Source organism: Microtus pennsylvanicus, chromosome 22 (assembly GCF_037038515.1).
Source record: "Microtus pennsylvanicus isolate mMicPen1 chromosome 22, mMicPen1.hap1, whole genome shotgun sequence".
Classification (NCBI taxonomy): Eukaryota; Metazoa; Chordata; class Mammalia; order Rodentia; family Cricetidae; genus Microtus; species Microtus pennsylvanicus.
Window position 1 is genome coordinate 8,055,063 of NC_134600.1, and position 72,089 is coordinate 8,127,151.

The following is a 72,089-nucleotide window of genomic DNA, read 5'->3' on the forward strand; positions in this document are numbered from 1 at the left end:
ACAGTATATTTCTAGGTGTGGACACAAGTCTAATTCCCCCTTTCTTGTGAAGTCATTTATAACAAAAATAAGGATTTAAAAATTTACTTTTATCGCGTACTTACACATCTTCAATGACTTTACTTCATTAACTGCATTTAATGTTAAGGTATTATTTAATTCTGAATATCGAACTAGGTTATGTAAATACAGCATGCATGATGGACACATGGTAACCAAGCCAAAGTGGTAGTAATTTATGTTTTCCTGTTTGTAACAAGTGCTAGTATATTACACATTTAAGCTCTTGAATGACTTTCAGTTATTATTAGAAAATAGCTTCTTGATTAATATTATTAAGACTGGAGAAATGACTTTGTGGTTAAGAGCACTGGCTGCTCGTCTAGAGGAAGGACCTGGATTTGATTCCCAATATCCATTTGCTAACTCAGAACCATCTGTAACTTGGGTCATAGGTCACCACATTACCGGTTCTGACCTCCTTGAACACCAAGCTCCCATTGTTGTACATAGACCTGTAAACAGACAAAATATCCATACACATAAAATACAAATAAAATTAAATGTAAATTATTCAGTGGCATAGCCATTATTATGCTTTTTGTCTAGTTATTTCATAATCGTATCATGAACCTTGACGTTCCTGATTCTGTTGACAAGACTCTAAGATTTTTCCTCCCACCGACTCCTCCTTAGAAACCACCCACAAACATCAACTCTGGCACGGTAACAGGAGTCTAGAGGGGCACAACATGAAAGAAAGGCACAGATCACACCGGTCTGGATTGCAATGACAACTTTAAAATGGTAACCTAAAAACTTCAAGTACTACACCATGCAGAGAGCTTAGCGGTGCTACAGAAGAATGCCAGGAGATTGAAGTATCAGAAAAACAAAGGCTGTGCCATTATTGCTCAGATCTAGAACTGGTTTTCCTGCCTTGAGATGATTTGATTATATATCCGTGAGTTTCTCTCATACTGGCATAATCTGTTAACTAACACCGAACTCCTCCCATCTATCCAAGGTCTAGTTTGACTTGGTTTTCATATTTACTTCCTTATTTTTGTACCTATTGATATCCTATTTTTATGCATAACAACTAGGCTGACAAATTGATTTTTCCCAACTTTAATCTAGGCTTACATAAAATAGAAGTACGTTTTAGGTATTGTCTTTATGATTAATGTATTTGTGCTGGGAATACAAGTTATGAATTCATAAATGTTTTGAATGAAATATTAGCTTTAGAGAATTAAATTAAGAAAACAATGCACAACTTTTCAAAATTTTTATGCTCATAAAATTGATTGATTTTCTCCTTTAAAGCCTTCTAGAAAGCTTTTGTACGTACATAAATTCACTTAAATTAGAAATATTCTTTTTAGTCATACACTTCAGTTGTATTTGAACCAAATATGTAACTGTTGATTACTTAAAGTTCATTGTCAAGCCTAATCTATGTGAAAAAAAACTGATATTTGAGCTGAATTTAATTGGTAATAGTTGTGCTTAGGGTATGATTCAACAAAAATAACATGAATATAAAAGAAGGCCAATTGGAAGCATGTATTTTCAGATACACAAGGCAGCCATATACTTGGAATCTAGATTTGAATTCACAAATTATATATATATATATATATATATATATATATATATATATGTGTGTGTGTGTGTATGATATTTGAAGAATGAAGCTTGACTATATATATTCAAGCTCCATTCTTCAAATATATTCTTTCTCCAGCTACCAGGAAATTATGTTTATCGATCAAGAAGCAATGAGAATTTCACACTTCTCATTTTAATTAGAATGTACAGTCTAAGGAGGTATTAATTAGGGAAGACATGCATTTACAAGAGTGATACCTTTGGAGACGGTCTTCTATTATAGCTTAGACTGTCTTTAAAGCCCTTAAAATACTCTTGGGTCAGCCTCAGCACCAGTTGAGTGTGAGTTAGTGCACCCAGCTTTTATTTCCGCAAACTTTACACATTTTGGAAAAGTTGTTTTTGGAATTATGGGATATGGAGAATGAGAAGCATTCCAGAGCAGCTTAGCAGCCAAACTGAAACATCACCATGTGATATCTCTGTTGTGCATCTCAGATATCCTTCCTTCTTCCTTCTTCCTTCTCTGCTGTGCATCTCAGATATCCTTCCTTCTTCCTTCTCCCTTTTCTGCTGTGCATCTCAGATATCCTTCCTTCTTCCTTCTCTGCTGTGCATCTCAGATATCCTTCCTTCTTCCTTCTTCCTTCTTCCTTCTCTGCTGTGCATCTCAGATATCCTTCCTTCTTCCTTCTCTGCTGTGCATCTCAGGCATCCTTCCTTCTTCCTCAGCTTCTCATCAGCAATATTCACTGCTGCTTTTGTCATCAGAAATATCTCATTCTTTCCAGTTCCAATGAAAAACTCATTCAGTTCACCAAGTTAGGACATACATCTGTAAGTTGAGTTCATTAGAGAACAGAGAAAGTAGCAGTTTTATTTAAATGAGTCAACAGAGAGCTGTAGTTTAAGGCTGATATTTATGGGAACATAATTAGCCAGACCTAGGAAGACATTATATGTCTCTACTTCCTCAGGAGATATCACATTCTACTCTCCAGAAAACAAACAATCTATATGGACTATGAGAACTGTCATACAGTGGTTAATAACCTGCAGCACACGATGCCTGTCTGTGCTCTGTGCGCTACCATACAGTTTGCAAGCTTCAAGCAAGGGGCTGGAGGTTGAAGCACACAAAGACACACAGACAGAAAGACAGAGACATGGACCTCTAGTCACTGGTAAGAAGCCCTTTATTGAATTGCACCACAGAGGCTTATATACCCAACAGTCAGATGGGCCAAGACCAAGGCAACACGTGCTCGTGAAGCAGAGCTGGTAAACAACTTTGGCACAGCTTTCAGTAGCTCAAATCAGAAGGAAAGTAAAGATCTCTAGCAGGGAAGAGCAGCTGGAGGCCAGGACTCCAAATGGTCCCAACAATAACCCACCGTACATTGCACTAAGAATAGTGGAGCAGAGAAAACAAACACCAGGACTCCATATTCAAATCACCACTCTCTTGATAAGGAGCAATAACATAAAGAGCTTGAAGACCTCATAATAGGCCAATAGGAGCGAAATGGGTACTGTTAGTAAAAATCAAAATTACGATCGACAGGCAGATATGATAAAAAGAGACAAACACAGATAATTGATAGAAACATGGTTATGTCAGATACAATTTATGAAAGGGGGTGCAATTTTTCTTCAAATTTAAAGACTGCTGAATTTAGGAGAGGGAGAAGTCTATGTTAACGGAACAGAAGAAAACGACAAATGAAGAAAAGAAAGGAAACAGAACTTAAGTGATTATCGTCTCATTCCTTGTTTACCAACAAGAACTCTAGATATTTTTCTTCAATTCCCTCACCTACAAAGATTTTCAAGTGTCAGCCTGCTTAGTTCATTTTCTTGCTATAAAACAAGTATAATTCAGGGAAAAGTTGATAGGAAACATTAGGCAATGTACTTGAAATCACATTACTTACTAGGGTGAAGAGTAAACATTCAAGCAAAGAAAAGAAGGCAAAGATAGGGAAAATCCACATGAAGTCTGTGTTTATCGCTTGCAGGAAGTTGGAGTGTTGAGACCAGAATCTTCAAGGAAATTTCATCTGTAAGAAAATATTAAGAAATAAAAATGTGAAAGTAATTTAAACATATTTTCTATAACTTTCAGATTAATGAATTTTGTTGACGTGCTTGAAATATTTGATGATTATATGCAGGAACTATTCTTCCCAAGCTCCTGGAAAGACACTATATATTACCCAAATTTTCAGATCTATGTTCATTATATTATTTCATTAATCAACATGAGCCTCTATTTACTTTCACGTCATAATAACATGATTTTACCAATTAAATGTGTTCTTCTACAATCTCAAACCTATACATAATATATGTTGATCACTCTTCCCTTACACCCTTTCATATCTCCCTTCTGCCCCTATGTCTGTCTTTCTGCTTCTTTCTTATAAATCTCTTTCGAACACAAGTTTAAACCAAGGGTACCTATGTAACTACAGATTTGTATCTATCCACTGGGGCCTGCTGGGTTCAGCGGTGGCTACACAATTGAAAACAATGGTTTCTCCTCACTCAGCAGCTATCAATAGCCATTTTGCAGCAATGGGGCATAATCCAGGATCCCCACCGTTTCTGTGATTGAATGTCTACAGGGCCAGTCTTGGGGTCTTAGTGCAGATAACTGCAATTGTTGAGCTTCCATGAATGCGTTGGTTGTATGGAGTCCATGTGAGAGCATTTTCTCGTTTTGCGCTCTATCTTCTAGCTCTTACGTACTCTCTAACTGCCCCATCTAACAAGGTAGGTCCTGAGACTTGGAGGGGTGATGTAAATGCCTTGTTTAAGGCTGAGTCCACAGTAGTCATTTGTTCTCAGTATCCTGAACAGCCTGAACAAAAGAGTCTTCTCCGATTAAGGTTAAGAGTAGGTTCTATCTATGTGTATAAACACAGAAATTTAGAAGGTAGCCTGATACCATCAACATTGTTAAACAGCAGTAATTAGTTCTGCATGTGAACATACGATCTCTCCATGCATGGATTCTTACTTGGGCTAGTACCATCCTCGAACCCTTTCCCAAGCAGTGAACCTCAAATCCGGTGAATAGTTGATTACCTCCACAGTAGATAAGATGAACATTTATGAGTTTTGTTTTATGGCTCACAGGTGGGTAAGAACATTGATATCTTTCTCTCCCCACTAATCTGCATAGCATCTCCCAGCATTTTGAAGTTTGTCAGCATGTAGGAATAATAGCTTTAGACACACGTAAGTGGACCAGGTTGGGAGTAGGGCAGGAAACAAAAGAATACTCTCCCCCAAGGAAAATCATACTAATTGGTTATCCAATACCAAATGGCCAACCCTGAAAACATCTGTACCAGTAACATACAGACAGAGTAGGGTATATTTATGTATTTTAGAATATATATGTGTATATCTATACACATATGCATGCAACAACAATTAATGAAAAAAAAGAGTCCATGAATTTAAAAGAACAAGAAAGAGAAGGTGAGAGGGTTGTGAGGTGGAAAAGCAATGGAAAAAATGATGTAATAATATTATAGTCCCCCAAATAAAAGAATTTTTGAGAGGAAGTTCCCATCTGTTTTCCAACTTGTATTTTCTGCATCTCGTGTTTGAGACATGTGGTGTTTTCAGTGATAGGGTCTCATCTTCTGATTCTGGTAGGCAATCAAGCCTTCTTGACCAATTCCTGCAGCACTATTCCTCAGCTGGGATATGAAATTTTGTTTAGTAAATCAGTGTTTTTAGGAACAGCCTTGTCTATCATTATAGGATAGCTCCTTCCTTTTGTACTTTTTGAAACTTAGATTATAAAATGTAGTTTTCTTTATGGATTTTCTATAATGTCTTGATTTTGGTTAGCCATTTTGCCCTCTCCCATTTTCTTCCAAATCCCTTTACCTTCCTCCATGTTAAAATTTTTCACCCCAACAGTCTCACTTTTTACTCCCTATATTCTGCTATCCCGTGCCCCTTAAAACACCTCCTCTCCCCAGTTTCTTTTCTAGTATCCATAGGTAATTCATGTGAAACAGTATTATGGGGAGCCTCCAGAGGTGATCACCCAGTCACAGATGATAGCCCATTGAAGCAGCTAGTTATATCCCATCCACAGTCAAAAGAGAGAAATAAACGTGCAGGCTTAGTGCTCAGCTATCTTTCTCTACTTGTACGTAGTCAAGAGAACTGAGCCAAGAACTGGCATGCTACATTTTCAGGCTGGATCTTCCCGTAACAACTAAAGCAAGGGAGAGAATCCTCCACAGACAAGACCACAGACCAACCTGATACTGAAATACTTCTTAGAGACTCTTTCCGTGCAATCTTAGATTATATCAAGCTCACAGTTAAATATCATACTCTCATTGAATAAAAAGATATTTTCCCCAGATTACATAGCAATTAGCACCAAAGATAAGTGAAATAAAATGTTTCCCCACGTGTTCTCTCTTACTTAAATATTCAGTGTATAAAGAATGCAAGAAGCTAGCACATACACACAAAAGCAAAAATGAGATTTTTATATTATGTAGGCTTGAGAAAAACAGGAAGCAGGAAGTTGGAGAGATTCCTCAGCAGTTAAGAGCACATAATGATCTTGGAGAGGACCTGTTTGCTTGTCACTACCCAAACAATTTTCAGTACCCAAATAGATTCAATATACTCTCCTTGATTCCATGGACAACAGCACACAGTCTCTCCCCCCTCTTCACACACACACACACACACACACACACACACACACACACACACACAATTTTTACAAGATTATAAAACTAAGATAAAAAAAGAAAAGAAAAGACAATAACAATATTTCTAAAATTATTTCAAAGTAGTGCTTTCATCTAGAATTTCCACGTACCATTCCACCTTTCCCATATCTGTGTCTCATGGGAAGAAATATTGGTGAATGTTTTTTTTTTTCACTTAAATTCATTATTCCTACCGACACCCAGATTTGGAAGGTGTCACAGTTTTAAATTAAAGTCCTAGACAAGAGAATAAGCCATAGTCACAAGATGGAATGAGAAAGACAGCTGCTTCAAGTCAGAAGAGCGAGCACTTTGTGGTATTCGCTCAAAATACATTGCCCTGAGGGAAATTTGTCTTTTCTCACAATGCACAAAATAGGGTACTCTCTTTGGCCACTTATTATGGTTTCAACAAGGAAAATTTAAGAAGACTGAAGAGGGGAAAAAAGAAAGGAAGGAAGGAAGGAAGAGAGAGAGGGGGGGGGAGGGAGGGAGGGAGGGAGGGGGGGAGGGAGGGAGGGAGGGAGGGAGGGAAGGAAGGAAGAAGGAAGGAAGGAAGGAAGGAAGGAAGGAAGGAAGGAAGGAAGGAAGGAAGGAAGGAAGGAAGGAGAGAAAATACAGTCCCTAAAATATTATCTGAATAAATGTAGGATTTTTCTGAGGATAATAAGCCACACACTAGTGCCATTTCCCTACTGGCATAAATAAGCAGATCTGGGAAAGGCAGTCATGGAAGGAGTTAAGCTATATTGACGTCTGTCACTAAGTGCGGTCGCTGCCAGGATGTGCAGGTCCTCTTAAGCAGCTTGACTGAGTTTCCCATTGTCTTCTTTCACAGGCTTCCATTGTTGCTTGTGTATTGTTGGGGTTTGCCTCCCTTTGCCAACCCTGGCACACTGAGTGATATGAGCCGTACGAATGGCAATACAGGGGCCCTAATCTAATAGATTCGATCCCTCTGAAGGCTTGACCAATGACTGCCAAGCACCGTCATAAGGACGTTACACGTTATGTTGGGCTTCATCTCACAATTCCATATTTCTTATGTTAATACTCAGTCATTCAGAAAGTCAATCACCGAAATTGATAGAGAACAAAGGCAGTCTCTGTCTTTCAAGTTTCCTCATTATTCAAGGAAAAGTTTGAAAAAGGATGTCGGTGGGTAGGGTGCCTACAGCAAGTACTAAGAATACTAATTACTCCTACTTCTATCTAGTGCTTCTCGAGGCAGGATTCACACCAGAAACAATCACAACGAATGTTGACCTGCTCTCACCTAGGCATCTCTCCATCAGGATTGGACAAAGGAGAATAATATAATGAGAGGTTCATTGTTTCACTCCCTGTTCTTTGAAGTTTCTCACCCACTTTTTCAGAGTATTTTTGCATCAGTCTAGAGTACTAATGTCACGAGTTTAAGAAAAACAAAACTGCTGCCTTTTAGGTGTTCTCAGTATTGCTTCTTGGCCCTTTGCCTGAGACCCGCGTGACATGCTCACTAGCACCTGGCTCTGTGGTGCCTCCTCTTTGTGTCACTCACATGCGAATGGGCTGTGACTTTGAAAGGGGCTGTTCTAACCATCTTCAGCTGTTGCATTCTGAATTACAAGGTTTTCAGGGAAAGATGGGAAACACGGACAGTCTTTAATTTTTTAATTGAATTCATAGAGCAGTTTTCCCACAAAGAACAACAAATGTGCTTCAGTGGTTAACACCTTCTTATGATCTCAGATAGCGTGTATCTCTGTCCACGGGAGATGTTTGTGTAAAGAACAGCCTGACCAGGCAGACCATGGCAACTCTCTGAGAGCAAGAATCATCTTCTGCTAATAATTTCATGAAATAAAGGCATTTATGGGCAGCGACAGCCTTTTTTTTAAAAAAAAGAAAAAAGTGTCTGATTGCCATTGTAAATGAATTTTCAGGATTACAAATGAAGACATCACCTCAATATTCTTTTTATTTGTTTCCTGAATTAATTTCCTAATTGCTGATACAACATGCAGAAAACAATTACTTAAAACATGCAGATTAATTATCTTTAGCTTCTGAGGTCAGATGTCCTAGAATCCAATTCTAACCGGAGCTTGGTGATCTTTGGGGATTTTTTCTGTACCCTTGCTTTTGGAAAGCCCCTTGGCTCCTTAGACTTCCTCTGTTTGACAGGCTTCCAGCATCCTGGGTTCATGTCTTTGCTGCTCCAACTTCTGCCTCTTTTTCCACCCTTCATGCTACATCCTGCTAATTCTTCCTAGTGTGACCACAGTGATTGCATTATGACTGCAGAGAATGCAGGGTAACTCAGCAGGATTTCCACGTTGGAAGGAGTTTAGTACCGTCTGTGGGCTCCACTTTGCCGTATAAGGTAACGTTAACTGTTGCCGAGAACTAAGGGGGAATTTTGCCGGTACATTTGGAATCACACAACCACCGGCTTTAATGACACCGTCGTTCTTTCGTTTCTGACATCCCCCACCCAGACAGAGTCAGGTGATCTCAAGATACAAAAGTGCTTATTCATACAGCTCAGCTACTGTGAACGTGACAGAAGAGAGGTGGAAAGAAAGATTACACATGGTACATTTTTCTTTCGCTGGACTCAAAGGCATTCTTTTCACTGATTAATGAGGGATTTCTGACAATGGCTGAAACTTGTTCACAAGACAAAGATGTTCAATAAAAATCAAAATTTCATTCTCATTGTCCCTACCACAACAAGTGGAGAATTTACTCATTAATGCAGAATCACAGGCGCCATGCAAAACCCTGCATGGTTGTGTTGGATCTACTCTTCTCTATGAGATTCTGTATTTTATTGATAGCAATATCTTTAAAATACTTTCTTTGTGTGTGTGTAAGTGTATGTGTACTTCTTCATGGACCTGTGTGTTTGTGTGCCAGTGTGTACCAGTGCAAATGCATGCCAGGGATCAATGTCTGATGGCTTCCTCTGCTGTCATCAATTGGATTTTTTTTTTTTTTGATTTTCAAGACAGGGTTTCTCAGTAACTTTTTGGTTCCTGTCCTGGAACTAGCTCTTGTAGACCAGGCTGGCCTCAAACTCACAGGGATCTGCCTGCCTCTGCCTCCCGAGTGCTGGGATTAAAAGCGTGCGCCACCACCGCTCGGCATCAATTGGATTTTTTAAGACAGGATTTCTCACGAGAACTGGAAATCAATGACCAGCTAAAGGTGGCAGGCCACTGAACTCTCATGCTCCACCAGATGCTCCCCAGCTCTTGCCCCTCCCTCAGATATAGAGACAAAAACTTCCCTGACCAGGGAAGTGTCAGGGATCAGAACTGGGATCTTCACCCTTGTGTAACAAGCCCTTTACTGACTGAGACATCCTCACAGGTCTTAAAAGAGTTTGAAGCAAAATTGCAAGCTCAGCCTCTCTCAGACAAGCTTCATACATGGATTTCCTATGGACTCTGATTAAGAAGAGTCAAGACACATAGTTAAGATTAAAATGCTAAGCCCACAGAGTGGACCATCAGTCTGAAGCAACTACACCGATGGGAGGCACACAAGTATGCATTTCTGTCTGATACTTTCTCACTAAGATTTTTTGTGGAGAGACTGTATATGTAGGTGTATCTATCAGGGTTCTCCAGAGGAACAGAACCAACTAGCTGAATTCATATATTAAAAGAACTGAAGAATTTAACTCTTGTTAAAATAGCAAAGGGTTGTTTCACCCCAGAGACTGAGAAACTTCTGATTGATCTGTGATAGGGGGTGGACGTCTCAAGAAGTCAGAGGGGTCCCAAAGTGTGTGTCCCATACTGGAGAGGTAGACTCCCTAGCCGTTGTTCAGTTCACAAGGCCGGGTGCATCCACAGTCCCAATCTGGTGTCACAAAGGTTTCTGGAGTCTGGTCCTAGAGCAACAATGAAAACTCACAGTCTGGTCCTGACCTCAGCAAAGGGGGCAGGACCAGCAGTGGTGTGAATCCGGTGAGGCCAGAGACAGGTCTAGGGGTAGAGTAGAAAACTGTTCCCGCTGCCACCTGTCTTTCCCCTGAGCTGTACCGGAAGGTACAGCACGCATTCAGGGCGGGTCTTCCCACACCAATTAAGACAAATGGAACAACTCTTTATTTGAAGGCATGGTGTGGTAGGTCTTTCTATCTATGTGTTGCTTTTTTTTGGTTAATGAATAAAGAAAACTGGCTTGGCCCTTCTAGCATGGGAGGAGGAAGGCGGAATCAGGGAGAGAAGCCATGGAGCCACTGGAGATAGACGCTGTGAACTGTAACTGCTTAGCCATGGCCATGGGGCGATATACAGATTAATAGAAATGGGTTAAATTAATATAAGATGAAATATGAGGCTCATCACATCTTTTTCCAGTTATCTGTTGGCAAAATATTGATAGAAATCATTGAAATTCCAATGATGTCCCTATCATGAGTGTACTTTGTCAGAAACACAGATGAACTTTTGTCTTTCTACATGCCAGAATTCATTAAACTATACAAATTTACAAGGTATGACCATTTCACTTCCAGGTTATGAGATGATTATAAAGGGTTAAGAAGGGTAGAGATCAATGGTGTTTAGAAGTGCTGAAAAGCAGAGAAGCGGACAGAAAAGTAACTAGTGTCTGTACTGATAAAAGAATCAAACCAAGATACGGAGAGGCTGTAGAACCTTTAAGTCAAGGCACTGCTGGTCCAAGATTTAGGAGGGAAGCTGAGTATTGAGACCAGCTACCTAGTGGAAAAGGAAGTCTTGTTCAAGATGAATGGGTGGAATGACAGACGGCAGGTGCAGACTGGAAAACAGGGTGCCAGGCAGACAATTGTTGAGTACTTGTACTTGTAGCAACAGTGGAATCAGGCTGAGGCCCTGGGATAATCAGGAGTTCTTTGCCTATTGGTCATTGATTCACAAGCAGGATGTGTTGCAGTGCAGCCTCGATGAAATTCGCATGCTCTACGGTAGGAGCATGAGGATTAGAATTATTAAGCAAAAGGTACATAAATATGAGAGAAATAAGAGGCAGAAACACAGAACAGCACTGGGAAGAAAATTCAGTGAATACTGAATCCTGAATCCACCCTTATTTATTTCCACATGCTTATGTACTCCACTCTAAAAGGGGAAGGGGGAAGGAACAGACTACATTAATATGATATAAGGAATAGACTTGAATTCTCCAACCTTTGATCCAGGTGGAGTGGATCCACCTCTACACCCAAAATACTAATTAACCACACCACACTCTAGATCAGAATCTCTTGTTCGTAGCCCCCTGTTGTCAACATCTTTGAGAGAGCAAAAATAAATTCAAACTCTCTGACCACCAATCAAGGTGGAATAGGCTCACATCTGTGTGCCCTTGTAAGGGTTGTCAAAGGACAGTTTGGTAAGACTATCACGATATCAATCGTAAGGGTCCAACTTCTTAAGGGTCCGTGAAAGGGAGTTATACTCTTTCCCTGGCCTGGTGTGTCTGATAAACTATTTGGGCAGGTTTTAAGGATACGACTTTAATTCCTTGAGCCCTAGTAATCTCAATTCATCACAATAAATTTGTATAGAGTACCATCCTTACTATTCTCAGACATAAATTATTTATCAGTTCCTCCTGTATGGCTGACGGCTTGACAGACAATGCCATTGATTTGTACAACCAGGGACGGTCATCCTTTCTACAAAATTGAGTCAAAGGTTGTTTGTGAAATCAAGTGTCTGGAGGCAAGACACTGCCTGAGAAACATACCATAGGGTAACATAAAACAGGGCAAAGCTTGATCTCAAGAATTCTGGCAATCACCTTTTAGCATACTCTCTCCCTTGACTGTATTTATTCCTCAGAGTTCTGAATTAAGTCAGGGAACACTGGATTAAACATCTTGTCTACATTACTGCACTTTAACTGTGCCCATTAGCTTTCCTACATCTTCTACGATTTTCTTAGAAGATAGCACATCAGCAGCAAGTCCAATGATTTTATACTTACAAATTCATCAGCTATTTTTTAGGATTGTCTGCTATATACACCACCTAACTTACCAATGATACTCTTATTTGGAATTAAAATCCATGAACTGACAACATCTACATAATCTAAAAAATATTGCCCTATCTCTTAACCTCTCTTTAATGCTGAAATTCAAGTAGATTGCCTAGTACTTAATTTGTTCTCTCTATATACACTCAACCCTTTGAATCCCCTCCATGCAAATTGGTTTTAGGTGAAGGATAAACTTACTCCCAAATTCACAGTTGGAATATTTTTTTTAGCTTTAATCAAGGAGGTGTTACTCCATACATCCTTGAGTTTGTTTGACCTTCCCATTGGTTCCGTCTTCCTTCTCGGTCCCCAGTCGCATCTCTGCTTCCTCACAGTCCACAGTATTTCTATCCCTGGATTTTCAGGTCACATCTTGCCTCTTCACGATCCTCAGTACCAATTTGTGCTCCCAGTAACACTCCATTTTCAGGTGTCCAGGCTTTCACAGGCACCCCCCCCCCCCGTTAAATGAGCAAGTATAAAACCCAGAAGCTGTGAGTCACACATGAGAGAGAAGTGGCGTTTGGTTTTCTGGGTTTGGGCTGCCTCACCCAGGTTAATTTTCCAGGTTCATTCAATGCCCTGAAAATTACTGCTTTTGTTCCAGCTGGATGGGTTTTTCAGGTATGTGTGTAAGTAAGTGCCACGTCTTCATCTTCCACCCCTCCGTTGATGGGAGATCCGAGCTTATCCCTCTCCTCAGCTACTGGGACCATAAAAGCCCCGACTATGGATTGCAAGAATCTATATTGCAAGTTGTATCTGAGGAGATGCCCAAGGAGCTTGATTATGGCAATTCTCTTTTTAGCCTCTCAGAAACCTCCTGACTCATTCCACAGCAGTGTTGCCAATTTACGCTTCCACCAACATGTCGCAGGGATTCTTCTTTTTCTCAAACACTCTAGCCAAAATTTCTCTTCTTGTTTTTTTTTCTTTGATGATAGCTATACTGACTAGAGTGAAATGGGTCTTCAAGTATTCTTAATTAACATTTCCTTGCTGGCTAATTCAATTAACTATTTGGATCTCTTCTTTTGAGAACTCCTTGTCGTAATTAGGGTGGTTAGTCGAATAAGGATGGGGATAAGAGAAGATGGGCTGGATGAGTGTGAGCAGGCTATGTAATATACATGTAACAAACTGTCAAAGAAATAATTGATAATTAGAAGAAAGCACTTAATCTTAGACTCCTACCAACTCAGGAATACTGAAGCACTATCTTCATCAGCAATTCCGTCTTTCCGAAGTGGTTCCTAGGTTGTTTTTTTAAGGATTTATTTTTATTTTACATATTGACATTTTGCTTGCCTGCATGTTTGTTTGGGTGGAACTGGAGTTACAGACAGTCATTAGCTATCACCTGAGTATTGGGAATTGAACCCAGGTCCTCTGGAAGAGCAGCCAGTGCTCTTAACTGCTGAGTCATCTCTGCAGACTGCGGTTATCAGGTTTTTGAGTACCATATTTTGAGGCTCTAAAACAGCAGAGCTTAAGAAAACATGCGTACTTTTCAAAGGGGGCAAGGAAAGTACTTACAAGGGTTCTAAAGCAAATGATTTTAGGGGTAACGAAAGAGGTCAGAGGCCTAGAGTCAGAAAGCAACCTACATTTACTTATGATGAGAAGAGCTTAAGGTTAGCTGTGTCAGGGCTTAGGAGGTCGTCTGATATGTAGTAGAAACGGAGTAAGGAACGGCTGAGAGAGGAGTATGATTTTAAATACTGTCAAAAGAGGAGCTAATAATCTAAACGTCTTGCTAGCCGTTTCCTATTTAATTAATTCTTAATTATCTCCATCCAGTCCTCAGACAGCATGAATTAAGTGCACTGATCTTTGCCAAGTGGGGCTGAGCCCTGACATAGAGTAGTTGGTGATATTGAACCCCAAAGAGGATGACTTTCGTGTCAGAGTCTGTGAGCAATACCCTTTCCCATGACAGCCTCGGAACCTCCCATCATATGATCCAGAGCTGAAGAGGAACCGTTTCTCAGGGATCATCAGAGGATGTTGTGTTCCTTCTGCAAGCTAAGGTTCCCAAGCACACTTGGATACGTATTTTTATTTTTCTGACAGGGTCTACACAACAAAGTGTTCCAATCATGACCCACTTCACCCTCAATTATGCCACCTTGAATAGTCATGAGATTGCGTTCTCGACTTTGTCATCCTTATGCAATATTCATTCAGTCTGCTTTACATTACTGCCTTTTTAAAACTATTACATAACACACAGATACACAGACTTACTGGGATAAACAACTTTATTATGGGATCTTAGGAAACAATTCATCCCTTTTAGCCTTTATTCCTAGAATATATTCCTTCTGCCTTTAAAAAGGAAAATATGGACACATCTCCCAGAATGGCACCAAGAGATCTTCCACGAAAAAGTTTCCAATTTTCTGATGAGATCTGACTCAGTTGTGTCTCATCAGTCCTTATCAGCAGGCATTTCTTTTCTCTTAGTTATTAATTAGTAGGCTACAATATATTAAGCTCTTATACATCTGTTGGCTGACATGGATCAACAACTTTATTATGGGATTTTAGAGAACAATTAATTCATTGTTTTTACTCTTTATTCCTAGACTGTATTTACAAATGGGGGAAAAAAACTGGGCCTTGGAGATGAAGCCGAACAAATGTGAATTGCAAAGACCGGAATCTTAGAAATTCCTCAAATTGAAGAATATAAAATATGTCACACCAGATTGTTGCTGTGACAAGATGAGGCGATACATACCAATCACATTGCACAGTCCCTGGTACAGAACAAATTTTATATGAGATTCCAGTTGGTACAATAGGGAAAACGGATTTTGTCGAACTTCCCGAGTGCTTATTCCATTTCTGTGCATCTCTCACTAACTGTGTTACATTATGAATGGGTATGGGTATAGCTTCTCAGAGTTACGCTTCAATTGCTATAGTAAGACACCAAACAAAGCCAAGGCTACTTGTAGAAGACAACTCATTAAGGGCTTCACAGATGCTGAGTTCATGACCATCATGGTGGGGAGCGAGTCACCAGGCAGACACCCATGGGTGCTGGAGTACCTACCTTACATTCTAACTCACATGCAAAAGGCAGAGAGAGAGAGAGAGGGAGAGAGACGGAGACAGAGACAGAGAGAGACAGAGAGAGAGAGAGACCTACTTTGAAATGACATAGAATTTTGAAACTTCAAATACCACCCTCACAGACACATCTCCTCCAACAAGGCCATACCTCGTAACCCTTCACAAACAGTCCATGAAATGGGAACCAAGTATTCAATCATTATGTAGAAAGTCTATGTTGAAAGTATAATTTTTATAAATCATCAACCACATCAATAGTTATAGAAAAAAGTAAATTATGTACTGCTGTAATATAACAATGTATGTTTTAGTATTTGCATATTTTGTGGCAAATGTTCAATCTTGCCTAATCTACCAACCCAAAATCATGATAATATACATACAGTCAAAATATGACTTTATTATCTGTATTTCTAAGCAAAATATTAATGATCTCAAGACTCCATTTACCGCTCACTGTTCAAAGTCATTAATTTTCCAGCCATTTATATCAGTTTCTCACATGTTTTTAAATTTGCACAAATTCTCCACAGAAATTAACTAAAAACATTTCTCCATAGGGTATATACTTCAAAAATATGGAAATATTTCTTAATAGTTTAATTTAAGATCGGACTCTGGGAAAGAAGAAAGCTCTGAATGATTAAATGATCCGAAACAACTTTAAATTGAGAGCTTGCAGAAAAAGTGCTACAATAAAAGGTCAGTATATTAAGTTTTTTACTCTTCAATAATGGCAAACTCTTACTCATGGGGCTGGTCAGATTGCTCGGTGGTTAGAGCATCTGACGCTCCTGCCGAGGACCAGCATTCAGTCCCAGCATCCACACTGTGGCTCACGACTGTCCTTAACCACAGTTCCAGGGAATCCAGTGGCTCTTCCTGACCCCCACAGGCACCAGGCAGACATATCTCACACATACTTACATCCGGGCAAAACACTCATACACATAAAATAAATAACATATTTTTATTTTTCATCCTTATTAATTTAGAATTGAATCAATGATATAAATCAAGAATATTTATATTATATTCTTAGTTTTTTTATTTTGTCATTATATGGAAACTAAAAATAATCATTTTAGCTTCTTTGTCACTTGCCATGTTATTGAATTATTACTATGACAGTTTCCCACTTCATCTTGCATAGGTATCTAAGATTCATTTCGTGTTTCTTGATGAAAAACACAGCATTAATTTTTATCGTTATCAGAAAAATTGTATATACCCATGGAAAGTATAGTGTAACTGGAAGTGAAAATGTTCTAAATATAACTTTATCTTATATTTTGCATTAACTTTAACACTGTGGTAATTGTCTTGAATTCATAAAAGGACATTTTCCGCACACAGTGATAAAAGCAAAATGTTGGAATGAAATTGTTATCAGTTTAATAATAGTCATGTGTAATAAAAAAAATAAAATGCCTGATAGGTATTAGCTATAAAAATAACTCAGAGAATCATCCTATGAAGTTATAATGTACATTATTTCTGCACGTATCTTTTCCTGATTATTTAGTTTATTATTTCCCATTAGTGGGCTCACAAATTAGCCTACACGCATTCTATTTCTAAATTTAAAAAAGTAATATCTGGATTTATGTCATTAGTCTTGGAAAAACTGGCAGCATTGCCAATGCTTTTGAAATAACTAGCAGTGGAAAGTGCCAGAGGTTCCTTACAAATATATTCCACCTCAATAGTTCAATTCAAAATGGAAATGATCAAAAGAGTTCTCATAGACAACTACAGAGTACTTATCCTTAAATTTTGATGAAACTCACATATAATCATATATAGCATTAGAATTATTTTGCTCTATATGTACTTTTCTTAAGTAATTCATTGATAATCATTTAACCTAACTTCTTTGTATAGACAATTAAAAAAACTAAAAATAGGATATCGATGACAGCACTAATTTAGCATCTCACTAGCATAAGGAAATGGTTTAAACAACTGATTAATTCAATTGTATACTAAAAATACAAATCATTGATACTCAAACAACATGGTATATACACAGTTATAAGTAGATGTTAGCTGTAAAGTAAAGGATAACCATGCTATGATCCACAGAATCAGAGAGTCTAAGTAATAAAAAGGGCTTGAGGGGGATGCATGGATTTCCAATCCACAAAACCAGAGAGTCTAAGTCATGAGGAAGGGTCAAGGATCATGCATGGATCCCCCCAGGAAGGAGACATTGAATCTATCTCGTGGGTGAACTGGGGGTCGGTGAGGATAGGAAGAACAGGGAAGGGGGGTGGAGGGAAAGAGTACTGGAAGAGAAAACTAGAATTGGGGGCGTTTGGGAGTCAAGGTAGAAACTCAGTGCAATGGAAACTGCATAGGAATCTGAGGGTGACCCTAGCCTAGTCTTCTAGTAGTGGGGAATACAGAACCTGAAAGGACCACTTTTTATAACGAGACAAGGTTTCCAGGTGAGGGACTGGAACCCCAAACCAGCTACATAACCTTCGACATACAATTTGGCCTGCCTGCAAGCTGGACAGGTGGAGTGAGTGACCTTTGCAGATACAGGGGCAGGTAAAGGTGGCATGGTTTTTAAGCGTCAAGATATTGACAGCAAGGCTTTTTTTTCCCTATCATTTTTATAGTATCTGATGCATACATTTACTTCTTTTTCCATCGTTTTAAACCTTTCACTTTTTATTTTGAATTTTGTCTATGTGTGAGAGGTAAGGTATATGAGATTGTGAATACAGGTACCTAAGGAGTCCAGAAGAATGTGTCAGAACCCGGAAGTGCAGTCAGAAGGGATTCTGAGCCACCTGACTTAGTGCTGGGAACCAAATGGGGTCTTCAGGGAGAGCCATCCTTGCCTGTAACACTGAGTCATCTCCCTAGCCATCATTTCTTCCTGTCAGGTAGCCCAAATAGCTCAACATTGAAGAACAGCAGGCAAAGAATGCCCTGAGGAAATAAGGGCTTAAAGAGATAAACCTGGATTCTCTGGCAAGGCTGCCCAGAAGACTCCTTGCTGGAACTAGCTGAACCTGGGGAGTACTGAAACACCTTACACTCCATAAGCAAATACTTATGAACATGCAAATTGAGCTCTGGAAGTCTTTTTTTCAGAGCTCTAGAAACACAGGAAGAGAGGAAATGGCCAGTGGAGGGCAGAGGTTAAAAAGGAGTGGGCGTGGCTAGGGCAGGGACCAAAAGAATAACAGAACCCATTCTCTTTTGAGAAATACCTTGCTCAGCTTAGATATAGTGGGGAGGAGGGGCTTGGTCCTGCCTCAAAGCAATGTACTAGACTTGTTGACTCCCCATGGGAAGCCTTACCCTCTCTGGAGAGTGGATGGGAGGGAAGGGGGGAGTGGGAGGAAGAGAGGGTGTGGGAACTGGTATTGGTATGTAAAATGAAATATTTTTTAAATATTAATTAATTTTAAAAATATCGTGTCTTTTTAGATTTGAAAGGAATGAAAAGAAATGATTTTCTCTGTAGCTAAGTAAATCACAGACCGGTAAAGCAGTTTCCCCATGCATCCCCTCAATGTAAGGAAGAAAAGCAGCTTTGCACATACAAAGGAAGTCAGCTTGGTTAGGGCTTCAGAAGCCCTGAACAAGAGCAAAAGGGAAGAGGAAAATAGGTCTCAGTGAGCAGCCTGAGAGGTTCCCTGAGCTTCACAAAGGGAGAAGTTCAGGCATTTCTCCACTTGACAGTTCAGACAGCAGGCAGCCCTTAGGACGGTTACAAAATGTCCTTGTGCTGTCTGTCTGACCACAACACAAGCACTTTTAATTCACATTTTGAAACCATGAGGGCTTTGAAATAACGAGAAGATAGAGTCGACAAGAAAATCCATTTAGGACACAGACGCGAAGGAATTAGTAAGAGGTTTGCAAGGACTTAAAACGTTAAAAAAAATCATCTGCACGCGAATAAAAAACTTAGCAAAGAATATTTTAGGTTGTTATGGTAAATTTTACAGATAAGAAGACATATGTGTTTTTAGGAACAAAATAGGTCATAGTAGGCAGTTTGTGGAGTTTCTGTGGGTTTATTCTGCAAAACCTCAGAGGCTGAGAATGTCTATCCGAGACTGACCTGCAGTTAATGTTACAACTCTTCTGTTTGACAAATAGTCCAAAAGAGTGATTAGAAAACAATATGCAATATCTTGCCAGATTTTTCCAATAAAATGTCTTTAAAGAGCGGGGGTGGGGGGGAACGCTATGTTAAGTTTATTCGGCCATTGCCTCTCTGCCAACACAATAGCAATAATGCAAATCACACGGAATTAGAAGAAGCCCAGATTTAAAGGATGCCAGCGCTCAAACAGAGAGGAGAAAAGGAGACCAGAAAGACCAAGTGTTCGTTCTCTGGGAGGCAGTGTAAAGAGCCTATGGGAGTGGTCTAGCCCTTCCCTGGGGAGGGGTCACCATTTGCTGGGCTTTTTTGGAGGAGGCCTCTGGACTGCGGGAACTCCCAGGGAGGGGCCTTGAATTGGAACTTTCCACCAAACATTCCAGACTCTTTGTATATATGGATGCCAGGGGGCTGGGTTGACGCTTCCAACCAGTCTATCCATGGCAGTAATAGAAAAAAAAATCAGAATTATTTCAGCTATTATAGCATAGTTCCATTTAAAAATCAGTAAATATAAGCTATAAAAGCTATTTTATAGTTTTCATAGACATTTTGAAAACGCAAAACAGTGTATGAAATTAATTTAAAGAATATATTTCATTAAATGTATTATATTGAAATAGTTTCATAGATATTTTATATTTTATTTCACTACAGAGCCAAGAAATGTTAGTTGGAAAACTACTGTTGTGCAGAAACCTCCATTTGCCTGGTATGATATTTATTCACAATCAATTGAAAAATATTAAGCTGTTCTAAATATGTGGGTATTAATAGCTGTTCTTAATTTTTCCTTATCATTTTCCAGTCACATTCTACAGTGCTGAATGATTACATTTTAATTCTCTATGGAACTCATCTTAGGAACTTTGTGTAAAATCTGTTTAAGTTCTTCATATTGGGAAATCTGTGAATGTCACAAGAATGATCGCTCTGTGCAGGGATGCAACAGATGGGCCCTCCTTCCCCTCGGAGCTTCTCACTGGCTCATGCAGGATGTGCTATCAGTGAATGACATACGTCACTCTCCCATTTTCTCTGTAGCTAACTATCTGAAATTTTAGCAATCAATTACTTTACTGCAAGAAAGTTTGAGAAGAATATAACGTACCTGTAAATTATTACAGAATTTTTACATAGTTCAATCAGTTTACAAGTAACACAAATTATTAAAGAATTAGCTATTTAGTTTAGGAATGTCACAAACAAGAGGAAATGTGTAAAACAGAACATTTTATTTATTTTTGTTTTTTGAGACAGGGTTTCTCTATAGCTTTGGAGCTTGTCCTGGAACTAGCTTTGTAGACCAGGCTGGCCTCAAACTCACAGAGATCTGCCTGCCTCTGCCTCCCAAGTGCTGGGATTAAAGGTGTGTGCCATCACTGCCCAGCCCCAGAACATTTTTAATAATAACAATAATTCTGTCTGGTATCTGCCTGAGAGAAAGAGCACTTGGATGTGCTGTGAGCTGCAAGCATTATACAGGAAAAGTACAGCCGACAGATCACTATACAAACTCTCTACATTGGAGGATATATACTCCAATAGTCTGCATACTCTAATAGTAGTGAGAATTCTGATTTGCAGAACTTTGGGAATACCTGTCATTTGAGTTGTCGCTGTCAATTCTGCAAAAATCTTATCAAGCCATAGCCTTCCTCCTTTCCATAGTGGGATTCACCCCAAAACATCCCAATAGTGTATAAACCATTCTTTAAACACGACTTTTCCTGCCTGGCAACTGAATGACCTTTCCCACACTGTGGGGCCCTGGTGTGAAAGCATTTACTCTGCTTTGCCTTATTGACCAGACTTCTGACACGGAAGGAGCAGAGTGCCTCAAAGGGACGGGCATTGAGAAAGGGAGACAGCATGTCTACCCTTATGGATAAGCAGGGCCAGGCAGCCCTAACATTTCCAACAGCCAGCTCTGGGGAGTATAACCTACTGACTTTTTGCTCTACTCTAACAAGCCATTAATATTCTCTACTTACCTTCACCTTGGCTTCATTAACACAAGATCTTAGTCAGAAAATTAACTGTTTGTGCTTTTACTCATAGAAGTACAGGAAGAAAAGCTTAGATTGCTAAACCAGCCCCAGAGAGAGGAATTCCTTCTCACTAGGATGCCAGCGGATACAACACCCCCACAGCATCCTGGTTGCTTAACCCACGTGGGAATGGGGAGAATGCAAGCATCACCTGTTTTCCTTAGGCTGCTTATTATGGCTGCCATGGTAACCAGGAAGCTGTGCTCCCAGTCAGGAGGAGAGAAGCAGAAGCTTTCAGAGAATACAACAGTATTGCTGCATTTTCTTTCCTTTTTCTATACAATTATTAATCACAAACTTCTAGCTTAACTAGTCACACTTAAGAAATGGAGTTAGCACACAAAACCTCCCTTATCCCTTACTAGAATTCTGTACTGATTTAATGCTTCCCGGATCTGCAGGGGAGCTTCACAGCCACGCCCTCTCTGAAACAGTCGTAAGACAACTGGTACCTACTTTATCCATCTTGTTATCCCTCAGAAATGCATGCTTGGCATCATTGTTATTCACCAGAGAATTGTTGACTATGTCTGTGTGGGTATACAAACTGAAAACCTTGTGGAAGTGGGAGGAACATTGAAAGGGAACAGCAAAAGGAAACAGCAAAAAGAAAACAAAAAACAAAACATTGAGGGGACCATCAGAACGTGATGAAAAGACTCATGTGAGCTAATTTACTTCATTTGCCTTCAGACCTTTTGAGTCAGTTTTCGCCTGCTACAGCAGTCGTTCTGATTCCTGAGAGGTTTAGGAAGGCCGGCATTCTCAACACAAACCTTGATATGGGTTATATAGCATGATGGAATAGAGCAAAGGAACAGCCCTTTCTCCCACGTACACCCTTTGCAATTGGATTTTTATCTTCTAGGTTAACATAGCTTTGTCTATGCTATCTATCACAATAGAAATAGTTTTCATACATCCAGATGAAATAAATGCTTGGTAGATATAGGACATCGAATGGAAACATTTATTCCACAAATTTTACATTTTGAGAAAACAAATTTTGTACAAGATTATAGAATTTTGAGTCTTGGGTGCCTTCTATGGCAAGGCACAGCTTATCTGATAAGGGTTGAGAGATGTACTAGTCTGTCGCAATCAGTCAGGGGCATCTCATCATTGTGTCCACTTTAGTCAGCTCTTAGAGTCTACAGAGTCAATGGCTCATCAAGCCACAGGTTCTGGGCCACAGTAATGGCCTCTGTTTCACATAACCTTATTTTGAAAATGTGCATGTGTGTGTGTATGTGCGTGTGTGTGTGTATAGGTGTGATTAAATCAGCATCAAAATTAAGTCGATTTGAAATTCACTATTGAGGATATTTTCCTAGCATTTTTGAACATAATTTGAACTATATATTCTTTCCTCAATTTGGGGTTTCAGAAATGTTCATAAGGATTAAAAGTTCTGATGATCAATATTAAGTCTTCACTGTAGATTACAACCATGAGACACTATCTCCGAATTAGTTAAAAATAAATATATGGTGTAAAGTAGGGTATTAACTCTCTACATTGCTTTAACTTCCTTCACTAGCATAGGCGCATAAGAAACCTTAATTCATTTCTAAGAGCGCTGATATATTTTAATGTTTGAAAATTATAAAATGGGATAACGTCTCTATTAACGACATGCAAGACATTTGTATTCTTCCAATGAAATGTTTGGACTCTTCTGTCTTCTTGATGGACTGTTTACGGTAAAATCATCTCTGGGGTTTGTTATACCTATTGTTCCATGTTCTGTCTTTTGCTGTCTCCTTTCACTAAATTGATAGAGGGATTGGTATTTTTAGTTTTCTTGAAACTGAAGTTTCTTTTAAAATTTTGACTATTTTTCACCTTGGCAATATGCCTGTGTTGCTTAAGTTTAAGTAAAAGAAATAAGTTCTTATAATTGGTTTATTTATTGTCATTACTGTGTGTTATGGCAAGGTACTATAATAAATACAAACATTCATCCATAACAAAGAAAGGAAATAAAAGGCTAATTACATTTTGAGATGTTAAGTATTCAAGAGAAATCGTTTTGATTCTAAATATAATTTTTAAAAAAACTCACTTACTTATGAAAAATAAAACTAACAAGAAGATAAGTGGATGAAGCAGATAGAGTTGTTTAGTTTCTATAATTTAATAATTTCATTAATATGCCTTTTCTTTTTTTCTTCTCTTGACCTAATCTCAAATTCTGTGATCCACCCATAAGATTATATTCTCTTTGCGGATGGACATCATTGCTAGTTATTTCTAATTGGGTCGCCTAACTAACGCCAGTGTGAATACAGGAAAGTAGCAAACTAGATGAGTTTAATCCTACTTCTTTATCCCCAATATTAAGTAAGAGAAGGATGGTAAAGACTTTCCAAGAATAAAATCATTGAGATTTTCTTTTTTTTTTGAAAACCAAGAATTGCTGCAGATAATAAAAATAACAAAAACTAATTTTGTATAATCCTGTACCTGCATGAGAAAAATCATGAGTTTGTTATTGAGCCTATCTACAAAGTGATTTCCAGGCTATCCTGCTCTACAGTGTGAGATACTATAACATAAATGCGTGTGCATGCTCACACACACATGTACACATACATGCACATACTTACACATGCAGCAAAATAAAAAATAATTCCCAAGGAGATATATGCCCATAAAGATATTGTAGTTGTATTTTTCATTTACTTTCTACATCACAGAACTTATTTAAATGTATACAAATTAAAATTATAAAATTGAGAAAACATTTTATATTCTTTTATATGCTAAAACTGAAGAAAAGACCCTATAAAATATTAAATTCAAATTTGTAAATAAAGGATCACTCTTTCCTAAGTTTCCTTTCTTTGATATAAATCCATAACACAATTTAATATAAAATATAGAATTATATCATTATTTTATAATATACTGTTAATGGTATTTGACCAAGTAGAAAAGAGATCATAAATTGAAGTCTCTAAACCTATTTGTGAAAGAAGAAAACGTCATTGAGGTTATTATATTTTCTCTTTTAGACAATTGTGGCTAAATCTCCTGTCATGCAATACCCAAATTTAGAAATAATGACATTGATTTCTGAATTAAATCAACTTTTCCAAACATAAAACAAAGACACATCTAACAAAAATGACTTGGGTGATAATGAAGAGGAGTGTTTCAAAGGAAGATGCCAATATTTAAAAATTAAAGTTAGGGAGATGGCTGAGCAGTTAAGAGCACTCACTGGTCTGGCAAAGGTCTCAGATTCAGTTCCCAACACCCATATGGTGGGCCTACCAACCACACTCCAGGGTAAGCCCCATGCCCAGAAGTGGTGGCTCAACACAAAACACACTTAATGTTTTTGTGTGCCTTTTGTTTGGTTTGGTAGGTATTTTTTTCATTCTTGTTTCTTCTTCTTTTATGTTTGTTTTGATTTTCAGTTTTAGTTTTTTATGTACTTTGTTTTTCATGGTTTTTCTGAGAAAAGAGGCAGAGAAAGAAAGAAAGAAAGAAAGAAAGAAAGAAAGAAAGAAAGAAAGAAAGAAAGAAAGAAAGAAAGAAAGACAGAAAGAAAGACAGAAAGGAAGACAGAAAGGATGATTTGGGCTGAGTACAGAGGTTGGGTGAATAAACAAATATTAGGGAGAAGAAATAACATAACAAAATGTGCAGGATAGGAAAGAAATTTAAGTTCTTAAAATCACACAGTTAATCTAAAAGATTGCAAAAAACCATAATTTTAAGCTAGTTTTTGGTATTTTGTTTGTTTGTTTGTTTGTTTGTATTCAGAGCTACTCTTGGCTTCAAGCAGCCCACAAACAACAGGTTGGACATATCTGAATTTTAAGACTTTCAAGTTTTAAAATTTGAATGTTACAATAATATGATGAAGAAACATGGTCCCACTAATGTATGACTCATATACTGAAAACTTTCCTAGAAATCTTATTTTAGCTATTAGTTAAGATACATAATGACATTAAATTCAGAGGTCTGGTATCCAATATAATGCCCAATATCATTTTAGCCATATGTACAAAAATAAGCACCTATTTCTATAATTTACTGAGGGTGGTACTGATAGAGTTTATAGCATCATATATTCTAAGTAAGTGCTGTAACACTAAGCTATATGGCCTGATTTTTTTTTTTTGAGATAGGATTTCCTTAAGTCACTGAGGCAAGCCTTGTGAGTACAGGCACACACTAAACTTGTGGTCTTTGCCTCTCAAGAACCTGTAATTACAGGTTTGTGCCACCCTAGTTAACTATGTCTTGTTATGTCTCTTTATGGCATAACACAACAGTCTTGTTTTCATGCAGAAACTACTGGACACAAATATATGACCTTAAAATTATGCTGATGGATTTTTTTCACTGTGATTATATGACTAATACATGAAAGGAAAATGTACGGAAGGAGAGACATTTTTCAGATTTATGGGTCCAGAAATGTCAGTACATCATGGGAGATCATACCAGAACAGAGCAGTTCACAAAGAAACAGAGTGTGGTGAAGGGAAAGATGTTCTTCCCCAAAGTGATGACTATCTAGGTTGTCAATTTACCTGCATCTGGAATCAACAGAAACACAAACCATGCACTGTACTGAGGGGTTTCTTAATCATAATCTTCAAAGCATATACACTCTATATTTGGGCCACATCTCCTGGTGACATCCCAGATGAAAGTACACAGGAAAAAGAGATTTTGCCTTTTGCCTGCTTGTCCTGACTCTTACAGTCAAGTTCATCTCCTCTGTTGCTGGGGCATTGTTCATTCCCTGGTTTTAGAACATACTTCTTCAGCATTGCCAAATACATTGAAGGTCAGAAGCTTTCTTGAAATCTTCCAACACTCCAGCACTAGATTGGCCTGCTGAGACATCCAGTCTCCTGGGTTCAAGGACTGTTAGGAACTCAGCTTTTCTGTCAAGAGACAGCCCCTGCTGGACTACTCAGAGCACAGTTTATAAGTCTGTTGCATATATAGTCTGTATTTTGAACTGGCACTATATTTGCACACAGCCTAACAACTTCTCATATCACATCCATTGTTCTATAGCATGGTTTTTGTCTATAGATCACAATGCAGATGAAGAAGCACACTGGATCTTGGCTCTCGGCCCGACTCAAACTCAGTAATGTTGCTCTCCATTTACTTGTTCCTTCCTAACAGTCAATGTGACCTTTTCTATGTCACTGAATCAAAACTTTTATGGCCTGTTCAGTGTATCTTAAATAAGTCATTTCATTCAATTCGGACCTGCCATAAACGGAGCTTTAAAAGATACTTTCTTATAAGTCCACCTTAATAGCTTGAATTTGGTTCCATTTCCCCAACCATGAATATGTCCATTTGTATCATTATACATAGCTAAGAACCAAGATACATCAAAAATAGAAAAGTGCGTATTTTAAGCAGATTTCATCTTTCTATTCGCTGGTAATAACCTTTTGCCACAAGGTCGTCTAATATAAATTGGTATGACTTATGGAAGCAGCTTGAATGTTCAGAGACCAAAAAGTAGCACCGAGCAGAGTAATTCTCGGCAAGAAGCGAGGATTCCAAGCTAAGGAAGTCTAAATAAAACCAACATGCCTGCTGAACAAAGAAGTATATAAGAACCAAATAATCATCTCTTGGAAACGTTCCTGTACTGTGTTGATTCAATAAATAGGAAACAAAATCACCAGTTAGAACTGGTTCCACTGAGAGACGAGTGCCTTGGGAAGTAAGTCATTATGTGGATGGCAAAAGCCATCATGAACGTTCAAGCACATGGAGAAGGAAGCACCAGAGGGTTCGGTGTGCTCAGCATCATCTAATAGGAAGCGAGTTTGCTGCAAAATGTTTCCTAAAACCCATTTCTCACAGTAGCCTGCAGGAGGCATAGTTTATAATTTTAGTGGCTCTACTCAACCTAGCAGTAATAAAAGTGTGCAAGTATGAATTAATTAATTCATTCAATAACAAACACCGTGGATGTATAACCTCGGGACCCTTGTGTTTTATTGACCCCTTCAATATAATTAAGAGAGTACCAACATTTTCTCCAAAATAATGGAACCTGAGGTATTTCCCAAGAAACTCTATTCTTGGGTTTTTGCTCTGGTAAAGCTGTTATGGTAATGCTTTTGATAAATATCTTTGTATTTACAGTTAATGAACTACAGCGCAGGTAATATAGAAGAGGAACATACCTGAAAATAAAGGATGCAGTTTAAAAGCTGCAAACCCATTGCTTTCTGATTCATACCGTTAGTGACAAATTATCCCCTACAGAGCTCATTATTTTTGGGGACTTTTAAAGATACTTCACAAACATACTACCTCATAGAATAGGTTCAAGTTCTGTTTATCTAACCCATAAATAATTAAAATTTCTATTCATAAACTGGATTTCTTTGACAAAAAATACTGTTTCTGTGATGGCTCATAATACCTAAATATGCCCAATCAAAAATGAGTTGGGTATCTGAAATGGCTACTAACATGTGTTAGCATAGAATTAAAAAAAAAAAACTAGGCTTGGTGTTCTCCGATGAAACTGCCTTATTTAGAATCACAGTTATTAAAGTTTTTCCTGAGCAATGACAGTAAGTTCTCAATGCTTCCTAAACCATGACTGTAAAAATGACCTCCTTATTCTCCTGTGATGCTGGGACAAACTTCTTGTGCGTGAGTATATGAAGGTTTGAAGGGATAGCAAAATGGATGAATGGATATAGCTGAGAAGTGGTCCTAACCTGCTCGAACCAGCCAATAAAATGCTGTACACTAAGTCATTTATAAATAACATAGCCCATTTTTCACATTTCATATGTCTAGGGAGTACAAGGTAAAGGGACTGGTAAGTCTTGTAAGCCGAGGTCCTCCACTGTGTGACCAAGACCTTCCTGTGAACTAAGGGTCCTCCACTGTGTGACCAGTTCTTCCCTGTGAGGTGAGGGTCCTTCACTGCGTACACAGAGTTCCTTTTGCAGGGAGTAAGTATACCCCCAACTCTGCCTTTTGGCATTCTTTCCTTTTCTCATTTTACAGAGTGTTATTATTGACCCAATGATAGCTTTTTAACTCATTTCCCAACTCTTCTTCAACCTTTCGACAAGTAGGAGACACCACACATGGCATCACCCTAAAGTTACTAACGCAACGGTTGAGAGATGCATGCTATGACTTAAAGCTCCCCAAAAACTCAACTTGCTAACACTAGTGCATCAGGGATTGGCTTCAGAAGATATATTTAAGAGGCACACAAATACTCAGCTTAGAAAAAAATGTTTTAGGCAACTTCAGTGATTTTTAAATATGAGTAAAATATTTTCATATTGCATTGAAAATTACCATTGTACAATACAAGGATTAAGGGTAAAATCACCCTCACACTGCAAATTTCTAATTAATCTTCACCCCATTTTCTAGCAAATATGAGAACACATATGAAATGTTTAGAAAAGGCTGTGAAGGAAATGCAGAAAGCTTTGAGATGAAGTTCCCTTAATGATGTTTGCCCATTTCCGTTTTCTAGATGAGGGCTGGTGTTTCAGTCTGTAATAGGTCACCAAAGCTCTCCAGCTGCCTATGCTGTTGGGATTCTCGGCCACACATAAAGGAAAAAATAGAGAACTGGGCAGAGAGAACACACTTATAGGAACGGCCAGGTCACATTCACAGAGCACACTCAGAGATGCTCCAAGAGGAAGGGGGATGCGTATCTGCTATTTACCAAGATGGCTCTTAGGGAAGTGGAACCTGGGAGGAATATGAACACCACCCAAAGGGAGATGGGACCTGGGAGACATATACCCAACCAAAGGGATGTGGGACCTGGGATACACAGGAACACCCAAAAGGAAGGTAAGACCTGGGATACATAGGAACAACCAAAGGTTAAGTAGGACTTAGGGACGCTTATGAACACCATAGTCAAACCTCTTCCTAGCTAATTCTCAAAGCTGGAATCAGAGCTGTGCAGGCCTTGGCTAGGAAAGGGTCTCCTACTTGGCTTCATGTTCTATAGTCATTCTTCAGGTGTTCTTAGCTGTTAGCCTTCAGGTCATGTCTGTAGCTCTTCAGAATCAACCTACCACTGTATAGAACCAGTGTTCTGGGACTATTAATGTATATAGAAAAATAACTATGAAGCAAGCAATTATTCTGTTAGCCTAGCAACCATAATTTGACCATATTTCATTAAACAAGCTACCTGTCAATTTTATTCCACTTTCTAAAATATATTTTTGCTATTTCCCCTCTAAAACAGATTCTCAAGCAAATTACTGGCAAGGTTTCAATGATGTTTGATCCCAACTACTTAGAGGATGCTACCTGCCTGTTTGTGCAATGTTCTAACTTTCTTCTTTAATTATACCACGCAATCCTCATAATGCTGAACTCAGAGAAGGTCCTAAGGTTATACAATAGATTTGATGGCTAAACAAAATTAAAAGATGCTATGTTAGTCAATAACTAGGTCTAACACCCCTCAAATTTAACATCAATATACTCATAAAATGTAGTTCCACACCTACAGAAACAGTGGGTTTGACTAAGGAGAGACTGTACTCTGTAGACATGGGCCTCTTTGAGACGGGGAGGAAGACAAGAGCCTCAGGAACGAAGAAGGCTTAATGCCAAGTCAGAATGTGGAGAAGCAGCCCACATGTGTGGGCTTTTCTAAGCTGTTGTTATTCAGCTTGGAGAAGAGGGGGGAAATCACTAAGTAAATATCTTTAGGAATTTGGTCTGAACCCAGTGTTTGTTGGTTTGCATGTGCTAAAGAGAACAGAAAAAGAGATTCAAAAGAAATAAAAGGATATTGAAACGTCAATGGTGAAGAAAAGATGAGGCAATTTCACAACTGGACTCTTTCTCTAACAGAGAAGAGTAAATTTGTGTGAAAACTGACTTTTTGAGTTATATAAATATTTTGCTTTTGAAAATAATCTATAACCCAAAATAACTCTTCCTTCTGAAATCATTATGCTTCTGGGAATTGGACAAGTCACATCACTTAGAATTCATTTCCCTGAGTTTTTTTTTTTCCACTGAAAAATCATCAATTCAACTCAGGAAAACAAATCATTTCATGGTTGGCACCATCTGCATGATCGGATGAGTCACAGAAGAGTGGAGAGCCCTGCCTCTTTAAAAACAGAAAATGTGGTGGGATTAAATTGGAAAATTATATAAACACGCATGTTGCAAATGGGGGAAGATGCATAATAAACCATCACTTACATTACTAATGCAAAGAAAATATCAATAAATATGTTTTGACTAACAATTGTCAGCATTTCCATTTGCATTATACTTGACTTCAAACATAGTCATCAGAGGATAGGCAAGGTGCTTGCAATGATGTCTTCATGTGAAATTCTTGAAAAATAAATTTTAGCTTGATCTTTTCTGACAGCAATTTATATTGAGAAATAGAAATCCTCAAGACACTTGTTTTCTTCTATTTAGTAATTCCATTTCTGGAAATCTATCCTTAGAAAATGATTTTTAAAATAGGGCAAATGAAAACTGGTGGAACATATTCATGGTGTTATGCTTACTGGGGGAAAGCAGAAGGGAAATCAAATTCTAATATTCAAGAGTTTCTTAAGCATGATACACAAATAAAAATGACTTATGGAAACTTTAATAACACAGTGATTTTAATTGACTTAAAGACCTATCTGAAAATAAAATTGGTTGCAAACATATCAAATATAGATGTAATTGTTCTTAACTACATATAAATAGATGGATATCTAGGGTCATTGAGATGGCACAGCTGGAAAAGGTTCTTGCTACACAAGACTCATGAGTAGAGCTTAACTCCTAGATGCCACATAAAGCTGAAAGGGGGAACCCGCTACACAAACCTGTCTTCTGACTTGTACCTCATGCATATGTATGTATATATTATGTGCCTCCCTTACCCACATAAATGTATAGCATATATATGTGCTGCTATATATGTATGTATAATTGTATCCTCAATATACAAATACTCACACATGTAACCTAGAGAACACACACATGTTATATGTTTGTGTGTGTGTCTCCTATATATATATATATATATATATATATATATATATATATATACACATGGGACATTTATATATACACACATATATATATGGAACAACAAACATCTATACAGATATGTATAGCATGCACATGATAATAAATTTCAAATGTATGGAAGTCTAATTGTGTAATTGATCTACAAGAAAATGAAATTCAAACATATATGAAAGTAAAACATCATATAGCAGTGACAGTTAATGATATAGCAACACAGACATAAACCCTTTATATGCATACGACTTTATGTGCATACAACTTTATGTGCATACGACCTTATGCGCATAAGACTAAGATAAAAATGCCAAAATATACAGCATTATAATTTGAAATATAACAACATTTTGCTATGTCTAACATGGACTATATTTGTGCACATATAGCCATGAATATAGATTTTTGTGTGTTTATGTGTGTGATGAAATTCATGTGTAAATACCAAGATAAGCAAGGTTCTAATCAGCCAGGGAATGAATGAGCGGTCTATGCCAGACGCCATAACTTTTCATTTCCTCCTTAAGGAACGCTGGCACATTAGTGACGTATTCAAACAGCTCTGCATTTGTGTCAAGCGTTTAAACACCAAAATGGACAATAACCAAGCATAAATAAATTATGTGGAATTATATAGAGCCATCCAATCTATAAGGAATACATGCTAATTAGGCTCAGTTATTTTTACATAAATTAGTTGAGTCATTGTAGGCTACACACAGAAGTGGACTGTATTTCATTCACTTACAAGTGGCAATTGCTAAAATGTTCTAAAACTTCCCTACACTAAGATAAAACAAACAACTCACCTACCTTTTATAATGTTACCTGGGTTCACACGTAATATTCTACTGGACTACAGCACAGATAACAATACTGTTAGTTTTGTGCTTTCCCTAACTCCTGCCTAGGTATGGAGAACAGATACAAACAACAGTTTGCACATCCACTGGTACAAAAAACACAAATGCAGAGTGTGGTAATCACCATTTCAAACCATTTCCTTATTAGCCCTTTCTCTGTAGCCTAGTAAGTTCTCATTCTGAAAAGCTGTATGTACTTTAAGAGAAGTTATTTTTTTCTCCGTGTGCTCTCTTCAGTGAACGTCACCCCTTCCAATATTATGGTCACACAAGATATGATTGGGTAGATCTATGATGGAAGTTAAATATTTCATTTGCAGAATATAAATTTGTGCCAATGAGGCTATAGCTAATGTCACATTTTTTAATATTGGAAAGAACTTTTTCTGACATTTTAATTTTCACCCACATAATAGTCTTCATCAAATATAAAGGCAAATTAAATTACTTTGAATACAACTACTCTGTGCTTGGAGGACTAAGTGTCCAGTCTTTAAAGAAAAAAATTAACACAATATAATATTCTTGTTAATGCCCAAAGGTTGATATTATAATCTGGTTCTATGTGAGATGTTTTATAATTTATCTTACCTTTCAAAACTTGATCTATATCTTGTTCTCTCTTGCAGGAAAACTGATGAAAATCACAGGAAATTATAGTCATTGTGCTATAAAGCATGTATTGTGATAATTTATTTTAATGTACAAAACAAAATTGACTAGTAATGTTAAAATTTTTCCCTTTTGACTTTTTAAAAAAAATTTTTAAAACGATTCCCTTTAAATAAATTAGAAATCTATCATCAAACTTTGTATCAGAATTAGCATTTGGTAATAGTCCATGTCTTAGTTACCACTCTGTCACTGTGAAGAGACACTGTGACCATAGCAACTCTTATAAAGAAAAGTATTTAATTTGGGCTTGCTTACAGTATCAGAGGTTCAGTCCATTTACCTCAGTGCAGGAAACATGACAGCATACGGGCACACATGGTACTGGAGAAGTAACTGAGCTTCTACTTCTGGCTATGCAGTCAGCAGGAAGAGAGAGTCACTGGGCCTGGCTTGGGCTTTTGAAACCTAAAAGTCCAATCCCTAGTAACACACTTCCTCCAAAAAGCCACACCTACTCCAACAAGTTTATACTTTCTAAATAGTGCTGCTAGATTCCCAACTCCTTTAAGGGACACGAGTTTCCATACTGTGACAGGCCTACCATGCTGTTTGTTGATAGAGTGTGGATTTTTGATGCTTTGGGTTAGAATATGAGTTGAATATTTTAATCTTAGACTTAACGGGTTGGAGTGTAGAAGACAGTGGTACTAAGAATGCTTTGAACTGTGCAAACCTGGCTCAAGCTGTTTCAGAGAAGAACATCAGTGTGTAGCCAAAAGACTATTGTGATATTCTGGTGAAGAATGTGGCTGCTTTCTGTTCTTGTTCAAAAAATTGTCTTGGTGCTCAATAGAAGAGTTTGAGGTTAATGACACTGAGAGAAGACAGGTTAAGATTTGATTCTGCTATATGGTCACTCTGAGAGAGATCTATGATGAAAAGCTCCAAACTGAGCAAGAAAATACAAAACGCACAATGTGAGGAGAAAAAGATCAGCAGGAAGTTCAGCAGAGCTAGGCACAGTGTTCAAGGAGATAAAAAGTTAAAGTCCAATACTAAATGTAGCAATGGGAGTGGAGACCTCAGAGCAAAACCCAACCCAACTAAGCTTCCAACATAAGAAAAGGAATTAAAGAAAAAATCAGTGAAGGAAATCATCAAAAACAGAAAGTTGATCAAAATATATTTGAACAAGGGGAACAAATTCCAATCCCACCAAGTGGCAGAACTTAGCAGCTCCAGCCATGTGATTCTGGCTTTAGAGTCAAAGATATGAGAAATGGCATATAAAGATTCCCTCCAAGGCTAAGAAAAGTCACTGAGGCTGGGCGGTAGTGGTGCACGCCTTTAATCCCAGCACTCGGGAGGCAGAGGCAGGCGGATCTCTGTGAGTTCGAGGCCAGCCTGGTCTACAGAGCTAGTTCCAGGACAGGAAACAAAAAGCTATGGAGAAACCCTGTCTCGAAAATTAAAAAAAAAAGTCACTGAGGCCAGGCTTCTGTCAGGGATAGCCTGGATGTTGTTAGAGACCTTAAGATGTCAGACACATCAGAGCCATAGGCCTCCTGCTGAAAAGAGCTGCTAACAGGCAGTAGAAACAACTTAAGTGAAAGAAACAACTTATGTTACAGCCAATAAAGCTGAAAGGAGGTGGAGATCCGGAGAGCACTTAGACATCAGACATGGAGTTGCAGAGTTTGGAGTTTGCCCTCCTGGTTTTCAGTTTTGCTTTGGTCCAGCATTTCCTCACCATGCTCCTTTTTCCTCCCCTTTGGAAAGATAATGTATGTTCTGTGTCATCAACGTATGATGTATCTAGCCTGCTCTTTCATTTTGACGTTACAGGGGGTTAAAATGAAGACATTGCTGTTAAGTTTCAGGAGAGATTTTGAAGTTTGGACTTTTAAACAGTATTGAAACTGTGGTAGACTAGTCAGACTTTTGATGTTGGATTGAATACATTTTGTATTATCATATGGCTACAAGGCTAGGGAGGCTGGGGATTGGACTGGGAAGGGTTTAATGAAAATGGCCCCCATACACTCATAGGGAGTAGCACTATTTGAGAGTATTAGGAGTTGTGATTTTATTGGAGTAGGTGTGACCTTATTGAAGGAAATTTAACACTGAGGGGTGGCCTTTAAAGTTTCAAAACCCTGAACCAGGCCCAGTGGCTCACTCTGCCTCTTCTTGCTGCCTATGGATCTGGACGCAGAACTCTCAACTGCCACTCCACCATCCTGTCTGTCTGCATGCTACCATGTTCTCCACCATGATGACAATGAACTAGACCTATGAAACTGAAAGCAAGCCCCAACTAAATGTTTCCCTTTATAGGGGTTGTCATAGTTACGAGGTCTCTTCACAGCAAGAGAATGCTACCTAAAACAGTCCACATCAGAAAATGCTAAATCCTTCCTTCAGATATACCTATGGTGGTTTGAATGAAAATGGTACCCATAGGCTCGTAGGAAGAGGCACTATCAGAAGGTGTGGACTTGTTGGAGGAAGTGTGTCACTGAGGTAGGCGTTTAAGTTCAAATGCTCAAGCCAGACCTAGAGTGTGTCTCTCTTCCCTCTGCTTGCCAACCTGGATATAGAGCTCTCTGCTCCTTCTCCAAGACCACTTCTCCTTCGGGCATGATGACAACAGACAAAATTTCTGAACTGTGAGACAGCCCCAAACTGAAGGCTTTCCCTTATAAGAGATGCCATGGTCATGGTATCTCTTTACAGCAATAAAACCCAAAGACAATATCCTATATTCTATCATCATCATTTTGTGCATCCACCCCTAAAATTGTACGTCAAAATCCTAACTTTGCAAGGGGATCACATTAAGTGGATCTTTGGAGATCTGATTAACTCGTGAAAGGAATCAGCATCCTTTGTTAATGGGACTTGTCATCTTATAAAAGAAAAGCCAGTGGGTTCATTCACTATCTCCATCAAGAGACACATAGACAATAAGAGTAATCAGAATGTGGCCTCCCATCAGACCCTGGCAGTACCAGCACCATTTGTGGTGATATTTAATCTGGATTTTAATAAATAAAGCTTGCCTAAAGATCAGAGAGTAAAACAGCAACCATGGTCAGCCTTAAGGACGGGGCAGTGGTGGTACACACCTTTAATCCCAGTAGCCACACTAGTTTGCCATAGAAACCGGGTGGTGGTGGTGGTGAAGGCCTTTAATCCCAGCACTAGAGAAGAATATAAGATGGGAGGAGATATATTTTAGTCAATATCATTCTGAGGATTCCTGGTAGGCAGGATCGTCATTTCAGACTGAGGTAGAGGTAAGAGCCAGTGGCTGGATATTTTGCTTTTCTGAGTTCCAGGTCTCTGAGTTTTTATTAGTTGGGCTACAACCATTGGCTTTTAAATGTAAAAAACTAAGTCCTGTTTTTTACAAACCATTCTAACCATGCTGTCTTTTTTATGTAGAATGAAAAAAGAAAGAAAAAATATATCTTGAAATGTTACCTTTGGCTTTTTTTTGGTTATTCAAAGCCGAGTGACCAGCCCAGAAACCAAATGTCAGTGAGCTGACATATTTATCTCTGGTATGAATCTGACATATTGTTCCTTCGGTGAATAAAATTGAGTTTGAAAGTTAGAAGCAAATGGATAGAATTTGTGATAGTCAGAAATAAATTTGAGAGTTGTTTCAGGGTCACTCTATGGACACGGGTTTTCCTGTGTCACTGTTTACATTTGTGGCCGTTTTCACTGGAAAGATTAAATGAAGTTTTTGTATCCAGGGAAACAATTAAGGGACAAAAACTATTAAGGTATCAACACGTACTTAAAACAATTCTTAATTGGTAAAATATTTTTAGGTAACATAACTAGAAAAATGGTTGTGTCTACTTTACATAACTTGCCTATTCATACAACATATAATTTATTAATTTAATGTGCACATTTTTATAAGCTTTAGTAGTTGGAGAATTGTTGGGAGCAGTGAGACCCCGGATCCTGAATTTCTTGTAATCCCCTGATCTGAGTGCCTACAGCTGCTCTGAGCACGAGACCTTCAGGAGTTCCTGATGGCAGGGGAGTGGTTTCTGGTGGGTTTGGCTGGGGCGTGGCTATCTCTATATAATCTGCCCCTGAACACAATAAAGGGGGCATTCTTGGGGAATTCAAGGATGACCCGTGTCGCTGTCTCTCTGTCTGTGTGTGTCTGTGTATTTTAACCTCCAGCCCCCTTGCCCGAAGCTCGCGAACTGGGTGCCAGTGCACAGAGCGCATACACGGGGGCGCGGGGGACGCGGCAGAGAATTGCATCACTACAGCGAATGTTAAACAATTTTATCACTCCAAGTGTGACAACTTAACAGCCATAATCTCAGCACTATGAAAATTAAGGCAGAAGGAAAACTACAAAGCGGAGGTCATCCTGGGCTACAAAGTGAGATGCAAATATCTATGGCTACAAAATGAAGTAATGAATAGTAAAGAAAAAGAGAAACCCAGTGAGCCTCGGGTCTGATTCCTCAAGCTCTCCATCACTGCAAGCCATGCTCTGCGATGTTCTTCCTTTTGCCTCTCTCCTAGCTTAGGTTCCATTACTGTCCCTGGTGGTCCCAGCATCTCCAATATGCTGGCGTCTTCACTATAGCTCACGCTATTTTTATGAATGACTATAGCTCAGACTGTATTTTTATGAATGGCTTCTTGGCTTTCCATTATACCTTAGGGATTCCCGTCTTGCTACACGATAGCAAACCTCAGTGTCTCTCCACATCCCCTTCAGTTCTGGAGTTTCCATTGCCCCCAGGCTGAACCTTAGCCAATGACCTCTCGTGATACCAAGTCCAGCTTCCTCCACGACCCTTTGAACCCTGCACTATTCACGTCACCAACATCATTGCCACCCGGGGACTCTTACACATTACCAAGTTTGCCTGCCAGCTTGAGATGCGGTCTTGCCCATCTCTGGACCAGAGTTTCTGTGTGCGGACCTGAAGACTTTCCAGAAGACTTTTTTAAAAAAAATATTTATTTATTTATTTATTTATTTATTTATTTATTTATTTATTTATTTATTATGTATACAATATTCTGTCTGTGTGTATACCTGCTGGCCAGAAGAGGGCACTAGACCTCATTACACATGGTTGTGAGCCATTATGTGGTTGCTGAGAATTGAACTCAGGACCTTTGGAAGAGCAGGCAATGCTCTTAACCTCTGAGCCATCTCTCTAGCTTTTGTTATTAAGCAGGACTGACTCTTCTGTCCCAGCTAACCAGCATCAATGGTCCCAGTAAAGCAAAGATTTCCCTTCAGTGGTGCTGGTCTCTTGTTAATCTCAGAGGATCCTTCAGCCCCAACTGACAAGAAACCACAGATTTTTAGATCAAATATATCACAATTCTTAGCAACCCTTCACAATCCAGGCTTCCACTGTCTGCACTTCTTTCTCTTGGCACACTTTTCTCCCAAGCTCTCCCAGAACAACCCATTAAGCTTTGAGCATTCAGGGACTTTTGAAACCCAAATTTCCAAGCACTTCCACAATCGTCCGCAATACAACATAGTCGTGTCTGTCATACCAGGATCCCCACTCTGGGAACAATTTCTATCTCGGTTTGCTCTCTGTTATTATGATTGTTTTCTATTGCTATGATAAATCACTGACCAAAATAGACTTCAGGAGGAAGGGGTTTATTGAGTTCACCTTCCAGCTTTCTTTCCATCGGGAAGAAAAGTCAGAACAGGCACTAAAGACACCTGGATCCTGAGCCACCGCAGTCATCTGTCGTGGCCTCTGTTTTATCGCCGCAGTAGAAAGCAAACGAAGGCAATCTTAATGATCTTGACATGTCACCACGAGTAGATAAGAGATCCACAAAGAAAACTGTTTTCAACTCAGTATAACATTTACTCTATTGATAATTCTAGAAGAATGAACTTCACTAGGTTTCTTGGAATTCACACATTAGAGTATATAGTGACCTCTGGCCTCCTTTTGCTCAGAAGTTTTCCTTTTAACAGAGAAGAGCATTGGGGACTTGGAAAGTTGCCCGTGTTCTGCCTGGCATTTGATTGACTTTTCGACCTATGTTTTTACATACAGCTGATCATGTGGCAGTAAGATCTTTAATTTGTTTAAACTTAAGCTTATTCCCCTATACATATGCAATAAAAAAAAATGAAGAAAAACTCTTTTTTTTCTAAGAAAAACGTTCAGGAAATCCAGTGACTGAGATGAACCACAAAAATGGATGTTATGAATGGTTTGCTGGAAAGCTCATAAAATGGTGGCATCAGTTAAGAAGTGACATTTGGGTCATTTGTATTCCGAGCCTGTGCAGATGTGCAATCCGCTCTGCAAGTAATTTTCATGACTGAGATAACAAACCATCATGCTTGCCTTAGACAAACTACTTTCAGCTATAGCGGTATTGGCCAGTTATATTTCATAAAGGCCCAAGTAAAACAATATTTCAGACAGTACAGGAATAAGGGATCTGGAAGTACTGTTGGTTCTTTTTTAAACGATCCTATTTTACATACCAATCCCAGTTCCCTCTCCCTCCCATTACTGACTTCCCCCAATTTCTTCCCACTCCCCCATCCACTCCTCAGAGAGGGTGAGGCCTCCCATGTGGGAGTCAAAAAAAATCTGTCATGTGACATTGAGCCAAGACCAAGGCCCTCCCCCCTATATCTAGGCAGTTTTTGGGGCCGCTAGCAGTATTTATCCCTATGCATGAAATGGCCCAGACACACAGCTGTTGCCAGTATTCAGATGGCCTAGTTTGGTTCTACGCAGGTTCCCTAGCTGTCAGCCCAGAGTCAGTGAGCGCCCACTAGGTGAGAGCAGCTGTTTCTGTGGGTTTCTCCATTATGATCTTTACCCCTTTACTTATAATATTGCTCTTCCCTCTCTAAGACTGGAATCCAGGAATTCTGCCCAGTGCTTAGCTGTGGGTCTCTGCACCTGCTTCCATCAGCTGCTGGGTAGAGGTTCTATAATGACAATTAAGGTACTCAACAATCTGATTACAGGGGAAGGGTAGTTTAGGCACCATTTCCACTTGGCTGGGGTCATCCTTGTGGATTCTTGGGAATTTGTCTAGTGCCTGGTTTCGGGCTAACCCTACAATGGCTCCCTCTTTCAAGGTATCTCTTTTGTCCTTCATCTAACTTAACCTTCTAAATCCTTCATGTTCTTTTCCCCACTTCCCTTCTCCCCTTCTTCCCTTCAACTCTTCTACCATCCTCCCCCCTCCCCCCAAGCTGCTAATTTACTAGGGAGATCTTGTCTACTTCCTCTTCTTGGGGTGGGGGTGATCCATGTATGTCTTTCTTAGGGTTCTCTTTGTTACCTGTCTTCTCTGGGGTGGTGGACTTTATGCTGGTTCTTCTTAAGAAGACTTCTGGGTCTCAATCGGATAGGTTATGTCATTATAAAGCATACTTCATGACCTCATTTCAAGACTAGCCCAATGTTCTGTATGAAATCAGAATTCCTTGCAACTGTATCTTTAGAAGCTTGCCTATCTGAAATTAATAGTAAACATAGAACACAAAGTTAAAGTGTAGATAAAAGCATCTTATACATCATTAAAATGAAGGGAACAGGACTGCAGTGATCCACATTTACTCCGAGCAGTGGGGTGAGTTGGAGACAGAAGAGCTGCATTTGGACAGCCAAGGACTCTGGTTGTCCCTGGAAGGTACATTGTCTAGCTTGAAGCAGGATCTTTCTTCAGTTCCTAGCCTAAGCAGAAGACGAGGACAAGCATGCCTGAGGGCTGTTCACTAACAGACAGGATCTGAGTGTCTATGAGAAGTATTTTTGTTAATAATGACATAAAGATTTTCATAATTCAATAGCATATCAACCTTCTGATTTATTGAAACAGAAACCTGAAACAATAAATTTTAGCCTTTTTCCCCAGAATCCAACAAAGTTGATCACTGTTAGTTTCACCCAGATACAAAGATGAAGCGCTTGAAGACAGAAACCGGAGTATTTTTCCATAGTCTGCACAAGGTATATATTAACATGAATTTTGTCATGACAGAGATAAAACACTTATATATCATTTGAGGATCTCTCTACCTCAGATACACACTATCTGAAAATTCATAACCAAGTGCTTTTACAGAGAATCTGTTCAAGCAATGAAATAAACACTTTTTAAACCAATTCCTTATATTCATTCTTGATAAAATATGCCATGAAATTGTACTATGACATGTAACACTTAAACCTTGCTGCTGGAGAGATGCCTCAGCTGTTAAAAGCATTTCTTTTTGATCTCGCATAAAAGCATTTTCTGCTTTGCGTAGGACTCAAGATTGGTTCCCAGCATCCATATCAGATGTCTCACAGGCACCTATAACTCCAGTACCAGAGGATCTGACAACCTTCTGACTTCTACCCGCATATGCAGGGATGTAGAACACATAAATTCACACCGGTCCACATAAATGCACGTAAGTAACAAATAAAATATTCAAGTAAAACATCATCCTTTATCCTGAGATATAAATGATGTTTATCTCTCATAAAGAAAATAGGTACTCATAATTTTCTGCTACTGTTTGTCACCACTGTGTGTGTGTGTGTTTTATGCGTGTGTTACCTGTTCATAGATAAATGATGCCGATATATACATTCATCTGAGAAAACCAATAATATGACGCATGATTTGATCATTCTATTCATGTTGCCTCTGTTGCATACCAATTAGCTCAGGCTTGAATCAATGGTGAGTTGGGCAATCAGTTAGGTAGACAAAGCGATTAGGCTGACATTTTGCTATGTATATGTCTGTGGACCATAGAGTTATCGAATATAAAAACCACTACGATTAAAAGAAATTACTGTCACTTCTACTAAGTACAGTTCTCTCAAAATTTTAAAGATATTCTATCATTTTAAGCCAGGAATATAAATCAAAGAAAAATCTTTATGATAACATGAACTATTTGCCAGCATGAAAATAAAACCTCAGCTACTTCTTTCCAGTGACTGAATCTTCTAACCACTCCCATGAATGAGCGTGATTAGGCTAGTTCTTTGTAGAACTGACATCCAGGTAAAGTAAACCCAGCAATACCACTCTTGGGTGTATACCCAAAGGAGGCTCAATCACAGTGCAAGGACATTTGCTCAGCTGTGTTTCTAGACGCATTATTTGTCATAACCGGAACCTGGAAACAACCTTGATGCCCCTCAAGCAAAGGATGCTTAGAGAAAATGTGGTCCATTTACACAATGAGTACTACTTGGAGGTAAAACAAACAAAATCAATGACGACTTGAAATTTGCATGCAAGTGGACGGAACTAGAAAAACCATCCCGAGTGAGGCAATCCAGACACTGGAAGATGAGCATGGGATGTACTCCCTCATGCTTTCTGCAAACTCATGGAAACTGAACAACTTAGTGCTAAATGAACAAATGGATCAAACCAATTAAGACGGAAATTGAATCCTTTCTATAATGGGATGAGTGAATACACCACATACCGGAACTCACTGGAAACATCAAGAATGGTTCTAAGAGAGAAGTTAGGAGCACTAAGTGCCGACATTTAAAAAAAAAAATTGAGCAATTTCATACTGACAACTTTAGAGCATACCTAAAAACTCGAGAACAACAAAAAAGAAAATACACCCTAAAGGAGCTGAAGGTAAGAAGTAGTCAAACTCAGGGCCAATATCAATAAAATAAAAACAACAGCAAAAATAATACAAAGAATCAATTAAATAAAATGTTGACTCTTTCAGCAAAACCAATAAAATTGACAAATTCTTAGCCAAACTAACTAGTGAACAGAGAAAGACTCTCCAAGTTTACAAAAGTAGAAATGGAAAGAGGGATATAACAACAGAGACAGATGAAATCCGGAAAATCAGAAGGACATAATTTAAAAACCTGCTCTCCACCAAAGTGGAAAATCTGAAAGAAATCTTTTTCAATACACAGCACTTACCAAATTTAAATTAAGATCAAATAAGCAATTCAAACAGAGCTGTATATGCCTTAGGGGAATAGAAGCAGTCATTAAATTTCCCTACAAAGAAAAGACCAAGGCCAGATGGCTTTAGCATAAAATTCTTCCAGATTTTCGAAGAATTACTGCCAATACTCCTCAAATTATTCCACAAAATAGAAATAGAAAGAACAGTGCTCAATTTGATTTATGAGACCAGTCACTCTGACACCCAAACCACATACAGACCCCACAATGAAAGAGAATCACAGAGCAATCTCCCGTATGAACATAGATGCAAAAATTCTCAATAAAATACTTGCAAATCATCCACCATGAGCAAGTAGAGTTCATTCCACAGACTTAGGGATGTTCCAACTATATAAACCCATAAAATCCACCATATAAGCAAATTGAAATATGAAAAACACATGGTCATCTCATAAGGTGCAGAAAAAAATCTTTGACATCATGGAACACCCCTTCACGATAAAATTCCTCAACATAATAAGGGCAGTTTATCACTAACATCAACGTTGGAGCCACAAAACTCATAGTATTTCCACTAAAATCAAGAAGAAGATGAGGGTGCCCACTTCCTCCATACCTATTCAATATATTACTTGAAATTGTACTAGAACAATAAGAAAATTGAAGGGAATCAATGGGATACAAATTGAAGGGAAAGAAATCAAAGGATCTATCTCTATTTGCAGGTATTCTGACAGTATACATAAGTGACCCTAAGATATCTACCATACCAAAGGAGAAAATAAAGAGCCACCCAGCCACAGGGCTGGCAAAGGGTGATGCCCCCTCAACATGGCTCTCTGATTTCAACACCCATGATTCCTATGGCTATAAAAGCAGAATCCAGTTGCACCAGAACCACAGACGCAGACAGGGACCTATGCAAGTAGCCTGGGCCCAGATATCACCATGGCCCACGTACCAACACAGACCCTGGAACACTCACATGGTCTCTGGCGACTGACTCGAACCACCCAGGTATCCTCAGGCCCTCAGGGATAACAGGAACCATGGACATCAAATCTGACCCTGGCTGCTGTAAAGCCATGAACCAGACAAGGCCCCGAGCAACAGCTCAGGCCTGAATGTCACCATGGCTCCGGGTAACAGAATAGGACACTCAGATCATCATGGCCCCACTAACAGCACAACCCTAGGACACTGACATGGCCACAGGTGATAGCCCAGACCCCAGGCGTCCATGTGACCTTTGGTGGCAACATAACTCCCATCCGCTGTAGAACCGAGGGCCCAGACATGACCCTCAGCAGCGGTCCAGACCACCATGGTCCCAGAAGGCTTGTTCCTCACTGCACTTTACGTCTTCAGTTCGGCTTCTTTCCACAGCAAATGAACGGCTCTGCTTCTCTCTCTCTCTCTCTCTCTCTCTCTCTCTCTCTCTCTCTCTCTCTCTCTCTCTCTCTCTCTCTCTCTCTCTCTCTCTCTCTCTCTCTCTCTCTCTCTCCGTTTCTCTACCGTACATTTGCTCATCATGATGGCGCTCACATGCTGGGTGGCCTCTGGCCATCTTCCATCCGCCTGGGCTATGAGGACCCCTGTTTTGTCTCTTGAGAGGCAGAAAGGGATGGAGCCAGATAGGAGGGGAATGGGGAGGAACTAGGAGGAGCAAAAGAGAGAAAAACTACAATTATGATCTATTATTTGGGGGGAGAAATCTATTCGCAACCAAAGAATTTTTGAAAGTTAAAAATGCCAATGAATAAATCATCATATAACATAATTTTCTAATTTTGAGTATATTTATAATCGAGTCTATTTAGTTCGTTTATTTTATCTGTGATTACTAATATTTGGTTTCAGACTTTCTTCCCATTTGTGTGTGTGTGTATGTGTGTGTGTATGTTTGTATTCATTTGTGTATATGCACCCAGAAGCCAGAACCAGTGTCTTCCTCAGTCACTCTTTACCTTACTTTTTGAGGCCAGTTTCTTGTTAACATTAGAGCTTACCAAGCCGGGCGGTGGCCACACAAGCCTTCAGGAGGCAGAGGCAGGCAGATCTCTGTGAGTTCAAGGACAGCCTGGTCTAGTAGTTCCAGGACAGGCACCAATGCTACAGAAAAACCCTGTCTCGGGAAAAGGAAAAATCAAACAAACAAACAAGCAAACATAAACGTTCACCAATCGGTTAGCATAATTGGCCAGGGATCCCTGTGGGTCCTTCTACCTCTGCTCCCCCAGCTCCACGGTTATAGGTACCCATCATCATGCCTGGCCTTCTCACGGGGCTGGAATCTAACATACGTGCTATGCTTGTCCAACAAAGACTTTACTCACTGGCTTTACTCCAACACAGTGCCTTTCTTCAAAAGTCCTTAGAAAATTTAAATTATTTTAGAACTTCCAACTTCTCATTTTTTTGTTTTTGTCTAGGTGTGATTTTACTGATTTCAAACATAAATCATATAACTGTTTTATGATAAGGTCTATGAAATCACCATATTACTCATACTGTGCAAGTTTCTTTCTTCATTTTTTTTTTAACGCTGTGCCTCCTCTCCTGGTTTGTTATGACTTCGTGAAAAGACTTCTGCTAATACTTGTCTTGGGATAGTCAGTGGGTGGAACGATATTTGAAGATTTGAAACTGGTAAGGTATTTTTAGATATTTCGTTCTATTACATTCTAATTGCACTTGGGTACAAAATTTCTGTGTTTTCAGCACTATTTTGTCTTTTTAACTCTCCAGAACATGTTCCTTCTGTGCCAAATTCGCAGATTTTTTTTATTAATTTTTATTGAGCTCTACATTTTTCTCTGTTCCCCTCCCTCCCTCTCCTCTCCCCTTCAATCCTCCCCCAAGGTCCCCATGCTCCCAATTTATTCAGGAGATCTTGTCCTTTTCTACTTCCTATGTAGATTAGATCTATGTAAGTCTCTCTTAGTGTCCTCATTGTTGTCTAAGTTCTCTGGGATTGTGATTTGAGGACTGGTTTTCTTTGCTTTATGTTTAAAACCCACCTATGAGTGAGTACATGTGATAATTATCTTTCTGTGTCTGGGTTATCTCACTCAAAATAATGTTTTCTAGCTCCATCCATTTTCCTGCAAAATTCAAGATGTCATTATTATTATTTTTTTTTGCTGTGTAGTACTCCATTGTGTAAATGTACCACATTTTTCTTACCGATTCTTCGGTCGAGGGGCATTTAGGTTGTTTCCAGGTTCTGGTTATGACAAACAAAGCAGCTATAAACATAGTTGAGCACATGACCTTGTGGCACGATTGAACATCCTTTGAATATATACCCAAAAGTGGTATTACTGGGTCTTGAGGAAGGCTGGTTCCTAATTTGCTGAGAAATCGCCACACTGACATGTAAAGGGGCTGTACCAGCTTGCATTCCCACCAGCCATGCAGGAGCGTTTTCTTTTCCCCAGAACATCTCCAGCATAAGTTGTCACCAGTGTTTTTGATCTTGGCCATTCTTCAGGTGTAAGATGGAATCTCAGAGTTGTTTTGATTTGCATTTCGCTGATGACTAAGGATGTTGGTCATTTCCTTAAGCGTCTTTCAGCCATTCTAGATTCCTCTGTTGAGAGTTCTCTGTCTAGGTCTGGACTCCATTATTTTATTAGATTATCACAGTAGAACTGGTTTTCCTTGCTCTCCTTTCTTAGACTCTGGCTGCCAGTCAGGTTTGGCGTGCGTGGGTTTCCTCCAATCTAACAGGAGTGGATTCATTTAATTTCATAGCTGAGCTATGACCATACTCCTATATCTGAAGTCTTTCATCATTTCTGAATTCTTTTCTCCTACTATTTCTTCAACTATAACGTTGTGGCCATGCCTTCCATTTTGTATTTCTAGAGCTCTCATCGGTTGTGTACGATGGCCTTAATTAAGGATCAGTGTCTCTAGATGTCCATGTGTTTGTTTACAACATACGCCAAGTCTTACGTATGCATTTTCATGCCTTGGAGACTACCTGCAGAGTTACTCTTATATTAGTTATTATCGAGTCTGGAGGCTATGGCGCTTTGGTATGCAAAACGTAACTACTTCAATTTTTAACTTTTTCTTTCTCATGTTGACTTGTGTTGGTGTCATATCTTACTATCTCATTCAAGAAATCATGCTTTTCAGAACTGTGTTATCTTTGACAAATTTGGGGAAGCCACGGGTATAAGTGCATTCATTATTCTTCCAATCATAATTCAATATGAGTCTAATCATTTTCATTGTTAACTTTTGTTCACCATCATTCTTCAGAGTAGATATGCATAAAATAATCAGGATTTTCTTATTTTTAACCAGAGTCATTCCCATCTGACTAAAATTCTTTGACCCTCCCATTGAGAGTGGATAATAACCGCAACACTCAGTCGATCAGAAAGTGGCTGTGATATTTTCCTAATGGAGGTCCCGACTCTGACCTTCTTCTTTGCTGCAGGTGGCAAATTGCAGTCACTGTAGTTCCTGTTCATCATTTTAATTTTTCAAATATTTTTATTTCCATTTCCATTTATTTACGGTTTAAAAGGTGACTTATTTTCATGACATACCAGGCATATTTCCTGGATCATTCAGCACAACGAAACCACCAATAATTAAATACATATTTTGACTCTACATATAGGTTCCTGATACTTTTATTTATTCTGTTCTATAAAGGAGCTCACTTCCGTGTTTTATGCATATAAGATTTTCAACTCCACCCCTTCTGCTCCTCTCTTTTTTCCCTCACCCCTGCTCTGATATATATTCCAGAGAATATGTCAGTTGCTTTTACAGATGTCCTTTCTTCACAATTCTGTCCCACACTAAGCAGGGACAGTCCCGACACTCCTCTACAATGAGCCCAGGGAGTCAATTAGAAGCAAGTGGAACAAAGCAACTGCTAACTCTCCACCCACGTTGCTATCTATTGTGCTTCTTTTAATACTGATACTCTGTGGTGTGAGGATGTTCTCAAGTAACACTCCATTTTGACAGGAAGCCCTCTGAAGGTCCCCATAACAACTCTCAAAGTGCTTTAGCATGCTGCTGTAAGTGGTAGATCGTGGAGATGTAAATCTGATAAAATAGCCCACAGAATACCTGTGGCTCATTCAGTGTCTGGGAGTATCAATACAGATTTAAACGTTTATTTCTATAATTACAAGGTCTGTGATTTAGAGAAGCAAGAACAAATTGGGTTAAATTTGGTCTTCCTTGATAGGCATTCTAAGTTAAATTTCAAATAAAAATTCAAATTCATTTGAACATGTGACAGTGTGTTCTTTTAATAATTCCAGCCCTTTGGGGTGTAGAAGATTTAAAAATCTGGCCTGCTCTGACTTTCACAAGGAGTAAAGGACCAGGAAAGGGAACGTTCAGCAGGCTTCATTCACCTTCTGAAGTGTTCCGGGAGCTCCCTCACACAATCACAAAGCATGTCAACATTTATATCATGAAACAAATGCTCTATTTCTACCACCCTGCATCGTACTGTTTGACACATTCTTCAGATTCCATAAGGACATTGACAGCAAACAAAATTATAACCGCGTCTCGTGATTGCAAAGCCATCACATATCAGAAACTGGCAGGGGGAATAACAGGAACTCTCCCGGTGTGTGTGGGCGCAGATCAACATAGCTGAAGATATTACAGTGCCAGAGAGGTAACTCCCGCTTCTGTACACATTCACACGCACACATATGATATGCATAGGATGCACACCTGGTGCTTGGAATATCTATGTGTTCATCTCTGAGTCATTCTGTGTGGAAAGAAATACCTTTAGGTTTAGCATGACACATTAGAAACAGCACAGAATAGCATCGAATCAAGTGGAAAGATATGAAGCTATTCTTTTTTCAGTTACAGCATAGTAACAAAAGCACATGGAATGGGGAATGTGAGGTATATTCTAGGGCAGACCTTTGTTCAATTAATTTCAATCAATCTACTAAGGCTGGGTGATGCAGACTGAGCCCAGAGCCTCTGTCTCATCCCATTTTATATTCCCCTTGAGTGCTGGGATTAAAGGCTTGTGATTGATTCCCTAGTACTGGGATTAAAGGTGTGTGACACCATGACCTGGCCTCTGGTGACTTAATTTTACCCTCTGATCTTCACACAAGCGTTATTTATGAAAACATAAATAAAATATAACTGTATTTTCCTTTTATGTCTAAAATAAAAAAGAAGGCTACAACTATAATATAATATAATAAATATAATATAAGAAAATATCACTCACACAATACAGGTGGGTAATCCAACAACAGCTGTTTATGCCTTAGGGAACTGATGGTTTGATACCCTTTAGTTCACAAGGCTGGCTGCAAACTCATGAGCAGTCCTAGTCCAGCTCTAGAAATCCGAGAGTTCTGGAGAGCCACTGATCTGAAGTCCATTTAAAGCTAAAGATGGGTCCTTATGCCACCAAAGAATGATAGAAGCAGTGGTATCAATAGAAGCAGCAGCAACATAGGTTCAATAGTCAGAGAGAGATGAGGGCAAGCAAGCAAAAGGCAAAATCAATTCCTTCTGCCTTTTTGTATCTGGCCTACTTCAAAATGTGATGTCCCCATTTAGTCTGCTCAAGAAAATCCCTCATAGTGAAGCCAGGAAGCTAACCTTATAAATGTGCCCAGAAACTTGTCTTACAGATGGTGCTGTATTATCTCATGTTAACAGTTAATATTAAATATCATAGAAAATCACGGGTGCAAGATCACTTTAGGAACTGATTATTTCATACTAAATGGACATTATTTTAATTTGTTTAATTGAATTTGTGTATCTTGCTGATTCGTTTACTTTTTGTTGACAAATTCCATCAAAGGCTTAATATAAGCCTCCCTCTGCCTAAATCGGGCGATTTATATAAACTTCACAAATCCATGAAGTTAAATTATATTAAGATTTTCTTAATATAATTTTAAATAAGCCAAAGATATTACCTACAGATAAATAGATGTAATATACAAAGAAATAAAATCTCAGAAAAATGTACCTTTTCTTATTTCTATTTTTATAGTTCCTTTAGGCAAGATGATGTCTTGATTTTCCAAGTCTCATATAGAATGTGTGTTTGTAGGTGTACTTGAAAAATGTGATTTTAGATAAAGTTATGTCTAATGTAAACATTTTATATTAACTTGATCTTCCAATTAATCATTTGTTGCCTTTACTGGGAAATTGGGAAATGAGAGTTTCTCTCTCAGAGGAGAATATGTCTTGTGTTTTTTGCACATTTATATTCCATGACCCAGTTAGGCTAAGATGTATTCCTGTATATGTGTCTTGTTCAGGAAATGAGTAATTTTTATTTGATCTCTATATAGAGAATTAGTCAGATATTGGCAAAGTGACAGTACATCATCCCAATTCAGATGAAAGAAGGACCTAAGTGCTTCACATAAGCAGAATTTCTGAGGTAGAGGGTCAGATGAAAAAAATTACATGCATGTGCAATTTACTTGTAATAATTCCTCAGTTTTGAAATATTGATCAATAAAAGCTTTGATTGAGGTGGGCGCAGTGGTGCATGGCTGCAGTCTCAACACTTGGGAAGAAAGGGCAAAAGAGCCAAAAAGTTATGACCACTCAATTATGCAGCGAGTTTAAGGCCAGCCTGGGCTATGTGGGACCCTCTCTCAGAATGTATGCCCCCAAGGAAAAGGTCATTGAAGCCCAGTTATATCTCTGTCTCTGTTGCATTAAATTTTTCTGGAGTAATATGAATGAACACCCACTCCCTCAAGATAGCAACTTATCTAATGTTCAACTAGGTAAGCTGACATATTTATCAGACTTACAGTCAGTGAGTAAGGTACGACTTACAGATGTGCGTCTCCATAACAGCTGCATGACCATAACGTCCCACCCTGTCATGGATGATGACATGAGTCCTGCTTACTTACACTTCCTGAGGGCTTGCATGACAGGTATGTGCTACCCCTTTTGCTGCGGGCAAGTTAGAAAGTCTTTATTTGCATAGAAACCTGTCCAATGTCTTGTAGCTACTCAGAAAGTTCATTCTTGATTATTCTTGGTGTCTACTGGCCTTGGCCAGTTTAGGATGCTCTAACAAAGTACCACAGATTGTGCTGCTTATGAGGAACCTAAAGTTATTCCTTACAGCTCTTGAGACCAAATTCCATTGTGGTTTAGCTTGAGCAGGCAGTTTTTCCCATGGAATCTTCTCGTGTGAGAAGAGAAAAAGAGGTTGCTGGAGCCTTTTTATGAATATTAATCCCATTCACAGCATCTCCACTCTTGTGATAGAATCATCTTTTGAAGGTGCCTCTTCCTAGTACTGTCAAATTGTAGATTAGGCCATCCACACACGAACCTAGGTACTGTGGGAGAAGATACAAGTGTTCACTATGAATCACTGTCACATCCTCCAGGGCATGGGCAAGTACCTTGGTGGTGTTCCATCTTTGGAGAGGAGAGGAGAGTCTGGGAGAAAACAGGAAATAAGATAGTAATCAAAGTAGTATAACCAAGAGTGGAAAGAAAAAAGATGTTAGATATAGTGTTAGTTAAATGTACATTGCTTCTCTTGTATAAAATGTGCTCTTACAACACATAAAAGTATAATCAAGGGGCTGAGAGATGGCTCAGAGGTTAAGAGCACTGCCTACTCTTCCAAAGGTCCTGAGTCCAATTCCCAGCAACCACATGGTGGCTCACAACCATCTGTAATGAGATCTGGTGCCCTCTTCTGGCCTGCAGGCATACAGGCAGACAGAATACTGTATACTTAATAAATAAATAAATATAAATATTAAAAAAGTATAATCAAGTAATACATTATAGTACTAATTCTAAATATAAATGAATTCAAGAAAAGAAAGAAAATAGGGCAAGGTGAAGTTGTCAGAAAGACTTGGAACACTCATGGTATAATTTTAAGGAATGAGGGGGGAAATGCATTGGCTACTTTCCATCCTTCCATTTCTTCAAAAGAAGGAGTCAGGGTAAAGTTGAAGGTATCCATCAATAACTTTAGCCTGGTTAGGATGACGACATCTGTCTTCCTATTTTAAATGGAGTCATTCTATCTCTGGAAGTAACTTCCTGCAGAAGGAATTGCGTATTTCCTCTTTGTTTCCAGAATTACTTCAAATGACCCTTAATCCTTCACTCATCTCTACAGCGTAACTCTCTGCCAGAATCTTCCACCAACAGAAATAATAACATCAAAGGCAAAAGAAATCTGGGCAGATTCCCCGGGAAACATCAGACCTAAACCCACAGTGTGATTTTTAACATTTCATTGCTTAGCATATGTGCATTATTTTCTGTTTCTGGAAGCTAATAGCATATTGGATCTTCACATATTTATTGTTCAGCCCTTTCTTTTTCTGAAAGCTACCCCTTCATGAGCTATTCTCTTGGTCATAAAGGGAATTCTTGGCAGTCTGTTCCTACAACATGATTTTGCATACTGAGTGTGCTTGACTCAGCCACTGACTGTCAGTTGGCGGTGTCTTTCCTGGGGATTTTAATTTCCACTTCAAAGACTCTGCAAGAAGAGTAATGAGAAACAAAGCAAAGTCTCCCTGTTTTGAGTTCAAGTTCATCCAAAATTTATTTTCATTGTGCTGGCTCCCCTGACATATTTAAGTTATTAAAATAACAAGATTGCTTTTCTCTTTTGCTACCTGAAACTTTTATCGCCTGCTGCCAAAAACCTAACATGGATGATATGTCTCAGCAGAACTTAGTGAGAAAGGAAGTATAGGCAGAACTTGAGGACAGGGAGAATAAGTAGGAGGAGAATTTAGGCTAGAGAAAGAAAAGGAAGAAAGAAAAGGAGATGCCAGGGTCCAGCCATCTAGACATGGAGGAAGCAGGAAAATAGGGCACACCGAATGAAAGAAAGGAAAAAAGCCACAATGGAAAACGTAGATGAATACAATTAGGTAAAATTAAGTTAAAAGAGCTAATGGGACAAGCCTGAGCTAAGGCCGAGCATTTGTAATTAATAATAAGTCTCTGTGTGTCTTTATTTGGGAGCTGGTTGGCTATCCAAAGAACAAACCAACTACAGGTGTTAGGAAGTAAACACACACCCTCTGTATAAGCAGTCCTCACTCTGAATTAGTGAGCTGTCTCTCCAGTCCAACACAGGACGTTCAATTAGAATCCCTAATAAGAATCATTCATTTCCCGAGTAATTCTGACATGGCAAAATAGGAACGTCTCCAATCACTTATGCCTTTTCTGTTTTACTTTTTCTTGAGTCTTATACTGCTGAGAGTTCACTGGAGTCCCCAATAGATTAGCTGCCACGGTAAAAAAAAAAAAAAATCCGAGAAAATTTGTGCTAGTATACTACATAATTGCTGATTAATTTTTTATTAGCAGTTTAATAAATTGGCTCAATTCCAAAGCCAATAGAAGGTGTTGGGAATTTTGAAGGATGGCGCACCTGATTCAGAAAACGTAGCCAATTCTCTGAATATCGTTAAAGGTCGATGTCACAGCTGTGCTTTTGATGAGGAGCCGTAAGAGGTGCCAAGAACAATGTAGTGTCTGATGGACACCAGATCTAACTGTGTCGGCAGTTATGACAAAGGGATTGTGAACAGATTCAGAAGAAGCACCTACTGGGTCCTACTGTGGACACCACGGCTATTGGAAAGCTTAAGAAAATGGAAGAAAGCGATTGGAAATTGAGACTAATATAGACATCCCACAGAGCACAGGATTGTGAAGGGAAAGGACAGAGGATGGTCCCTAGAGGCAACAGTCTCTTCAAAAGCACTAAATGAACTTAAATCTTTGACACTGGGGAATATCAAAAGAGGATGTTTTTGAGAGCACTTATTCAAATAGTGGGGAAATTCACACAATCCCACTTTTTCTTGGCAATGTAACGCTTAGATCATATTTAGTAAGTAGTAGATTCATCTTGGGATTTTATTAGCCAGAAGGAATATGGTAAAATTGTTCCTCCTAAGTGGTTGTTTAGAAAATAAATATATGATGTGTTTTTTTAAGCCAAGAGAGCAAGTCAGCAGCCTCCCCACGTCTATGGATACTTCCTGCCTATGAATAGCCATGTTCTACACTTTATTCATCATTGTTTTGAAAATGGCAGTGTTTGTTTATGCATACCTTTATATATGTTTAAAAACCTCATTGCCAGTTTTAGCATATGTAATATTAAATATAGTAAAAACAGTATCATGCTCTATAGTTTCCATTACTGGCTTGAATTGATTTCCTCTTTCTATATGTGTGTGTATGTGTGTATATTAGTGTGTGTGTGTGTGTGTGTGTGAGAGAGAGAGAGAAAGAGAGAGAGAGAGAGAGAGAGAGAGAGAGAGAGAGAGAGAGAGAGAGAGAGAGCGAGCAGACCAGAGGATATTTGGGTGCCATCCCTCAGATAACAGGGACTTTTTATTTCTTTATTTTAAATTTTATTATTCAAAAGTTTTTTCCATTTTACATACTAACCACAGCTCTCCCTTCCTCACCTCCTGTCACTACCTCCCCCACCTTATCCCCACTCAAGCCCCCAACCACTCCTCAGAAAGTATAGGACATCCTATGGGAAGTCTAGGAAGTCTGGCATATCAAGTTGAAGCAGGACCAAACACCCCTCCTTCCCCCCCGTATCAAGGCTAAGCAAGGTATCCCTCCACAGGAAATGGGCACCAAAATGCCAGTTCATTTTGGGCATAAATCCTGGTCCCACTGCCAGTGGCCCCACAGACTGGCCAAGTCACAGAACCATCACCCACATTCAGAGGGCCTTGTTTGGTCCTATGCAGGTTTCCAGGTCCCGAGTCAGTGAGCTCCCACTAGCTGGGGTCAGCTGTCTCTATGGGTTTCCCCCTCATGATCTTGACCCCTTTCCTCATATAATCAATCCCTCCTCCCTCTTTTTGACTGTACTGTGGAACTTGGCCCAGTGCTTAGCTGTGGATCTCTGCATCTTCTTCCGTCAGTTACTGGATGAAGGTTCTATGATGACAATTTGGTGGTCATCAATCTTATTACAGGGAAAGACCACTAAAAAAGATAGGAACGAATGCCCCTAGGATGGGGAAATAGATAAGATCTTCTGCGTAAATTGAGAGGGGGAATGAGAGGGTTGAAGAAGAGGAGGAGAAACGACAAAATGGAACAGGATGGTTGAGTTGGGGGAGGGAGGGAGAGGGAGAACAAGGAAAGATATCTTGATAGAGGGAGCCCTTATAGGATTAGGGAGAAATCTGATGCTAAGGAATCTCCTAGAAATCCACAAGATGGCATCACATAAGACCCCTAGCAAGAGTGGAGAGAGTGCCTGCACTTTTTAATTTTTGAACCATGTCCTCTCATTTGCCAAACAGGCTAGGCTGGGTAGCCTGAAATTGAAAGGGAGTCTCTTGTCATTGCATCACCAACTCTAGAATTGCAGGCAAACCCACCACCATGCCCAGACCATTTAATGTGAGTTCTGGAGACCAAACACTTGTCCCTGTGCTTCCAAGGCAAAAATACTTTACCAACTGAACTATCATCTCTGCCCAAGTTTGGCTGTCTTTTTGCTCAAAGCATACCCTTCAATATTCAACTGAAGCATTGGATCTTCTCTTTAGGTCTCAGCCTTCAAGCCTGCCCTATATATTTAGGGCTTGACATTTCATATAATTGAGTCAATGCCTTAAAATACATATTTCTTATAGATATGTATATAATCTACTGGTTTTATTTTTCTGGAAAATACAAACACAATCACTATTATCTGCATACCAAATTGATTGTGAATATGAATAAATGATCAGCAAAGATAATCATGCAAGCCAAGAATGTCTTTAAATGTAGTTGATTGCATGAGTAATATAAACAATTGCCTCATTTCTCAAATCTTCACCTTCAAACATATACCAGTACTACAAAAAAACAAAGAAAAAGAAAAAAAACACATTTGTGTAAACTTCAACAGTTAATGAAAACATAGAGACCATAAATTTGAAATCAGGGATATTAATGGATGATTATGCGGGATGAAATGGAACAGGGAAATTATATGATTTTATTATAATCTCAAAAATAAAATAAATAATTAAAAGCAAAACCTTTTCTCGGTAAGAATATGTCAAGATGAATTAAAGCACATTGTTTGTGATGTCTTTATCTTCATTTTCAAAGGTGAAATACCGATTACATTATCTCACTCATGAATGCATTAATCCTTCCCACTGTCCATTAAGTCTAGTAAAGATAAAGCTTCTTCGATCCAATTATTCATCCTTCACACTTAACTAGAAATCAGATATCTCTGGACCTTCATTCACCCGTCACATACCATCCATTGCTAAGAAACACTCATCAGACTTTAGAATTCAGGAAAAAAAAGTCCCTATTTTCTGAAACATCTTTGAAGATTTTGAAGAGGTAATCTAAAGAAAAATACTTTCTGTCCATACCTACAAACATATAGTCTGATCACATATAAACTTCTCAATTTCTCTCAATTTTTTTCTTTCCCTTATTTCACCTCACCCCTGACTGTGTGTGCACATCACACTCTCTCTAGAACATTTTATTCCTCCAAGTCCTATAGAAATATCAGTCATCCTTTTTCAAGTCACCTGACTCCTCTCCTGCTTCCTCTTTTCCTTTTAAGGATGTGTTATAGGCTATAGTCTTTCTAGTGAAAAAAAAATGTTTAAAAATATGCATTTCTGTAAAAACTTCATTATTTTTGAAATAAAATTTTCTAATCACTTGGTGACTTTCTTTAATCTTTCTGTCCCTCTCAAGAACTAATCTGTATTTTTATGCTAGCCATGATTTCTTATATCGTGAAGTATTAAACACTTCCTTGAGCCATATGATTTTGTACTTTAGAAAAGACTTAAGTATCAGAATGGTGATTTTTCTTAGTTATTTTTCTATAGTTGTGACAAGACATCATGACCAAGGTAACTTATAGAAGAAAGAGGTTGGAGGGGGTGCTTACGGTTTCTGAGGGTGCATCCATGACCAATGTGATGGAGATAATAACAACGGGCAGGCAGGCATGGAGCTGGAGCTTAGATCTTCATCAGCAAGTAGGAGGCAGAGCGTGAACACTAACAGCCTAGCTAAAAGCTCACCCCTTTACACACCACTTCCAACAAGACCCCACTGCCGATTCCATCCCCATCAGTTTCAACAACTGGGGAACTAATACTCAAATATACGCGCCGACAGAGCCCTTTCTCGTTCAATCCATCACAATAATAATTGCTCACAATTTTCTTGATTTGATTTTCAGACATGTTATTCATCTTTATTTTTAATATCACAGTTATTCATACACTTATTCATTACAGAGAAGCATAATATATAAAATCACTCATTTTAGTTTTTTTTTTTAATTCTACAGAAGTATGCTACCTAAAGTACCTGTGGGCACAGATTTCTTTTTCAGCATCTTGCAAAACCATGCTAAATGTCATCAATCTCTGAGCATCCTCCTCTGTAAGGAAAGAAAGTGAATTGCCAGCTTATCCCCACCTGTGAAGTATTCAGAGACACGGGGCATCAAAGTCTACACAGGACATCGACTGTGCCCTAGGTCTCTGTCGGCTGGAGCTAAATTGGATGAGAACAGAGTCAACTTTTAAATTGACTGATCATTATGATAAAAGGATTGACTTTTATTTTTTTATTCTTTTGAGAAGACGAATGAGCTGGAATCCTAGCCAACTTATCCCAAATGATTGCATAACATATAGTTATCTGTGGTAATAGAGAATAGAGATTAGGAAATTCTCGGGAAATCTCTGGGACTTCATTTTAGGCATTATTTAAATGTCAGTGATAAGAAATATTTAATATAGCTTTAACTAAATTCTTTTCTTTGGAACATTAATTCTGTTTTATATCTTTGAGAAGAAGGAAAAGGAAAACTCTCTAAAGAGCGAAGTTTGGGGGAAATATTAGATCCAAAAGAATTTAAGCCAGTTTCTTTTCTGGAAGAGAGCTGCAAGCCTTTAGTGTCCAGCCTGCGCTGCCAATCTTTCTGCAGGAGGTACAAGGTACAGCACTCTTCAGTGTCCAGGATTAAAGAGCGCTTCATATGGAAGGTTCTTAGAGATGCAAACTATAGATCACATGCTGGAAAACGATGCTGCAAGTCAGAACTGGTAGGAAATGGTAATTTGATAGGATGGCATTAAATCTATTTTATCTTCCTTCATAAGCCTATCAAACTGAACAAAATGCCGGTAAGTGCAAGCAAACATATGAGATGAGAAATTAAGAGAAAAAAAAACCAAAACCTCCAGGTAATCAGCATGAGAAGATTCCTGAGCAAGTTTTCCTTTTAGTAGCCATGCGCCTCCGGATTGCTCCGGAAATACGTCATTGACAAGAAATAGGAGTACATCAGCACAAGCCCTCCCAGGCATCTTTTAAAACTGATGTATTTCCTGAGCAGTGATGCTTCCTTCGCTCCTCTAGAGCCAGGGTGCTCTCCACCAGTGCCCAGTCTGCTAGTGGCCTGGGAAAGCATCCAACAGAGCTATGGGTGAGCACTTCCCTGCTCAGAGTGAGGGATCACATTGATTAGTAGCTGTTTGGTAGGAGCTGGGAGACAGATGCCTTGTTCTAATTACAGTTTTAGCACCTTCTAGTCCACATTTCCTTGCTGCTGGGGCTACTGCGAAGTCCCCGCAGCTGCCTATCAGCTCAACTCCATTTTGAATACAGAGTGCTATTATTGCTTCACAGGAACTTAAAGCCGGTCTAAATTCGCATGATGTGATCCCAGATCTCACCAGCCTCATATAAAGCAGAAGACTTAGCAGCCCGTTATTAGAGATGTCGAGGCATCCGCTTGAGCTTCTCATAACCTCAGTGAGCCAAGGGTACACCAACAAAATAGTGAGGAACGGGACAGGAACGGAGTCTTTAAGCATCTGGCCTAAGGGATCACCAGAAACTGGAGGTTGAACAAAGAACAAAAGAAAATAATTCAGGTCATGGTGAGGGCTGTTCTCTTTGTAGCGCAGTTTGGCGTACCCCTGTATGGTTCCTTCGTTCCTTTCATGGCTCCCCTTTCACTTCTTAGAAATGCTGTAGTATTTTCTAAATGTGCCTTCTTGAAAGTAATCTTTTCCTCTCTTGATATGCACCGTTGGGCTTCTCTCCCACTCCCCACGACGTCTCTAATCAAATAACTGGAAGCTAAGAGAATTCTATACCCCGGTTTCTCTCATGAACCACAGAGCCCTGGTTTCATTTTCTTAATGAAAATTTCTGTATTTGTTTAACCGGTAACTCAAATGAGTACATCAAAACTATAGCATAGCTCTTGGTTTATTCAGCTCCCTAAGCCCATCTTTCAAAAAAATTGATTTTTTTTAATATTTGAACTAAGCTAAATATATTAAGCTAGACTTCTCATGAGGGAGTCCCCTCTCTGTGCTGTAATTACCATTAATGAATAAAAAGACTGCCTTTGTCTGTTCATAGGGCAGAACTTAGGTAGGTGGAGAAGACAGAACTGGATTGTGGGAGGAAGAAGTCACAGTCCGAGGGACGCCATGAGGCCACTGCTAGAGTCAGACATGCCGAATCTTTGCCAGAAAGCCACTGCCATGTGGCGATACATAGATTATGGAGATGGGTTAAATTAAGATGGGAGAGTTAGCCAATAAGAAGCTAGAGCTAATGAGCCTAGCGGTGATTAAATTAATACAGTTTCTGTGTGGTTATTTCGGTTCTGGGTGGCCAGGATTAACAAGCGGCCACTCCTCCAACAGACTTTGTTTTCAACAATTATTCACTTAAAGTCTCTTATGGACAAGAAAGTATCCTCAAGGTAAGGGATAGTACAGTGGTTCTCTCGCAACCACCCTGGAGTTTATATTCTACTGAATTGTGACAATTAAGCAACTCAAGTCCATACCATGTTAAAACACAACAAGGCCATAGGGGAAACCTTAACAAATGAGAAGACTTGGAGGCAGAGACAGATGTCTGATGTATTTTACAAATAGCAAAGAAGCCAAATGGAATTGAAGCAGAACAAGCTAAGAGTAAAAGCAGAAAATCAGTTCAAAAAAAAAAAAGAAAAGAAAAGAAAAAAGAATGAGTAACAAAACAAAGATATCTTAAATCTAGTCGACCATTTAGAGATACCTTTCTGATTTTGTTTGCTAGTAATTAGTAATTCACTCAGAGCCTTGTGTATATGAATTACATACTCTGTCACTGGGCTACACATCTTCAGGACACAGCCCACCAAATTTTTAACACCAAAGACAAAACCCCTTTATAAGGCTGTTAGAATAATACCTCTTCGGATGTGACCCTATTAGGAGTGAATTTTAGAAATTCCTCAAAAGATTATAGAATGCAACCTATGCAGAACGGATATGTGGCTATAGTCTTCTACTGTGAGTAAAAAAAAGACTAGTGTAGAACAGTCATTTTACCCCATGTTTACAGTTTAAAATGATAAGTCTGATGAGTGCGTGGCAAACATGACACTGTGGGTAGCATTGCCAGGAGACTAGAAGGAGGTACATTCTAATGTCCGGCAACATTTCACGTTACAGAAGGCTGCAGCCGTGAAGGCGGTAAGTGATCAGATTCTGGAGGTGTTTGCAATGTAGCACCAACAGACATGTTTCAAGTGCGATGTAACATCCACAGACCATGTTTCAAGTATATGGTAGACATTCCATGACAGTGCAAGCTCTACACATGAAAAGAATGGAGATTTCGGGGCTGAGGAAGAAAAGATGCGGGGCCATGAATGAATGAGAAGGTTGACAGCTACTTTCGAAGTGGTGAATATTTTATGATTGAGAAATGGGGCAGAGTAAAACCCTCAAAAATGTGAAATAAAGAAAATGCAACTAAAACCCTGAAACTTAGGAGAGCTTTGGAGATAGAGACTTGAAAATAATGAGCCAACAGATGGCCTGAAAGTCATCTGACGATGGGGGAGCACCTAGGGAGTCCGTGAAAGGGAGGAGAAATGTCCAAACCCTGCCTCCTGGGGGAACAACAAAGCAAGCAGCCCGTAGATTCTACGGAGTAGCAGAATGAAAGAGATTAGCAGGGGGAACCTGGCTGAAAGGGAGGCTCACAGAAATCAACTTTCTATTCTGCTGCTCTTCCGTAAGATAAGGACTGGGTATTTTCTATCGCCAGAGTTCTCATACTGTAGGTCACAACCTGGAATCATAAGGTGCAAGTGAAGGCACGGTTTGAAGAAACATGTCTAAGCATGTGACAGTCCAAAATTAACTCAAAGTCAAACATTAAAGCATGAGAAATTGTAGCAGGCTCTCTTTGGGGTCATCAAACTAGCTCGCAAATCCTGACATGGAGACTTCTGATTAGTTACGAATGCTCGACCTTTTCTCACGAGCTCTTGTAACTTAATTTAACCTGTTTCTCTATCCGTGTTTTGTCTGGAGACTTTTTACCTCGCTTTCATTCTGTATGTCCCCCTGTGTGTCTGGCTGACTGACAGCTACCTGCCTGGCTGGCCCCAGGCATGTCCCTCTCTTTCCCTTTCTCTGCTTTCCCTCTCTTGACCCTAGCTTCCTCCTCCTATTTATTCTCTCTGCTAGGCAGTCCCGCTATCCTCTACCTGTGCAGCTGTTGGTCATTCGGCTTTTAATTGGACTAATCATCTACCTTAGGTAGGCAAAGCAACACATCTTTACATAGTTAAACATATGCAACATAAACAAATGTAATACATCTTTGCCTTGTTAAAGTAATATTTCATGACGATAAGTCCAATGTGTTTCTGAAGAATTTGTAAATATGGCATCGCGAATCTTTAGTGTCACTTTGATGCTGAATATACAGGAAATATATTTTCAGGATACATTCCTGTCACACTGCCCAACACCAAAAACTGCTGCCTGAACTCCTCTGCTCCAATTTGAGACGATGGTTCTGCTATCTTTACTGATCTTGCAAAGTTTTCCGCTATTACAGAAACACAACGCCTTAATATTTTCCTATAGTCAATTTAAAAAATATAAGCATCAGACTAGTGTATCTTTGTGTTCATTATGTTACAACTATAGGTTTTTAAACACTGTTATTTGAGGTATTAACTTGAGGTTTTTCTAAAAAATCATTCAGTGAATTTGGCTGAATTTGAACAGGACACAGTATCTAACCATTTTCTAAAATGGCCCCAAACCTACTTTTATCATTTCATGCTATTCAGTTACACAAAGTTAAAGTCTCAATATTATATTTAATGTAAAGTTAAAGTATCAATCAACTCAAAAAAAACATTGAAAATGTGCTATTACCTTTGGTATCAACTATTCAACCAAGTTATAATATTTAATGTAAAAATAAATACATCTTATTAGTTTGCATATTTGGCTTCCTCTTTAATACATAGTTTTATGTATGTATATATATAAGAATTTTATAATTAACTCTTTTACAATTTATTAGCAGTAATTATTTGATTTCCTTATCTATTTTATATAATATATAGTCCTGGCTGCATAAAATTTTTTGGAAGAATGGGATTGTAAGATTAAAAGCTTTTTATTAATTCTTTGAGAATTTCATACAATATATTTTGATCATATTCACAGCATCCTCTTCTATATCCTGCAAGATCCACCCTTCTACTTACTTTGTAACCTTATTTATTTATTTAGTTAGTTAGTCATTGTTTTGATTGAACTATACAGTGCCCTTATTTTTTAAAAAAAAAAAATCTCAATTCTAATTTGTGCTGTTCATATACTCTTGGGTCTGTCGAAATCCATAGGAAGGTGGCCAACCTCCCAGGGACCACACCGTCAATGAAAGCGATCTCCTCACAGCTGCTGGCAGCTGACAATTATTGCACACGGAGGGGAGGGACATCATGCGGACCTCCCCTCTCCATGCTGACTTGAGCTTGTATGAGTCTTGTGACTATTATTATAACTGTGTGTGGTTCCCATGTGCAACTGCTCTTTTGTGACTGGAAAACACGTCGCCCGTCTATTGCCTTCTCTAGATTTCACAGTATTTTTGCCTCCACTTCATGGATGATCTTTGAGCTTTAAGAGAGGCAAAGTCATATAGATGCTCCATTTAGAGCCAAGAATTCCCCTCTCTCTTATTCTCTTCACCTTAATGGTTATGCATCTATAAGTATCTGTGTTGGTCCCTAACTATGGCATAAAGAACGTTCTCTGATAAAAGTTTAAAAGTCCACTAATCTATGAGTATAATGATAATTAGATATGTTTAGTGACATGTCCAGTTTACAGAATAATAATAGTAGGTTCTTATCTAGAGGCTATGACTTGTTTAGCCGTAGGTTCTTGGCCTTCGCAATCATATCAGGTGCCTGTTTCATCTTGTGTGGCAGGCCTTATTTCCAAGCAGCAAGTGGTTGGTGACTTCTATGACATGAGTGAGACATTATTGCACCAGTGGCCATTTAAGTGCGAATCTCTGAAAAGTTCTAGACTGTTATATTTTATATAAGAAGGTTTTATATATGAGAAATTCTAGACTGTTGATGGTCATGATAAGAATTGTTTTAATGGAGTCATGTGAATAAACAGAAACAATTGTTTTCAAGAGAAAAACAACCATGAAACTAAAAGCAATGTTTTATTATTTGAAATGTTTTGTTGTTAGTTTGAGATTTAGCCCACGGTTTCTTCAACATGTTGTCCGTGTACTCTACCCATAAGCTACATTCTTAACCTTTGCTTTATCAAGAGAGGATAACATTATGACCCAGGGTTGGCTTTCAAGTCAGGATACCCTGCCTCAACTTCTGATTATAGGCTTCTGCCACTGTATCTATTTCTGTAAATAATTTTATGATGTGTTGTGCAAGAATTAGATGCTCTTAATAAAAGATAAAGGTTATCAAGAAAGTATAGTGTGTATCATAGGTTACAGCACATTCACTCATATTTCAAGATCTAACAAATGCAGAAGATATGCTCAAAAGCAAGGGGATAAGATTTTATACACAGAGGATTTCTTTCAGAGCACCCACAATTTCTCACAAAATAAGAAGGAATGGATAAATAAGAGACTTGATTATTATGGTGGGACTACATGACATTTATTGCTACTAAAATTAGAGGTAGTCTAAATTTCTTTCTGGTAGAGCACAGCTCTTTAGTTGGAAAATCTCTTGTTTGCAAAATAGGTTTCTAATTTTTCTAGGTTATAGGGATATATTTTTGAATTGTGACATCTTGCTTTTCTTATGTTAAAGAAACTTATCTCTTTCTACACTCTCTAAGCCACCCATATGTTTCAGAATATCGTGCTTTGCTAAACAATTCTCCCCCAAGAACAGATGCAACATTGCAGGGAATTATATACAATTTAAGTTTACTATAACCATGAGTCAAATGTGATGGATTTTCTTTCCTAACCCTCAAATCCTCACACATTCTGTTCCTCAGGCCCTAACTTCCCAAGAGAGATTTAATCTACTCATTCCAACTAACTTCAGTGAAAGTAGAAGTAAATACAGGATTACTGAGGAGAATAAAATCTTCATCTTTAACATGTGTGAGACTGCTTACATAATCACTGAAAGAGCTCCTAAAATTTCCAAGTTTCCTCTGTTCTTCCTGGGAGAGAACACTTTTATTAGTTCATAGAACAGTAGAAACAATTGAACCATTGGTTAAGTGTATATATTCATAGATTTTCAATTACAGGGTTTTTTTGTAAAATCTAAAACTGTAATTTGTATTAACTACATTTTATATCGTAGAACTTTCAGCAATCCTACAACTAAAGGTCTGTTTTTTGTTTCATTGTAAGTGAATCTTGGAAGACAATGTGTAGCAATTTCCTCTGATAGGAACTATCCTATCTTGTAAGGAAGTGCATTAAGACAGAGAACGTTCCAAGTTTAGAAACCAAAGGGAGGTGAAACGTTCCATCCTTCAGGTCATATGTTTAAAACTCAGTAAATAAGCAACTTAGGCTCTTTAGGAGGTCCTTCAAACCCATCTAACATACTGGTTTATACACAAGTTCATACAAGTAACATACTGGTTTATATACAAGTTCATACAAGTAGCATGAACTACTGAGAAATCCCGTCGGACAAGCTGAGCTACCTGGATGAGGTTCAGACCACCTGAGCCGCCTGAAAAAGACACCCGCTATCTGATGAACTGTCTTCAAACTGTGTAAGCTGTGTCCTTCTAGCTTTTGTGAGCCATAAGCCATGATGCAGTCTGGCTTAGGTGATACAACTATCTCTGAGTCATTCTGCTTCTATAAGTAATCAGTCCCTTCCCTATATTCCAACAAATATCTCCAATATTTTGGACTTTGATGGTATTTTACTTTGGTCTGTCCCTGGTTACTTATTTCAGTGAGCAAACATTGGTTAGCATCCCCCCAAGTTTAGTGTCATGCAGCAAATACTTACAGAAATGTTTTCGAATATGTCATTCTTAGTCTATGTTTTGTGCTATAGGCCATATTGATGAAATCTTCAGTCCTCTGTAATTCCAAGGAATAAGCTGAAATCAAAATCATATTATGTTGCACTGGGGTGAACCTGGTGGATAACTAAACTGATAAAAGGCAGTATAAATAGCATTTTAAGTGATGAAATCTATTAGTACTTAACCTTTTTCCTTTTTTGCCAACAGTCTCCTGATATAACTTTGGCTGGCCTGCATCTTGCTGTGTAGACCACCCTGGCCTTGAGCTCATCGGGCTTAACTTGTTTCTCCTTCCTAAGTGCAAAGATCGCAGGCATGAACTTTCAATTGTTTAGAAGATTGAAGACCTTACAAACTTTATTTGGATATAACTTCTGAGAATACGGCTATTTTCAATGCTTAAATTTATATCCAAAAATTAATATTTAATCAATGAGTACAAGTTGAGTAGCAAACACATAAACAAATTATCCCCACTTACAAGCTTGGACTGTGATCTTTTGTTATGATATACAAGACTAGTGTGGAAAATGATATCACTGTTGGCATTTCTGCTTTCTATGTCTCTCTTCCTAAACTGGAATTTATTGCTAGCACTACTTTCAAATCCATCTCTCTTGTCCTTTTAGAGTTTGAGCTGTCTGATTTTCTTTTACAAAATGCCTTTTCTACTTAAAAATTTCAGAGACAATTTCTGTTGTTGAAAGCTAAGAATCCTGGCAAGTAAAGAATCCCCCACGCTCCTTGGAACCAGAAAATATCTCATCCCCAGTTGAGACCTAGCAGCTGGGGCCTCTTTGTTGGCATTTTTGTCCTCCAGGGTAGGAGACAGGATTCTAAGAGGGAACTGGGATGAATTGTGAATCCATTGCTAATAATATCTTGTACTTTCCATGGAACTGTTGTTTCCCACAGAGCTCAAAATGTTTTACAAACCCAGAATTTTGTTCTGTGGCTATTATTCTCAAGGATATTACACTTGAGAAGAATATGTATTTCTAGAAACCCTCCCAGTGAATTGCTACACGTGAATAAAAACTGCAGAAAACCTTGCTTCTGACCCGTAGCTAGAAGAACAAATCTTTTAACCTGATGATACTGCTAATCACGAGAGGGATATTTCAACACTCACACATTCATTATGGGGGAAAAGCTCCAGGAAAAACCATCTGTTAACTTTAGCTACGTAGAATCCAGACAAGGAGTCAAGATATAGCCATTGTGAGTACTGTTTTGAAAGGTGATTTCTATACACAGGTTTCACCATTTAAGGAGCAATTGTTTCAAGTTTCATCTCCTTCAGATAATGGAATAACAGAATACATTATAAAAATAACCATTTTATATCCATTTTATAAAATGTATAACTCATCTTTATCTAAAACAGAATAGGAGAGAATGATCTAAATGTGAGCTTCAGGGTTTGATAGACTTAGGTCTCATTTTGGCTTTCTGTGGTTGGCAAAGTTTATAAATTCTCATCCTTATGTTTATTTCCATGTTCGCCAATTATCTCAGACTCCAACTATCCACATACTTGTCGCCCATTCAAAAACTATAATAGGGATGGCCTTTTATGACTAATAGCATACATTATATGGAATTAGACTCTGCCTTCCCAGATGATTCCCCCACCCCTCTCTCCATCCTCTCAGAATTAGATTCAAGTTTCTGACCAACCGTGTTTTTTCAACTGACTTTAGCCCCAGTAGACAGGAATACCCCTCTATGCTGCTCATGGATTATGACCCTCAGAAATCTTTTTATATATGTTTCCCAGTTCTCAGATATAAACAGATAACTAGAACCACGTCAAAAGTCTATATCTTACTGGACAATTTTATCGTAAAGCAACCACCTAGGTTTGAATATAATTTTCACAGAACACATCAAATGGAAGAGTAAAATCAGTGACAGCCACAGTGGTCAGTTCCTCTATCTTGAGTTTGATTTAAGATTAGCTATAATTTGGAATATTAACAAAAATAGAATGGAAAATCAGAGAAAATATTGAATATGACTTTAAGGAATCTTTTGTGCATTTGTAGTGACTACCTTAAAAATCTATTTTCAGTATCTTAAAACTTCTTAGTTTTGATATTCTTGTTCTGTTCTGTTCTAGTACGCCTTACAGATAGAGACTTCATATAAAGGAGCTCTCTCAGTGTGAATGACGCTATGTTGTCTAGATGTTTGGAGTCTTTAATGCCTTTGCTTTATTGCACGGCAAACAAAGTGCCCGGCACGAAAGGGAGACAGCAATAAGGCAAAATAAATTAATCAACTGAAGATATCCTTGTCTTCAAAAAGCCGATACCCCGGTAATTTCGTCAAGTTATTAGGACAGGTGGGAACCATGGCCAGCGCCTAATTTCAAGCCGGTTGTTAAATCATACGGTGTTGTGCTGTGTCATGGGGTAAAATGCACCTTGCTTGAGTCTCTTCCTGTGACTGACATTCACAGTGTCAGCTTTTCCTTCAAAGGACACATTGCATTTTCCCCTTTGCATTTTGGCCGCCCTTCAGATAGGCATGAGACTCACAGTCGACATTACTGTTAATTTTATATGTGTTTTTGAAAAATCCAAATATTTTCAGTTTAAAGAATAGTGTTTGCTTTAAGTTGAGTACGTTTTCCTCACAGCTTGGCTTTAAGGTAAGTTCAAGTATATCACGGCATCTGCATTATTTAGTCGCTCCCCTCATGTACATTAATGTGGCCCGGGCTATACATATAGCATCTGCTTCTAAATGTTTCATTCTGGTGAAATGGAATTTCTAAAGTGTCTGCATTTTAATGTGCTCCCTGCCTCCATAAAGGTTCCGTCTTTGCTTTGCTTTGGTGGACGTTGGACGTTGCCAGATCTGCTGGCAACAGATCTGTTTAGGTATCTAGTAAAGATGACCCAATGTCGTGGGAGAAATTCATTGCCTATGTAGAATGACTTAAAAATTAAATCCTGTCTAATCAAATGTGATTCATTGATGTCCTGAGGGCAGGCAAAGGTACTCAGACTCAGCCTTCAGAATAAAAATATAAATTAGTCCTAGTGATCGGATAATGACAATGATGTTTGTATTTAAAAGACATGGACTGGGGGAATTTCTTAGTCAGGAAAGTGCTTGCCACACAATCATGAGGCTGCGCTTAGAACCACAGTACCCATGTAAAAAGCAGACAAAATTGTACATCTGGAATCCCAGGACTGTGAAGGCAGACACAGGAGTATGTCTGAAGATCATTTGCCAAGTAGTTAAGCCAATCTTTGGGCTCTGGGTTCAATGAAAGAAATCCATGTGCACATAAAATAAAGCGGATTCATGTCCCCTTTTCAATAATTGTTGTTACATCCATATCTGTAACTTGAAAGAAAGATTAGTACATGGAGAGGTTTGAAGGGAGAAGGGTGATGGTAAATGGTATAATGATATTATAATCTCAAAAATTAGATAAATAGTAAAAAGTAAAGAATATAAGCTATTGAGGAAGACATCTAGTGTCAAATTCTGGTCTTCATCTATATGCACATATGCATATACATGTGAAAACATCTAACTCACAAAAAAGGAGGCAAAAGGTGTACTTGTCCCTTTGAATTATCAGCCCATTTTGATGTCTGAGCTCTTGGCTCATGTGATAAAACTTGGGTGTTTGAACGATGGCCTTTTCTCTTTTGAAAATCCATAGAAACTCTATGTACATCATCTTGGGACTTTCCATTGTCAGCCCGTGACTCATGTTCTGCAAAGCAGACGCTTGGTGTTTCCTCCAAATTTAAAGACAGCTGATGACTCACTGGCGACAAAAGCAGACTGGTCCTCAAGATAGCAGGGGGCAGGGGCAACACACATCTGGGGAGCGAGTTCTCAAGAGCTAATTCAAGAGTTGAGACTGCTGTCCTCCTCCCTCCGTGCATCCGTTCCCGTGTGCTTCTGTAGAGAAAAACAACGATTGTCCACAGTAGAAATCGTATCCGTAGACTCTCAAAAAAGCATGGGGTCACGTTCTCAAACACGCACCACATAGAGACTGCCTGACCCCATCAAGAATTAAGTTGAGATGAAACACTTTGAAATAATTTTCTTGTCATTTTTAATACTTGAGGTTCACATGACTATCTAGAAAGGCAGAGAAAAAGCACAGGTTGGCAGAGAACCAGGAGGTTATGCATTTAGCCATATAAATACACTGTTCTAGAATGAAATCAAATTTAAAGATTTATCTAAATATCACATATATAAATTACTCTTGTGCAATTCTCCTAATGCTATATTCATGCCCTAATTATCTTAACATGTCTCGTCCAATTATAATTTAAACAAAAAAATAATATGCTTCTAGTAGACATGGACTTCTAAATCTCTTTTTAATTGTTTTAGGATATATTAAATATTATTTCACTCCATAGATTTTGTACAAAAGTATTCTTTTACTTCTTTACTCAGGTTTATTTCTTCTAATTAATAATGTTTGCTACTAGAGTTTAAAATGCAATGCCATTCAGAGATAGGAAAGATGCTTCAAGTTTTTCCAACTCTCATGTTGGCTGCACCAACTAGTCATGACTGCTGAACATATACTTGCATTGTGTGTCTCATTTGGTTATCTGTTATTTCTCAATATTATTCATTTTGCAAGAGATGGGAAACAAGAGGATATAAAAATTCCTAGTCTGGTGTTTCTTCAAAATGGATTACTCCAAGAAAACTGTTGACTATAATAATTTTCCTGGTACAGGTTCTTTCCTTGGTATTATCAGAGTGGAATTTTGTATTAGTTTTTTTTTTGTGCATGGAGGAGTTGTTGTTTCTGAAATCATTCCTTTGTAGTAAACAATTTTGCTGGCACTATTTGAGGACTCCAGATCAGGGTCATGGGCTCATAGTCAGGGATGTGGAAAACCAACAGCTACTTCCTCTAAAAACACTTAGACTTTCTAAACTTAAAAATGTAGAAATTGATTTAGCCTCAACTATGTTCTTAATAACGTTATTGCTTCAATATTTAAATGAAGGTAACTTAGGTCCGCAAGAAATCACGCTCTCCTTGGAGAAATGGACCAACATCAAGAAACCAAATGATGGGACAGTGTGTGACATGATAGAATCAGATTAGTAATAGCCAAGAAGAGACTATCAAGTATTAGAACTATTAAAATATCCCAAAGAATTAGTAAAAGCCAAGAAGAGACTATCAAGTATTAGAACTATTAAAATATCCCAAAGAATTAGTAAAAGCCAAGAAGAGACTATCAAGTATTAGAACTATTAAAATATCCCAAAGAATTAGTAAAAGCCAAGAAGAGACTATCAAGTACTAGAACTATTAAAATATCCCAAAGAATTAGTAAAAGCCAAGAAGAGACTATCAAGTATTAGAACTATTAAAATATCCCAAAGAATTTTTGCCCAGTACCTAAAAATTAAGCAAAAGTGTGTTCCAAAGTGACATAAGAGAAAAGGAAAATATTCAGAGATGGAAGTGTGTATATCAAACTAGGACGAGTTCCAGGGCAGGTGCATGACATCAAAAGCAGGTGCATGGCCTATGAGTGCAGGACTCACTGGAAAGGGAAGGGCTGGGGGTCTCACAGTTCCAGTGCTATCTACCAGCCAACAGGAGCTTCCCTACGATTTCTAAAGATGGAAGGCATTTTTATACTGCATGTTGCAATGTTTTGTTCCAAAGATAAAAAGGGATAGCATTAAAATTGAAATTTGTGAGGCAAGATTGAATATTTGGGAAGGGAGAAATTGATAGATTCTGTCATTCATTTTCTAGAACATTGCGTCTCTTTACACTTTCATGGTAAACGTTTTACATACATGTAGAGTCAAGCTAAAAATGTCTGAAATCAAGGAAGGGCAGTATAGACACTTTTTTAAAGAGAGAAAGAATTCTCATGCTCTCCCGCACAGAGCAGCACCATAAGGAGATTTATAGAGCAGAGTAGTGCATTTCTCTGATGGCTCTCTCGCCATGAAAGCCTCGGTGTGTTTCTCCCAGGCACACTCAAAGACGAACACTGCACGTCTGTGAGTGTTCTAGAAGCTGAAAGGAGTGTGAGCATGGGCTAGCAAGTTCATAGAGAGAAAATGGTTCATTAGGACATAGAGGGACATGAAGACAGTGGTTCCATACTATAACACATCCATATGGCAAATAACACCTAGTGCTAATTTTGAATTACCTAATGGAAGGGACTTTGAAAATCCTGAAATAAAGGAAAATGTTTTCCAGCCTAAATAAGTTATTTTTATTATGTATCCTATGATATTATTTTTCTTGTCATCTTGGTTTCACAGTTCAGTTGCATATGGTCTATATTTTTCCGTTTTTCTTAAAATCATCTTCTCAGAAGTATTTCGCTGGAGTTTTATTGGTTGTTCCTTTACCTGGTTAGGGTATTAGAGAAACTGCTGGCTATATATGATATTTGCTGAATTTTAAATATTTAGTTCGAATTCAAAATTTATATATGTAGTTGTGTACACACACACACACACACACATACACACATAAT